This window comes from Leucopleurus acutus (assembly GCF_964270905.1).
Source record: "Leucopleurus acutus genome assembly, chromosome: 19".
Lineage (NCBI taxonomy): Eukaryota > Metazoa > Chordata > Mammalia > Artiodactyla > Delphinidae > Leucopleurus > Leucopleurus acutus.
In genome coordinates this window covers 31473800-31541220 of record NC_139161.1, presented here as the reverse complement: position 1 = coordinate 31541220, position 67421 = coordinate 31473800, and the positions used below count along the sequence as shown (strand labels likewise).

The following is a 67421-nucleotide window of genomic DNA, read 5'->3' as shown; positions in this document are numbered from 1 at the left end:
TCATTTCCATCTTAATTTTTACTGTGGTGACACCATAACGTTTTAAAAATTACTTGCGTTTTTGAAAGGAGATAGTTGGTGTCAAACTGGCATGGTTCATGCTGGACATCCTCCCTGCAGCATGCCTCTTAAGATTTCCTACAGCCCAGCACCGGGTGGATCCATAAAGATCTGTTTCCAGGAACCCCAAAAGGAGACATGTAAAAGGAAGACAACACTCAGATTTTTTATTTTAAATTTTATTTTAGGAACATTTTCAGACCCCCTAATGTTGTTTGGTTAACTCTGTTAATGACCAAGTTGAGCTGAAATTCAGCATCTTGTTTTATCCCAGTGTAGCCAGAAGAGAACCACCTAGGTGAATTGCAAAATTAACATTCAGAGCACTTTGGATTGGAAGTTACAGGTTTTGGAACTTCCCTCGTGGTCCAGTGGTTAAGACTCCACGCTTCCGTTGCAGGGGGGTGGCCAAAAAAAGAAAAGAAAAGAAAAAGAAAGTTACGGGTTTAAAGGTGGATGGTTCACCGACTTCTCTTTTGATTAAAAGACAGTGTCAACAATTGAAAAAAATGTACTAAAGAAAATTTACCGGTCAGATTAACTGCCCAAAAATGTTCAGTGTTAATTGATAAGTTTTAAAAATTTAGTGGTCTGGTAGTATTTTGAAATATAGTAGTCTTTTATATCCAAAGTACTTAACAGAATTTCCCCTTGGGGAAGTGGATATGGAATCCTCTGCTAAAATGTTTATATCATATTTATTTTAAAATGAGAGATATATATTTTTTTACTTATTTATTTTCTTCATTGTCGTATACCTGTGTTTAGTGTTTACAATATATTGCTTTATTTAATAAGTTAAATTGATCACATGAATTCTGCTACTCACAATCAGAAGTGTAGCCTAAGTAATAGTTGAAACCCATAATTTAATTCTCGTGACAGATATATTATGTAGATATTCTCATTCTTCAGAAATATGCCGAGGGTGCCCCTCTGCTGCTCCCCAACCTACTCCCTCAGGTCCTGCCGTGGGGCCGCCCCACGGGGCCTCCAGCCTGGTGTTTTAGGACAAATGGCCCATTTGTGGGCTTGGTGGTCTTTTATGACATTAATCTCTGAAGGATTGGAATGTATCCCCCCAAACACCGTTAGCTCCCCTTAAGGGTCTATTATGAATCTGTCATCTATTATGAATTGCCAGAAACTTAAATTTCAGTCACCTTCAGGCCCAGGCCATGTTTTGAAGGAACAACTAAGTAGTGTGTACAGTAGTCAATGCATTACATTAGAATGCTTTTATTTTGCTTAAATTAACCTCTTCCAGGTCTCAGTGGGAGCAGCTGAATTCTAGTATTCTTAAGATTTTGTGAGCAGAGCTGTTTTCACCTTATTCCTATACCATTCATGGTAGGTTACCTATTGCGGTGGTGGGAGAGTTTGTAGATTTTCTTTCAAGGGGCTGATCATGTTTTGAGTATAATGAGCTTCATTGTTTAATTCATGGTCAAAATTGTTACAGATATCACATTTTACAAATATACTGTTAAATTCACTTTGCTTTAGGCTATATTTTATCTATAGTTCATAGTGCTAATTATAGCATCAAAGTAAATATTTAATATGGGATATCAGAATTAAAATAATCAAAATAACTTATCATTTTTTTAATTTTTAAAACTGTAACTATAATGTTACATTTGATTTTGAACAGATTTATATACAACACCCTCATTTATTTAAAAACAAATTGTTTTTTCAGTTTTCATAATCCAGTGAAGTTTTTTCCCTGCTTTGACCCTTCACAAAGTTTACCTATTACTGTATTCACTCATTCAGACTTAATTTTTATTTAGGAAAGTTATTTCAGAATACCATATCATAAAACATACTATCTTATTTTTTAAAAATTCACTAACTTTTTGGGCACATTTACTCGGCATTTCAAATAAATGTGTAGGCATGTGCCTTGTTTTAAATAAGTACAATTTATAAGACTCATGTTTGCACGTTATATTTTAGAGTAGCGATTGTTGACATTACCAGGGATTCCACACTTCACAAAACATCATTTGCCACAGGATTTTTCTGTTCCATTTTAAACTGTCTTGATTAAAAAAAAAAAAAAAAAGTAACTTCTAAATTCTCAGGAAGAAGTGTAGTAAAGCATGTCTTCATGTCTGTTTTCAGGTTTCTCTCATCTTTTACTGTTCTAATGCATTCCTAACTCCTCGCACTTAGCAACTTAAATACTGAATACCTGGCAGCTCTTAGGGATCCCATAAGTAGATGGAGATAATTTTCAGTGCTTTGTTATATTTAATAGAAATCAAACTGACTTGTGTTTTAAAATACAAGTTGTCTAATGGTAAGATTACATGATCTTAAATGTGTTTTAGGTTTTCTGCAACAATTAGCTGTGACCCCTTAATGTAGCTAATGTTTATAAAATTTTATAGTCAAAATTATTATTATTTTTTTTTTAGTGTGTGTCAAAAAACATGTGGTATATGTTTGCCTACTTAGAGTTGGAAAATATACTGTGACTCGGAAATTGTAAACAGTTCTTTTTGTGCTGTAAAAATGAATACTACCAGTATGTCAAAAGAAAACTAGTGTGCATTTGTAATATAAGGTAAAATTGTATTTAATGTATATTATGGAATTTTAAATTTGCGCTCACTTAGGAAACTGTAAAGGGGATGTTAATTTACAGATGTGGATCTGAATACGTAATTTGTAAGCTTTATGTGGTTTTCCCCTCAAAATGATAACACTGAAACAAGAACCAGCACTTTATATTCAGACTTTTAAAAAATTCTACCTAATTTGGGACAATGGAACATAGGTAGATTTACTTTAAAAATCTAGAAATTTAAAAAGAAAAAAGTGTTGTTACTCTATCCCAATCTGAATGAAAGTGTGTTCTCAGCAACAAGACAGAAGAGGTGGTTTTGCTTTTGCTTTTTAGAAGTATGCCCCTGCCTTTCTCAAATTTTCCCTTGAAGGCTTATCTCCTGTTTCTCCAAGTATACTCTGCAGTCTGTCCGCAGCATCAGAATCACCTCAGGAGCTGGTTGACAGTGTGGCTGCCTAAGCCCAGCAACCAGCCCTTGACTTGAGGAATTGGGGTCTCTGGAGGTGGGACCTCGGCATCTCTGGTTTCATTAACAGGCACCTCACGTGCTTCTGATGCGCACTGAAATTTTAAAGTTACTCGTCTGTACCTCGTGTGTTCACCCAGGGCTTTTGCCGGCTAGATACTATGCAGAAATTTTGAATTAATTGGATGTTCTTAAATGTGTTTTTCCTTCACTCTACTAACTGCTTTCTTCCCCCAAAATCTATCTTCTAAAGGAATTCTATGAAAAATTGGTTGGTATCCTATCCAAATTGATAAACTCTGTTACATAAAAATTGGTAGCCTCAGATTTTTCTGTGGAACTATAGGTTCTGGGCTATGATCCATGGAGTCTTGGAGGACAAGCAGTGCTTCAGGGGCCAGTGGAGTGGAGCCCACTGGGGTTTCTGCTTTCTCCCCACGCCAGGGTGCTGCTTCAGATCAGATTTCAGTAGATAAAACACTTCCTTTTTTCAAGAAAATAGTTTCCACTATTTTCTTTCAGAGAGTTTGGAAGCCACTATAATGACTCTGTCACCTGGTTAATTTTCTACTGATTTTTACATATCCAGAAACCTCGTGTTTTTTTGTAAAAAGAATATTTTGGATGTCTCAGTTGCTGCCTGGAATAGGGCCACTTGGAATATGGCTATTTCACAAATTTTGAAGGCGTTTTGTTGAATAGTAAAGCACTGACTTAGCCTCTGTTCCTTGTACTTCTAATTTTAGTAAAGTATAGAAATGGTCTGTGTATTTAATTTTAGTTACGTAAGTACACACACACACACACACACACACACACACACACACACACACACACACACACACACACACACACACACACACACACACACACACACACACTTACCCCCATGGCCCTGACTGTGCAGTCAGTGCATGAGGCCCACAGGTCTCAAAAAGGTGCATTCTAAGGTTCTGGAGAAAGAATCACAAAATGTCACCCTCTAATACAGAAGTTCACAGAACTTAAATGATTGAGGTTAGTCACCTACAGAAATGTCTGCAGAAACTAAGTCACCTAGAAGCTATAAATTGACGTGTACTGCTGATAGTAGACCTAGGACACTTCAGTCTCTGCAAAGATGCCCTGAGCTACCTCACCGATAAAGGAAGTGTCAAAGCAGAATGCGCCTTGCAAGATAAACTACAGGAAATCACCATCACGTAGTACTTTTTGATGACTGACTCGGAATGTGGAAAAGAGAGCTGGAAAGTTAGATTGCTTTCCTTGTTCCTCTGACATTGTCCAGGCAAAGGGACAACCTGACTGGATGAGAAGGTTGGGCTATCTGAGCAGATTCCTAGAGTAAGGAAGGGCGCTTTGTGTACTTGGGTGACAGTGGCTCCTAAGAACTTTTGTTCTCATTACTCCAGTTCTGGGCTCTGCCAGCAGTCTTCTTCTCAAATTTGATCAGCTTGAATGAGCCCAGCACATAAGTCGGCGCTCTGGTTTTAGTTCTGTTTTGTGCAAGTTTAGAGCAGCCAGATCCTTGGCCCTGATCACCTGCAGGTGAACTGACTGGATCGGCTCTGTGAACCCACAGTGTCAAGGACGCTTGTGACGGGTCCGCTCGAGCAGCCAGCTGGCCTCATGTACTTTCTCCCCCCTTGGCCTCAGTACTATGTCCCTATCACTAATTACCCTGTGTTAACTGCTTTTGTTGTGTTGGGTCTGTATTGTGGTCAATGCCTACAGACAGAGAAATGTGAATTAAAGCATTTGATACGTTGATGATGTTTGCTTGTTTTTTAATAAAATTAAAGTGCAGCACTTGAAAAGTATGATCCTGTGTTGCTTTTTTTGACACAACCATGAGAAGACGGCTTTGAGTTACTTTCACAGAAGATGGTCCTTGGCCTACAGCAGAACAGAAATTACAATGTGTGGCAAGTTCTGGGTCAGATAAGTTTGGACGGAAAGGAAAATATACATACTCAGCAACTGGCTTGTGGCAGAGTGGACCAGTAAAGGAAGTCAAATAAATGAGGTGCATTCATCTCATTTTCAGTTGTTACAGTGGAAAGAGAAGAGAATTTATTTGAAATATCTAGGTTGAAAACCCATCCTCTACCACTGTTTAACATTAGGCAAGTTATTTGTTCTGCTTGAGCCCCCCAGTTCTTTATAAAAGTGGGAGCTATGCCAGTGGAGAGGTTGCAGACTCAGGTGCTTAGAGGAGAGAGGCAGGTGACGAAGGTGGGGGTGGTGGAACTGGGCAAACTAGAGCACCTGACCGCAGGGAAGCAGGTCCAGGAGCACAGAGCTCATCTTTCTAGGAAAGGTAGAACTGCGGGCTTTTTGTATGAAACCTAATTTTAAAGTACAGGTTGGCAGCTAATTGCCTGTAGCCTCCCACAGGCTTATATGATGATTGTAATGGGAGGGAAAAGTGAAGGCATCATACTTGGCAGAAACTTGCACTTCCTTCCATTTGAATTTTTAGAAAGCTTTATGGTTTAACAGCTGTGATCTGGATTTCATATGACGTTTTGTGGCAAATAACATTTTTATTCATTTCATTAGAGGAAAAAGTGCAGTCCAGCTTCATTCTGTCATGTTAGAATTGTGTTTTTACAATTTTTTTTTGAAATAGCTTAAAATTCACTGCTCATTTGCCTGTTTTTTTTTTTTAAACAGACAGTGCCAAGCGTAATGCACCCTTTCTTGATCATAATTTTAAACATGAGTTACCACGTTTGGCGGTGATATCTACAGAAGTTCCCAAGAAGGCTATTAACTAAATAGCCCCTGACAGTTCCATGTTTTGACTTCTTCTTTTTTTTTTTTTTTTTTCCGTTTTGGCCGTGCCACACCCTTTGCTTAGTGCCCCAGCCAGGGATTGAAACCGGGCCATGGCAGTGAAAGTGGTGAGCCCTAACCACTGGACTACCAGGGAACACCCCATGTTTTTACTTCTTAAATTACAGCTTGGGCACTTGGGTGTTATGCTAGATGTTTTATTTACTTTTATCTCATTATAATCTACAATTTTGTGAGGTAGACATTATGAACTCCATTTCACAGATTGGTAACTCAGGGCTGGATGTTAATCCCGGGTCCTCATCCCTGCTGCTTTTTCATCATCAACACAACCACCGCCAACAGTATAAAAAAAAGTTGAATATAGGCAGATATATCATTGTGCTGGACACTAGGAATGCTAGGGCTTATGATACAGCCTTCAACAAGGAAACTGATCACATACATGGAAGGAATTCAGAGATTAATGAACTGAAAGTGTTAAACATTGCCTATAAATAGAAATTTAATTTTTTTGGTACCGTTGTGGAACTAGAAAATGAAAACTTTTTATCACGTGTGAGTAGACAGAAGGTAAATTCATCTGTGACAAAGCTGTGTACGCTGTGAGCTTCTTGAGGACAGGTTGCTCACCTTGGTCATTTTGCATTCAAATTAATGAGAATTTGCATGTGTTTTTGAAAATTCTGTTCTATGTGTTATGGAACACTTACTCTTCAGGGAATTATACTCATCCTCCAATTTCCAGCATAGGCGGGCACCCAGGAGTTTTGAACAAATGAAGTTGCTGAGGCGCTGCACTCGGAGACCAACCCTGGCAAACAGCAGGGCTGTGTGCTGCCAGGGCCTGTGTGTGTGCTCCTACAGCATGTCTGCGTACATCTCAGGCCCCATTCTCCGGGAAGTGCTCCAGCCAAGGCTCTGCCAACGGCCATCAACGGGAGCAGAATTCTTACCCCAAAATAGCCACTTTGGCATGAGTTTTAGTTTGGGCTAAAGGTAGTCAAAAACACAGTAGATTCAGGGAAAGTTCTTTACTTCCCCCTCAATTGCTTAAATTTACATTGGAAAAGAGCACGTACCAGAAGAGAGCTGTTATCAGATATACCTCATTACCTAAGAAACATCAGCATAACAGGACAACCTTTGTTTTTCAAACACCTCCTCTAGCTTCCTAGGAATGGCCTTCCTCCCCTTTGTACCCTCAGATCCCTACCCCTTTCTTTAGCTCAGAACGTTACAGAAGTTTCAATTACCTGGCTGTCCTTTGGGTCTTCATATCTTTACGGGGCTCTCACATGTACATAATTTTGTTTGTTTTCCTGTTAATCTGTCTTATATCAATTTAATTATTAGACCAACTGAAGAACCAAGAAGGAAAAATGTTCCCACCCGTACAGCCATGTTTAGACCATGTGACCATTCCTCCCTTGTAGACCAGCAAGCAATCAGATTATCCACTGGGCTTCGTTTTCACAAAATGCTTTTGTAACCTTTAAATCTGTCCTCCTCAGAGTATGGCCCACAGACTGTTTTCTTCCAATCCACCTGGAAATAAGTACAGAAACTGAGAGTAAGAGTTTAGAAATTTGCATAGCTATTTTGTCAGTTGACTATTGGATCTAATCCTAATAAAAATGTAGCTTGTATTGTGTATGTCTCTTTATGTCATTTTTCTCTTTATTTTATAAAAATATTGATACATGATGCTGTTGACCTAAAACAATAGACTGCCAAATAGTTCTCCAGCAAAGATAGGTTTATCCATGATCAGCAAAGAATTGTAATTCAAGGTCTATAACCATAGCAAGCCACATGCAAGGGAAGGAGCACTCTTATAGAGGGGAAAAGGAAGTTGGGAGGGCTGTAGTAAACAAAGATTCCATGGCTTTTCATTGGCTCAGTCCTCACCAGGAAAGAAGAGGAATATTTCTTCTTCCTGTTGGGCCGTACTATCATCGCAGGGTTTGAGAGTTCCTCATTCTTGTCTCCTGACTCTTTTTAAGTGAGGTTTCTGTTTATTAATTTTTTACAGTGTATTAGAATTTTTTTAAAGAAGAAAAAAACAAAAAAACAAAACACCTGATTTTGGACTTCCCTGGTGGCACAGTGGTTACGAATCCACCTGCCAGTGCAGGGGACATGGGTTCAATCTCTGGCCCTGGAAGATCCCACATGCTGTGGAGCAACTAAGCCTGTGTGCCACAACTACTGAGCCCACCTGTTGCAACTACTGAAGCCCTCATGCCTAGAGCCCATGCTCCACAACAAGAGAAGCCACCGCAATGAGAAGCCCATACACCGCAACACAGAGTAGCGCCTGCTCGCCCCAACTAGACAAAGCCTGCATGCAACAACAAAGACCCAATGCAGCCAAAAATAAATAAAATTTAAAAAACAAAAACAAAAAAACCACCTGATTTTTCACTACAGATGGTTTAAGAAGCACTGCTTTAAATAACATGCTTTCTTCCACTGGGAAAGGAGGGGCCGAGCTGCAGTGAGTTTCTGTTCCTTAGAAAAAAATAAACTCGAGTAACATGTTGCAAGAGGCTTGCTTTAATTTGGTAAAAGGAGCAGTGACCTTTAGTATCTGATACCAAAGCTTGTGACCATGATACAGGTAATAGCAATGGACTCCGGACCAATGAAACACCCAGACAACAGGAGGAGGAAATAAGACTAGTAAGGAACTATTATTTCAAGAGAGGTAAGAAATTATGTAAACTGGAACATATAAGTTAAGAACCATATGGTCTGGAATTAAGTAGCATAATAACATATTTGTAGAGCATTTCATCATTTATAAAACAATTTTATATGAAATATTTTCTTTATTCCTCACAAAAACCCAATTGATTAGGCAGAGCAGATAATAATTTCAATTTTCCAAATGAGTACACTGTGATTCAGAAAGGTTAGTGACATACCAGTGTCACACAGAGCTGGGATAAGATACCAATCCAGTCTTGTGACTCTAAAATCTAGTGGGGTGGTTGCTTGTTTTTTTCACTAAGTTATGTCACCTTCTGTCTAGGTCAGGGGTTCTTAGCCTTTACTGGGCCACAAGCAGACCTTTGTAAGAAGCTGATTATAGTTATGGACACACATACACATGTTGCTATACACATTCAGCAGGATTTTGCAATGAACTTCAGGGGCCTCCTAGATTCCAGTTAAGAACCTCTGTACCAAGAACCAGTCCTAGCTGGATTCCTCAGACACATTTAGTATTGACTGGCAATGAACTTGCTCTTTCTAGTTATCTTCTGCCATCTTCAGTCATTTTGTATTCTGACTCATCCACAAGCCCATTGAGTACTACAGAGAACTCAAGGGTATACAGGTTCAGAAGAGCTGGCAGTGGAGGGATGCTTCAGGAAGAAAGGAAGTGTCATTAGGCTAAGCCTCAAAGGAAATTCCATTCTGGCATATTCAAAGGACATAGTGTTGGCCAAGCTGGAGAGAAGCAAATATTTTTGTGTGTTTTCTGTTTTGTTTTTTTAATTAATTAATTAATTTTTGGCTGCGTTGGGTCTTTGTTGCCGTGTGCAAGCTTTCTCTAGGTGCGGCAAGCAGGGGCTACCCTTCTGTGCTGTGCCTGGGCTTCTCATTGCAGTGGCTTCTCATTGCAGAGCACGGGTTCTAGGCACGCTGGCTTCAGTAGCTGTGGTACGTGGGCTCAGGAGTTGTGGCGCACGGGCTTAGCTGCTCCGCAGCATGTGGTATCTTCCCGGACCAGGGATCGAACCCATGCATTGGCAGGCGGATTCTTAACCACTGCGCCACCAGGGAAGTCCCGAGAAGCAAATGTTGATGTAGAAGATTAGTAGAAGGTGAATTTGGAGAAATAACAGAAGACCAAGTTGTAGCGCATTGAACAAGGAGCTAAAGATGTCAGCTTTAAGTCTGTGAACCATATGGTACCATCTATAAATGGCATTTTAAGAAGATTACTCTAGAAGTACTGCAGAAGATGGATCGGAAGGGGATGGATTGGAAACAGGAAGCCTAGTTTTACTATAATCCAGGAGCAAGCAGACTAGGGTTTGAATTTAGGTAGAGACAACAGACACGGAAATAGAGGCAGAAATGAGAATATTTATAGAGGAAGAATTGACAGATCTGGATGAAGGATACCTTGAAGAAAGGATTAACTCGTCTCTCAAGATTTTGAACCTTGGAAAAGTGAATTTGTTCAACAAATATTGATGTGACTGATACAAACGGGGAACTGCTGGGTATCAGGTTCACACGTACAAGGCCAAGGCCAGCACCTGACTGATTCAACCAGTAAAGTTATAAGCAGCCATTTTTACAAGGAGCAAAGTTACAATAAGCCAAAGGTGCCAACTCCCCGTGGTTTTTGTACAGCACCCAAAGAGGCAGAGTGACTGCAATGTGAGTTAGGGGACACCCCATTGCTAAGGAGCTAATTCTAGATTGGAGGAAGTGGTTTTGAAATTCTGAAGCCCAGGTCTCACCAGAACCCCAGAGAAATGGGAAACTGGCTCATGACAGCTTCCCACGGGGTATAAGGACGTGAACAGAAGATGGCCTTGTGCCGGCTCCTTATAGGCTTCCCATGATCTCATGCCTGGGAAGGGAGCTGTTCCTCTACACTGGGGGTGGCAGTGGCTGGGGGGGGGGTGGTGGCAGGAGCTAGTTTTCAGGAATAGAAGATACACTTGGTACTAGATACATAGACTATAAAGTTAGATCAGGACATTCATGTACTGGCCAGACTACAGGAATAGGTTTTTTTTGTTGTTTTGGGTTTTTTTGCGGTACGCGGGCCTCTCACTGCTGCGGCCTCTCCCGTTGCAGAGCACAGGCTCCGGACGCGCAGGCCCAGCGGCCGTGGCTCACGGGCCCAGCAGCTCCGCGGCATGTGGGGTCCTCCCGGACCGGGGCACGAACCCGTGTCCCCTGCATCAGCAGGCGGACTCTCAACCACTGCGCCACCAGGGAAGCCCAGGCATAGGTTTTTGTGTCATTCACAGAGAGGTGGGGCATATTGAGTGTTGGACTTTCAGCTCCAGGTCCTGGGTTCAGGTCCTGGCTCTGTCACTCACTAGGTATGTGTTCCAGTCACCATGGCTGTGTGACACATTACCTGAAAACGAAGTGGCTTAAAATAGCAACATTTATTTTGTTCCTGAATCTGCAACAAGGGCAGGCCTCTGTACATTTTCACATGAGTCAGATCCTCCTCCCAGCATATGCTGGAACAGCTCGAAGGCTGGGGACTGAATCGGTGGAAAACTCACCCATCTGGCAGGTGCTGTTGGCTGTCAGCTGGGGCTGCAGCTTTGCTCACGCATGGTGTCTGAGTTCCCAGGAAAGCATCCTGAGAGGGAGGGCCAGGCGGAAGCCCCACTCCTTTGTGCCCCAGCCTCAGAAGTCACACAGTGTCACTTCTACCATATTCTATTCACCAAGGTAGTGACAAAGCCCTGCCCGGTTTCAACAAGAGGAGAAACAGACAGCCTCTATTGGGGGTGGGGAGGAAGGTTCTGGAAGAGCATGCTGTCCTGGAAAGACTGCTGTGGCCATTTTTGGAGGATACAATCTGCCAGAATGTTAACCTGATCTCTCTCTTTTTTTTTTAATTGTGGTAAAATACACATAATATAAAACTTACCATTGTAACCATTTTTAAGTGTGCAATTTGGGGGCATTAAGTACACTCGCAGTGTTGTGCAGTTATCACCACTATTCATTCCCAGAAACATTTCATCATCCCAAACAGAAACTCCAAACCCATGAGACAATAACTCCCTATCCTTCTTCCAGTCCCTGGTCACCTCTGTTCTGCTTTCTGTCTCTGTGAATGTGCCTATTCTAAGTACTTCATTGAAGTGGAATTCATACACTATTTGTCCTTTTGTGTCTGGTTTATTTCACTTAGCATAATGTTTTCAAGGTTCTAACATGAGTCTCTTTTCTCATCTATAAAAAAAATGAAGAATAGAACAGGACTGCTTGGAGGATTTAATCCGATAGTACATGTTATGGTGTACAAATTTCTTGATACTCCTCCCATCAAAAAGTGAAATCTAATTCCACTTATATGGACTGGCCTTAGTGACCTGTTTCCAATGAAGGGAATGCAGCAGAAATTGGGGTCTTCTGAGGCTTCATCATAAAAGGTGATATGACTTTTGCCTGGCTGTTGGGACACTTGCCCTTGGGACTCAGCCCTTTCTTCAGTATTGCATAGAGAAAATATATCTGCTGCCAGGAAAAGCCCCTAGCATTAACTGTTAGGTGTGTGAGTGAGTCAGCCTGAAGACGATTACAGCCCAGCCTTCAAGCCACCACCACAGACGCCAAGTGGAGCAGAAATGAGCTGTTCCAAGCAAACCCTACACAAGTTACAAAGTCAAGAGCAAAACCAATGTTATTTTTGTGTTTTTACACAGCAGTAGATAACCAGAACATAAGTTTCTGTTCTTATGTTCAAAGCCAACCAACCAACCAACAATCATTTCCCTCTTCTTCCTTGTGCCCCCAAATGACAGCCAAGTACTCGGAGAAGGTGACCTCACCCCAACTCAGGGGTAACCAACGTGGTAATCCCATTCTCTTGGCAGCTGGAGGTGGACATGTGACCCAGTTCTAGTCAATGAGACATAATGGGCAGATCTGCTGGGGTACCTCCAGAAAAGACTGCCTGGCTCTTCAAAAGAAATACAGAGAGGGCTTCCCTGGTGGCGCAGTGGTTGAGAGTCCGCCTGCCGATGCAGGGGACGCGGGTTCGTGCCCCGGTCCGGGAAGATCCCACATGCCGCGGAGCGGCTGGGCCCGTGAGCCATGGCTGCTGAGCCTGCGCCTCCGGAGCCTGTGCTCTGCAACGGGAGAGGCCACAACAGTGAGAGGCCTGCGTACCGCAAAAAAAAAAAAAAAAAGAGATACAGCGAGAAAGAGATGGTGTCATGACTGTGTGGGATACCTGCAACCACTGAGGTCATTTTTTTAACCAGGAGGTAAGCAGAAATGAGGGCAAAGCCAACAGGGCAAGAACGGCAGTGTGGCAAGTTGGAAAGTCCCATTGATGACAATGTTGCAGCACTGAGTCAGCCAATCCTGGAACTGCCCTTCCTTGGGAGTATATGATGGTATGTGAGATGAAAATTTTCCTTATTTTTTAAAGTTGGGTATTTTGTTCATGGCCACCAAAAGCAACATCCTAACTGACATGTTTATGTCAAGTGTGGTATATTATAAGGAACATAGGAACACAGTCAGTGGAAATAAATGTCAGCTGTGATGATGATGATGATGATGATGATGAAGAAGAAGAAGAAGAAAGAGGGCGGATTCTTGGAGAGCAGAATACTCAGGTGATAATAGCAGAGCTCCTGGATTTTGAAGAAAACGCTCCCCTTTATGGGGGAGTGGACAAGTAGAATCAACAGGACAAGGTGACAAATAACCAGGAAATGAAACAAGACGTGAAGTATGATGCAAGCCAAAGAGATGAGATTACAGGTATCTCCCACTTTCTGAAAGTTCACATTACACTATTTTGCTTTTACAAAACACCTACCTTAGTCCCTGTTTTCAACAACCGAGAGACATCCGAAGAGGATTTTCGCTTTTATGAAAAAAATCCATTGCCATATTAACGTACGAACGTACATTTTTTGTAAAAGCAAAGTGATCTAGCTCAAATTATTTGAAAGCAGGAGGATACTCTTTGCTTTATGCCATATAGGAACACTCTACTTTCAGATAGCGGGGGAAACCTGTATCAATACGAAGGGGTGATTCCACCATATAGAATCCTGCAGAGCAGATTCTCTTGCCACCACATCAGTGGTGACCTCAAAGGGGACAAACTTGACATGCAAAACCCAGGTGGTCGTATTTGCTGACACCCCATGACGTGTTCTTCTAGATCAGTGATTCTCAGAGTGTAGCCCCCAGATCAGCAACACCTGTGAACTTGCTAGAAATGTAAATTCCCGAATCTCACCCTACACCTATTAAATCAGAAACTCAGGGGTGGAGACCAGGAATCTGTTTCCACAAGTCCTTGAGGGGATTCAAATGCCTCTAAAGGCTGAGAATCACTCAGACTAAACACCTAGATGTTAGGAAATTTGCTCCTAAGGATGTTGTGTCTATGAATTGCCCTGTGGGGAGAAATGGAGAGAACTAAATCTGGGGACAAAAGCAATTCTTTGGGGGGAGGGGGTTGGTGAGAATTTCCTGTAGGGGTGTTACTGAGTCCAAGCTCTCTCTGCTTGCTGCACGACAGGCCAGTAAATCGGGAGACAAGGTGTTGAGGCAAGGAATAACGACTTTATTCAGAAAGCCTGCGAACCGAGAAGGTAGCAGACTAGGGTCTCCAAAAACCATCTTATTGGGGTCTGGATGCCAGTTTCTTTTATAGAACAGAGAGGGGGAGGAGGTGAGGCAGTATAGTAAAAAGGCCATTCGTTTTGCCTGGCTTGGCCAGCATCAGGGAGAGGATGTGTTAATTTCTTCTTTTCTGCAGCCATTCACAGGTGGGCAGGGTCAGATTGTCTCCCTGTGTGCTGAACAAAGACACTTCAGTTTAACATGCAGGCTGAGGGGCAGGGTTCCCTGAGACAGGCCAGTAAGTATGATTATAATAACAAAGGCAACGAAAAGCAAAGGTTAAAGTCAAAGAAACAGATCCAACATGGAGTCAGAATTGGTTCTTCCCTGTTACAATTTTCCACTGTCAGTGTCCATTCCACGATCTTGTGGAAAAAGGGGTGACAACTATTCTAACTGCTTTGTCAGATGGATCTTTCTGGGAGGGTCCACCATTGGTGCCAGTGTTCAGATTTGTCTTTTTTGTTCCTCTTTGGAAAGTGTCTACTTTACGTCTGTAGACTTAAAAAATACTCATGATCTAAAAGTTGAGACTTATGTTTTATTCAGTGGGAATTTTGAGGACTTCAAGACCGGGAGGCAGCATCTGAAGTTAAGGAATTTAGCACTTTTCTATGTATGGGAAGATTCCAGGCTCACTGAAATCATTCCTTTGATACGCACCTCAGATATCTGGGGCCTGTATCGTGTATTCTCATAGCCCGAGTTTCCTCAGGGCTCACCATAGGGAGTGGCTGCAGTCTGATGGCTGCTAGATGGCAGGTATTCTTCTCCTTCCTGAGTTTCCTCGGGGCTCACATTGAAGGGCTGCAATTGTTGATGACTGATAATGGAGGGAACTATTCCATTTCTCATATCTTCTCCTCTTGGTCAGGAATTTGACCAATATTTGGGAGACACTTCATGATCAAATGTTGTCCCACGGCGCTGGGAGGCTCATCCCAGATCGGGGGAAATTCTTCATGTGTCACTCCGGGTGTTAATTTTTGGATTAGGCCCTATTGATAATTAAAGATTCTCTGGATCCTCTGTCTAATTATGATCCAGGAGACACTTTCCCTTGTTGCTTCCTCCCATACCTAGAATCACACTATTACAATTATTTTATGTTATAAATGTGATCTATTTCCTCAAGATGTTTAGCCGTAGAAGTCTTGTTGGAGGCCTGGTTACACACTGGGTAGTGTAAGAGACAACAATCTTATAAAATAGACAGGATATAAGTAATGCAGCTAGTATCATTGACAAAGACATAGTGCAGCAGGGAGACACAAAGCACAAACAATTTGGAAACAAAGAACAAATTAAACCAATGATTAGTATAACTAGTTGTAATCCAGTTGTAATAACAAGCAACCAAAGGAACCATAACTGATTTAATGAGCCATCCACAGTTTCACTGTACCAGCCATGAATACTTATACATGCATGGCTTAATCTCTGAGACAAGTATATGGTACTAGCAGGATCAACCAGGTAGAGAGCAAAAGATAAATGTTTCAATTCTACTTACCAAGGTATCATTTACCAAATTACTGGAAGTCATAATTCGTTTTCCTTACACCTGGAAAACACAGATTTAAACCAATAATTTTTCAGATAGAAACCATAAAAATGATAACCATATTCACCAGTTTATTCAGTCCTATATAATTAATTTGTGTTGATCTGGATGAAGTAATCAGGTTTTCCATTAGTTTTGTCATTCATTACCCAGTCCAGTGATATTATCTAAAGGCTACCAGAAACTTATATTTGTTAAAAAATTCCTTTTTATGAGTCCTCTTGAAAATCTTCACTTTGTAAAAGCATCAGGACAAAACTTAAAATAACCTGGTTAAAGATTTGAGTACAATACAATTAGCAGGAAACTTGGATATTTCTGTGACATGTAACATTGTAGAATAACTAGAATTATGATTGATAACATATCAGGACATATCAGATGTTAGGGATTCAAATTAAATTTTGGAATATCTATATTAATGACATTAATACATACACTATAACCTAAGGTTCATCTCCAATCCCTTGACAATATTTCTGAAATAATTTAACATGCCAAATAAACTTAGTTTAACATTCCTCTCTGAGATGTCTCAGAGATGTTCTTCTGAAGTATTCCAGAGTCAGCAGGAGGCTAAAAAAGTTTTAGTCAGATTTTGATATTTGGGAAGTTTGTTAAAAACATCATAAAGGTTTTAAAACACAACAGGATCCTAGGTCACTGTGAAACAATACTTATTCATTTAACCAAAATCACAAAACGATTAAAAGAAAATAAATATGGATCTCCTAAGGGCACAGAAACTCAGACAATCTGTTATCAAAAAGGAGCACTTCTAACAGAGAGAGAGGTCAAATTCCAGTCTTGTATTGGCTTACTTAATAAAATCCCTTTACTTAGTTGACTTCAATCTAAATTTAGTTCATCCTGACCATGTATAAAACTTTCTCAGTAAAATGTACTTCCATTCCTCACACTTTCATAACTGAAAACACACATTCTACCATACTGAAATGTTTTATTATTTTCAGTAGCTTTAATTATATATTTAAATAGAATCCCTGACTCTTAAAAATCTTAATTTCTAGCGAAAGCCAAGAGACAAGTAATAGTTACCAAAATCTGGAGAGACTATTTTAGATAGCTTTTCAGACCTAAAGGCTCTTATCTCATTTACATTTTCTTTCCTTAGAAGTTTCTTCATATCAAGTTACTTTCCTTGCTGACAAATTTGCAACAGGTATAACAAGATTTCATTAACTTCTTTTAAACCTAGGTGCAGTGAAAGTATTCTACTTAATGTTGATGACTCTAAAGTCATGTCTATATTAATTAGATCACAAACTTAAACATTAATTTAATACTAAATATTTCCCAGTTCACGTGAAACTGAAACTAATTTAGCTGAATTTCTCTTGTATTTAGAATTGTTTGGTTTGTAAGTGCTTACTTTTCTTTAAGCCAATTAAACAGAGCTCATACACAAATCAACCTCAGCAATGTTATCCAAAGACAAAGACACATACAAACACAGAAACAACCAGAGAGACCTCATAGTTCTCATTTCAAAATTTCAGCCCTGCAGGTACAGCAATGTAAAACTCATCAGTTTACAAGAGGTTGGATTAAAGTTGGGTTTCTGGTAGATGGAACAAATAAAGCTCACTTCTCTAGATGGCTAAATATTTACAGGAATAACACTGAGGATTTCTATTTACCCTTGACAAGTCAATTTCTAAATTACTTTACACTTTTTTCAAAATTTGCATTTTAAAAAATGGCAGAGATGAGGGTTCTCGAGAACACCAAATAGGACATTTGCATCTCAAAGATACAGGCAAGTTTCTCCTAGGATGACTTTGTTTCCTTCTCTGCAGTTTCCATGAGCACCATTTGTAGGCTTTAAGTTCCAGTGGGACCCTGATATCAAGCTGTTCTGGCGAAAAAGTTACTTGAGCATTTAATTTACAAAGGAGATCTCATCCTAAAAAAGGGGGATTGGATACTCTGGCATATATAAGAAGTTATGTTTCAGGGTGAGGTCCCCTAGTTGGCCTTCTAGAGGTTGTAAGAATGAAGGGTTTTGTACTTCTCCAGAAACTCCTGTGAGTGAGATAGACTGTGATGTTTTCTGTGCCACCTTGGCGTTTACCACAGAATATGTGGCACCGTATCTACTAGAAAATCAGTCAACTTGTTCCCCACTGTCAAAGTTACCCAGGGCTCCTGTGGGGAAATCAGAATCTGATGCCTCAAGTCTAAAGGAGTTCCCTGGCCTCTTACAGAATATTGGTGTAAGGGAAATTGCCCTGTTGCAGAAGTGATTCCTGGTCCAAACTGGGTGCCCCGTTGGGTCTTAGATGGTAATACTAAACCAGGTCTCTGTGCTCCAGGGTTAACATAGAAACTTCTATTCGATCCCCATGGGAAGGGGAAACAGGAGATGGTGAAAGGAGTAAATATGTTGGCAGCATTGGGGGGTGAGCAGCCCTCTGACTCCTTTTCCTCCTGATGCAATAGCATAAATGCTTCTGCCTATGGAATCCCACCTCTTTTCCCTGCTCTTTATCAAAACACTTCTAATTGCGAGATCATATAATAATTGAGGGAGCCATTCAAGCCATCACCTTTCTGAACTTAACATATATTGTGTCCACACCTTTTTACAATAGTATATCATGTCTTTCTTAGTCATAGGCTCACGGCTATGTTTTGCCCATTTATCTGATATACGCCCCAAAGGGTTCTCCTTTGGGATAGATGTAGTATTTCCCACTTTTATAAGTTTGCTAACACCAAAACACAAAAGATGCAAACAAATTCCAACACAAAAAGCACAAACAAATTCCAACATTGATGCACACGAAACCAAAATCAAAACCAACAAACCAGTCCCCAAATCAGGTAAAGTCCAACAATTCCCCTCTCCAAGACGGTACCCCCACCAAACAATTGGCTTGTCCTGTAAAGGAAAAGCCCAAATTGAGGGGAGAATATATTCCCGGTGCACACACCAGAGCGACTTACCCTCCAAAATCGAGTCCATTGACTCGTAGGAGTTTGTCGGTTCCTTGCTTCAACTGCCAAGCACTGGTGTAGCTGGTGCCGCTTCAGGGAATTCTGAAGGGAAGATCCTCAGGGAAAATGGTCTCAGCCGCTGCTAGGGCCTTGCCCCAATATTCCCTGACTGGGGCCAGCTAGCCACGAGCAGCAAGGCACCTAGCTGGCTCGCCAAATTTGTCACTGAGTCAAGCTTGCTCTGCAAGCTGCAGGACAGCCCAATAAGCCAGGAGACGAGGTGTTGAGGCAAGGAATAGATTTTATTCAGAAAGCCAGCAGACTGAGAAGATGGTGGGCTAGGGTTCCCAAAAAACCATCTTATCAGGGTCTGGATGCCAGTTTCTTTTATAGAACAGAGAGGGGCAGGAGGAAGTAAAGTAAAAAGGCCATTCGTTTTGCCTGGCTTGGCCAGCATCAGGGAGGGGATGTGTTAATTTCTTCTTTTCTGCAGCCATTTACAGGTGGGCAGGGTCAGATTGTCTCCCTGTGAGCTGAACAAAGGCACTTTAGTTTAACATGCAGGCAGAGGGGCAAGGTTCCCTGAGGCAGGTCATTATGTATGATTATAATAACAAAAGCAACGAAAAGCAAAGGTTAAAGTCAAAGAAACAGATCCAACATGGAGTCAGAATCGGCTCTTCCCTGTTACAGAGGGATGGAGATTTTTCTATGTGCAAGATTGAAGAAAGGGCTCTCTTCACTGTAAAATCAGAGGATGGGCAAGGACAGAAAAGATAGGCTAGTATCTAGAGTGCTTCGAGGGGACCCTATGAAGGATTTAAACTGTACTTTTCCTTTTTTCCTAGGACTCTGGTAATAGTCATGTTTATGGTCTGGTTTTTAATTTCACTTTCCTCCTCTTTTATAGATTCCTCTGGCTGCCCCCAAATGTACAGCAGAGTCTTTCAGGCACTGGAGTTTGTATCCTTGAAATTCAGTCACACACTCAGCAAATGTTTTGTCTACTGTGTCCCAGGCATTTTTCTGTGTATTTAGGAAACAGCAGTGAACAAAGGCCCCCACCATGGTGGAGGATGGTAACTTCAGGATGATCACAAGATCCCTGGAGCACCACCCTGTTACCTCATCACCAACCAATCAGAAGAAAGTCACACACCATGCAGCCCTCAACCCAAATTTTGCCTATAAAAACTTCTCCCCCCAAACCATTGGGGAGTTCAAGGTTTGGGTTTTTTTTTTTTTTTTCAATATGTATTTATTTATTTGGTTGTGCTGGGTCTTAGTTGTGGCAGGTGGGCTCCTCAGTTGTGGCAGGCAGGCTCTTTAGTTGTGGCATGCAAACTCTTAGTTGCAGCATGCATGTGGGATCTAGTTCCCTGGCCAGTGATCAAACCTGCACCCCCCGCATTGGGAGAGTGGAGTCTTAAACCACTGTGCCACCAGGTAAGTCTCAGTTCCAGGCTTTTAAGCCCAAGCCACCCATTCTCCTTGCTTGGCCCTGCAATAAACCTTTCTCTGCCCCAAACTCCGATATTTCAGTTTGTTTGGCCTCACTGTGCATCAGGCACATGAACAGAGGAGCAGCTCCATCCTACATGGAGCAGCAGAAGATGACCTATGACCTAGAGAGGCAGACACTTGGGCTACAACAGATTTAGCAAGTTGGTGGGGTTTTTCATCAAATATTGTTGCTTTGTTAAGAAATGTAGTGGCATAATTGGCAGCACAGGGGAAAGGAACTACCTACTGGAAAGGGAAAGATTAAAAATACACAAGAGAAAAAAAAAAAAAATACACAAGAGAAAAGATAACTGTGGAATAGAATTCCAGCCTCTACTTTTCAGCTTCTTTTAGTTTCCATCTTGCCATAAGATGGGGAATTATCACTTCTGTTACTGTTTCCTTTTCCCCATGTAAAGACAGCTATTTCCCAAAAGGGTACAAGAGTGACCAGTACTGCTGTACTTAGTTCCTGGTAGTTGGTTACCTTCCAGAGAGGTGACAAAGGAAAGGTCACTGTGTGCCACTGTTAGAATGTGCTAAACAAATCTGACTTGAGGCATATTAAACAGCTAGACGTAAAGAGTCATGACTCATTATGAGTCATTAAGGGATAGAAACGCAAAACAGAAACCACTCCACCTAACAGGTGGGGTCCTGTTAATAGAGCAAAGAGCTGCTCCCAGAATAGTACAAAATTGTGCAGCAACCCCACGGACGGCAAAATAAATGCAGAAGTTTTTTGTTTACATTTCATAGAAGTTTTCTTAAGGTGACATTGCTGGCATCCATTTCTGCCTAAAGATAGTTGGCACTTCCTACATCATTAGAAAACTTAGATTTAAAAAAATAACTTTCCAAAAAGGGAACAGAGCACAGATTGCATTCAGCCTTTTCTTTAAGTGTTGTATAAAGAGGTGTCATTTCTTACAGATAAGCAATGAGTGCTTTATAAAGTGGGAATACATTTTTGAGCTTTTTTAAAAAAGAAGTAATTTCTGTTAAAAGAAGCATTTGTTTGATGTGGCATTTCGAGAAGTTAGTTTTTTTGCTCTTAAAAGGTGACACTACTGTTTGTGTCACTTCAAGGGTTATTGCATCTGATAGTCCCAGTAACATCAGAGGGTGATTAATAATCCAATATTATTCATGGGTATTGATATTGAAGGTCAAACACTTTGTGTGTGTGTGTCTGTGAACCTTTTACATAGGGAAAGATGAATGTAAAGTTGCAAACTGAGTCTTTTTTTTTTTTAATATGAACATTCCCCTATCCTCAAGAGTAAAGCAACAGTATTTTTACAGAACAACAGTAAATTAACACAGGTGTTGGCAAGCTGAAACTAAGTGCTCCAGGAGAAAGAAAAGACTCAGAGGATTATGGCAGATTTTTTTCCCCAGAGATGACCACAGCATTATTTCCCATTCTACATGCTCAGTTACATTCAATGCAGACGGTCTAAACTCACTAATTAAAAGCAGATTGTCATTTCTGCAAGACCCAAATATATGCTGTCTATAAGAAATACACTTTAAATATAATGACACAGGTTAAAAGCAAAAGGATGGAAAAAAGATATGTCACGCTAACATTAATCAAAAGAAAGTTAGATTGTCTATATTAATATCACTCAAAGTAGTTTTCAGAGCAAAGAATATTAGCAGGGATACAAAGGGTCACTTCATAATAATAAAGGGGTCAAGTCACCAAGAGGATATAAAAATCCTAAATATTTATACACTTAGGAAAAAAAGCTTCAAATTACATAAAAAGAAGAGTGATGGAGGGCTTCCCTCGTGGCACAGTGCTTAAGAATCCACCTGCCAACACAGGGGACACAGGTTCAAACCCTGGTCTGGGAAGATCCCACATGCCGCAGAGCAACTGAGCCCGTGTGCCACAACTACTGAGCCCACATGCTGCAACTACTGAAGCCCGTGCGCCTAGAGTCCATGCTCCCCAACAAGAGAAGCCACCTCAACAAGAAGGCTGCGCACCACAACGAAGAGTAGCCCCTGCTCGCCACAACCAGAGAAAGCCCATGCGCAGCAAAAAAGACCCAACACAGCCAAAATAAATAAATAAATAAATTTATTAAAAAAGAAAAAAAAAGACTGATAGAACTTCAAGGAAAAGATAGATACATTCAAAGTTTTAGTTAGAGATTTTAACACCCTTTCCCAATAATTAATACAAGTAGACACAAATCAGTAATAATATAAAAGACATAAACACTATCAACCAACTTGACAAATTGACACAGAACACTCCACTCGACAATAGCAGCATACACATTAGTGTCCTTTTTTTATTGAAATATTGTTGATGTACAATGTTGTGTCAATCTCTGCTGTACAGCAAAGTGACTCAGTTATAGAGACATTCTTTTTCTATGGTTTTCCATTATGGTTTATCCCAGGATAGTGAATATAGTTCCCTGTGCTGTACAGTAGGACCTTGTTGTCCACCCATTCTATATATAATAGTTTTCATCTACTAACCGCAAACTCCCAGTCCATCCTTCCCCCACCCTGCTCCCCCTTGGAAACCACAAGTCTGTTCTCTATGTCTGTGAGTCTGTTTCTATTTTGCAGATAGGTTCATTTGAGCCATATTTTAGATTCCACATGTAAGTGATATCATATGGTATTTGTCTTTCTCTTTCTGACTTACTTCATTCAGTATGGTAATCTCTAGTTGCATCCATGTTGCTGCAAATGGCATTATTTCATTCTTTTTTGTGGCTGAGTAGTATTCCATTATATATATGTACCACATCTTCTTTATCCATTCACCTGTTGATGGACATTTAGGTTGTTTCCATGTTTTGGCTATTGTGAATAGTGCTACTGTGAACATAAGGGTGCATGTATCTTTTTGAATTACAGTATTGTCCAGATAGATGCCCAGGAGTAGGATTGCTGGATCCTATGGTAATTCTATTTTTAGTTTTCTGAGGAAACTCTACACTGTTTTCCATAGTGGCTGCAACAACTTACATTCCCACCAACAGGGTAAGAGGTTCTCTTTTCTCCACACCCTCTCCAGAATTTGTTATTTGTAGACTTTTTAATGATGGCCATTCTGACTGGAGTGAGGTGGTACCTCATTGTAGTTTTGATTTGCATTTGTCTAATAATTAGTGATGTTGAGCATCTTTTCATGTGCCTATTGGCCATTTGTATTTCTTTTTTAGAGAACTATCTATTTAGGTCTTCTGTCCATTTTTAGATGGGCTGGGTTTTTTTGTTGTTGAGTTGTTTGAACTGTTTGTATATTTTGGAAATTAAGCCCTTGTCGGTTGCATCGTTTGCAAATATTTTCTCCCATTCCGTAGGTTGTCATTTCATTTTGTTTATGGTTTCCTTTGCTGTGTACACATTATTTTCAAGTGCACATGTAACATTTTCCAAGATAGATCATATTCTCAGTCATAAATCTTGATAAATTTAAAATAATTCAAACTGTTGTAGGAAAATGGGCTCAAGAGGATGGTCATGTCCCGTGTCTCAGGTAAGTCCCTGGAATGGGCCACCAAGTGAGGGACCTGGGCTTCATGCAGGAAAAAATTCAAGAGCCAGCCATAGTAAACTCAAAGCAGGTTTACTGAGAGAGAGACACTCTCCATAAGCAGAATGCAGTCTGTCTCAGAAGGCGAGAGCGGCTATGGGAGAAACACACTCCACAGACAGAGTGTGGGCCATCTTAGAAGATGACAGCAGCCCCAAAATATGGGGTGATCAGTTTTTATGGGCTGGGTAATTTCATAGGCTAATGAGTAGGAGGATTATTCCAACTATTTGGGGGAAGAGGGCGGGGATTTCCAGGAATTGGGCCACCACCCAATTTTTGCCCTTTTTATGGTCACCCTTAGAACCGTCATGGTGTCTGTGGGTGTGCATTTAGTATGCTAATGCATTACAATGAGTATGTAATGAGGCTAATTGTCTACCAGAAGTTGAAGCTTATGCAATCTTGGGCCTAGTTGGTTTTAACCAGTTTATGTCGTATCCTCAATGGCGATGTCATTCTTTTAAAGGTTGGGCCCTACCCACTTCCCTCCTGTCTCAAAACTATGGAAAGATAGTCTCAAACACAATGGAATTAAATTAAAAACCAGTAAAAAAAAGACATCTGGAAAACCCCCAAATATGTGAAAACTAAACAGCACACTTCTAAATAACTGATGAGTCAAAGAAGAAAGGGACACTTAAAAGTATTTTGGGGCTTCCCTGGTGGCGCAGTGGTTGTGAGTCCGCCTGCTGATGCAGGGGACACGGGTTCGTGACCCGGTCCGGGAAGATCCCACATGCCGCAGAGCGGCTGGGCCCGTGAGCCATGGCCGCTGAGCTTGCGCGTCCGGAGCCTGTGCTCTGCAACGGGAGAGGCCACAACAGTGACAGGTCCGCGTACCGCAAAAAAAAAAAAAAAAAAGTATTTTGAACTGATTGATAATGAAATCATGAATATCCAGTTTCCAGTTCCACATGTAAGAAGCTTGGAGTTGCTGTTCCTTCCTGACAAGTAAAAAGCTGAACAGACTGAAAAATCAACAATGCTTCTTTTTTTTTTTTTTGCAGTACGCGGGCCTCTCACTGTTGTGGCCTCTCCTGTTGCGGAGCACAGGCTCTGAACGCGCAGACTCAGCGGCCATGGCTCACGGGCCCAGCCGCTTTGCGGCATGTGGGATCCTCCCGGGCCGGGGCACGAACCCGCGTCCCCTGCATCAGCAGGCGGACTCGCAACCACTGCGCCACCAGGGGAGCCCATCAGTGCTTCTTGAATCCATAAAAGAGGGGAGTACACAGGGCAAACCATTGCCCTCAAGGTTGGAGAGACAGGCAATAACAGGGAATCATGAATTACCAGAGCAGAGACTTGGGAGCTGAAACCACCTATCAGGGTTTAAAAAATACAAGGAAACCCAGTCATAGGGCCCCCACCATATTGTAAAATTTATCTCCAAAAGCTCAACGTGTTTCCCACAGTAAATATCGGAGGAAAATCCCCTCAAGCTTCTGGCAGGCAAAGGAGAAAAGGAATCATTTTGAAATACACCAGAGCACTCTGTTCTTAACAAGGCCTGCCCTCAGGGTAAACTAATTAACCAGACCCTAAACTGCCGTGATTTTATCAGAGCCTACCTGTCCTGGAGAAAGGAAAATACCCAATTCCAGCCCATTCTAGCATACTGTCCCACTTAGGGGGAGGAGGAAAAAACTGAGAAACACTGTGATGTTCACAGTTTAGAAGCATAGGCTCACTAAAATACCAAGACCTACATAATAGTACTATAGAACACTTCCCCTTCTCCCACACCAAAGACCTATTTACAGCAGTACCATTTACCTAGTACAACAGGTTTGGCTAGCAAGAAAAAATTACAGGATATACCAAAAGGGAAAAACACAATTTGAAGAGACAGAGCAAGCATCAGAACCAGACATGGCAGAGATGTTGGAATTATCAGACTGGGAATTTAAAACAGCTGTGATTGATGAATGGCTAAAGAAGATGAGGCACATATATACAATGGAGTATTACTCAGCCATAAAATGGAACGAAATTGGGTCATTTGTAGAGACGTCGATGGATCTAGAGACTGTCATACAGAGTGAAGTAAGTCAGAAAGAGAAAAACAAATATCATATGTTAAGACATATATGTGGAACCTAGAAAAGTGGTACAGATGAACCAGTTTTCAGGGCAGAAATAGAGACACAGATGTAGAGAACAAACATATGGACACCAAGGGGGGGTAAGTGGTGGCGTGGTGGTGGTGGTGTAATGAATTGGGAGATTGTGCTTGACATATATACACTAACATGTATAAAATGGATAACTAATAAGAACCTGCTGTATAAAAAAGTAAATTAAATAAAAGTCAAAAAAAACCCAGCTGTGATTAATATACCAAGAGAGTTAATGGATAAAGTAGACGGCATGCAAGTACAGATGGACAAGGTAAGCCAAGAGATGGAATTCTTAATAAAGAACAAAATGAAATGCTAGAGATCAAAAACGCTGAACAGAGGGAATTCCCTGGAGGTTCAGAGGTTAGGACTCTGCACTTTCACTGCCAAGGGCCCGGGTTCAATCCCTGGTTGGGGAAAAAAAAACAGAAAACACTGTAACGAAGATGAAGAATGCCTTAAATCGCAGCAATATCTTTACTGATCCGTCTCCCAGAGTCATGGAAATAAAAACAAAAATAAACAAATGAGACCTAATTAAACTCAAAAGTTTTGCACAACAAAGGAAACCATAAACAAAACAAAAGGACAACCTACAGGTTGGGAGAAAATATTTGCAAATGATGTGACCGACAAGGGATTAGTCTCCAAAATTTACAAACAGCTCATGTGGTTTAATATCATCAAAACAAACAACCCAATCGAAAAATGGGCAGAAGACCTAAATAGACATTTTCCCAAGGAAGACAAACGGATGGCCAAGAGGCACATGAAAAGATGTGCAACATGCTAATGATTAGAGAAATGCAAATCAAAACTACAATGAAATATCACCCCACACCAGTCAAAATGGCTATCATCAAAAAATCCACAAACAGTAGATGCTGGAGAGGGTGTGGAGAGAAGGGAACCCTCCTACACTATTGGTGGGAATGTAAATTGGTAGAGCCACTATGGAGAACAGTATGGAGGTTTCTTAAAAAACTAAAAATAGAGCTACCATATGACCCTGCAATCCCAGTTCTGTGCATATATCTGGAGAAAACCATGGTCCAAAAGGATACATGCTCCCCAATGTTCATTGCAGCACTATTTACAATAGCCAGGACATGGAAGCAACCTAAATGTCCATCGACAGAGGAATGGATAAAGAAGATGTGGTACATATATACAATGGAATATTACTCAGCCATGAAAAAGAATGAAATAATGCCATTTGCAGCAACATGAATGCACCTAGAGATGGTCATAGTGAGTGAAGTAAGTCAGACAGAGAAAGAGAATATCATATGATATCAGTTATATGCGGAATCTAAACAGAAATAATACAAATGAGCGTATCTACAAAACAGAAATGGACTCACAGACTTAGAGAATGACCTTATGGTTATGGAGGTGGGGGGAGGGGGGAGGGAAGGAATAGTTAGGGAGTTTGGGACTGACATGTACACACTACTATATTAAAAAGGATAACCAACAAGGACCTACTGTACAGCACAGGGAACTCTGCTCATGTTATGTGTTACGTGGCAGCCTGGAGGGGAGTCTGGAGGAGAATGGATACATGTATATGTATGGCTGATTCACTTTGCTGTGCACCTGAAACTATAACAACATTGTTATTGTTAATCAGATATATATATATATATATATATATATATATATATATATAAAATGAAGAATGCCTTTGATGGCTTATTAGTAGACTGGACGTGACCGAGAAAAGAATCTCTGAGCTAAAATATATATCAATAGAATCCTCAAAAACGGAAAAGCACAGAGACCAAAGACTGAAAAAAAAAGAGAACAAAATATCCAACAATTATGGGACAACTACAAAACGTGTAATATATGCATAATAAAAACACCAGAAGGAGAAGAAAGAGAGATAGGAACAGAACTATTTGAAAGCATAATGACTCAGAATTTCCCCAAGTTAACGTCAGACGGCAAATCACAGATCCAGGAAACTCAGAGAACACAAGTAGGAAAAGTACTTTAAAAGGCATATCATTTTCATGCTACATAAAATAAAAGATAAAGTAAAAATCCAGAAAGAAGTCAGAAGGAAAAAAAAAACACCTTACCAATAGAGGAACAAAGATAAGAATTACATCCAATTTCCCCTTGGAAATCATACAAGGTAGAAGTGAAATATTTAAAGTGTTGAGAGAGAGAAAAAAATACCATCCTAGAATTCTGTACCCTGTGAAATCATCCTTCAAAAGTCAAGGAGAAATAGAATTTTTCAGACAAACAAAAAGTGAAGGAATTTGCTGTCAGTAGACCTACTTTGCAAGAAACGTGAAAAGAAGGTCTTTAGAGAAAAGGAAAATAATGTAGGTCAGAAACTCAGATCTACAAAAAGTAAGGAAGAACACTGAAGAAGGAATAAATGAAATTTAAAATTTTATTTTCCTTATTCTTAATTGATCTAACAGATAACTGCTTGTTCAATACCCACAATGTATTTGATTATGTGTGTTTATGTATATATCTTATGTTTATGTATGCTTGCGTATACTTATATATAAGTGAAAGAAATGACAGCAATGATAAAAGGGACAGGAAGGATAAATTATGATAATTTTGTTATTTTTAAAATTGTATTTATTTATTTTTGGCTGCATTGGGTCTTCATTGCTGTATATGGGCTTTCTCTAATTGTGGCAATGGGGGGCTACTCTATGTAGCAGTGCACAGACTTCTCACTGTGGATTCTAGGTGCACGTGCTTCAGTAGTTGTGGCGCATGGGCTCTGTAGTTGTGGCTCACCAGCTCTAGAGCACAGGCTCAGTAGTTGTGACGCAGGGGTTTATTTGCTCCATGGCATGTGGGATCTTCCCGGACCAGGGATCGAACCCCTGTCCCCTGCACTGGCAGGTGGGTTCTTAACCACTGTGCCACCAGGGAAGTCCAGGATAATTTTGTTATTATAAGGTAATCACATTACCTGTGAAGTAGTATAGAGGTATTTGAAAGTGGACTTCGATTAGCCGTAAATGTATATTGCAAATTCTAAAAAAAAACAATAATTAAAAAAAAATTTTTTAAGTGCTAAGAAATATGCTAAGAAAGAAGACAAAAAGGAATCATTTAAAATTCAAACCATGAAAGGCAGAGGAGCTTCAAGATGGCGGAAGAATACGACACGGAGATCACCTTCCTCCCCACAGATACACCAGAAATATATCTACATGTGGAACAGCTCCTACAGAACACCTACTGGACGCTGGCAGAAGACCTCAGACCTCCCAAAACGCAAGAAACTCCTCACCTACCTGGGTAGGGCAAAAGAAAAAAGAGACAAAAGAATAGGGACGGGACCTGCACCAGTGGGAGGGAGCTGTGAAGGAGGAAAGGTTTCCACACACTAGGAAGCCCCTTCGTGGGTGGAGACTGCGGGTGGCGGAGGGGGGAGCTTCGAAGCCACGGAGGAGAGCGCAGCAACAGGGGTGCGGAGGGCAAAGCGGAGAGATTCCCGCACAGAGGATCGGTGCAGACTAGCATTCACCAGCCCGACAGGCTTGTCTGCTCACCCGCCGGGGCGGGCGGGGGTTGGGAGCTGAGGCTTGGGCTTCGGTCGGATCCCAGGGAGAGGACTGGGGTTGGCTGCATGAACACAGCCTAAAGGGGGCTAGTGCGCCACAGCTAGCCGGGAGTCCGGGAAAAGTCTGGAGCTGCCAAAGAGGCAAGAGACTTTTTCTTGCCTCTTTGTTTCCCGGTGCGCGAGGAGAGGAGATTAACAGCACTGCTTGAAGGAGCTCCAGAGACAGGCGCGAGCCGCGGCTGACCCCAGAGACGGGCATGAGACGCTAAGGCTGCTGCTGCCGCCACCAAGAGTCCTGGGTGCAAACACAGGTCACTATCCCCACCTCGCCTCCCGGGAGCCTGTGCAGCCCACCACTGCCAGGGTCCCGGGATCCAGGGACAACTTCCCAGGGAGAACGCACAGCGCCTCAGGCTGTGCAACGTCATGCTGGCCTCTGCTGCCGCAGGCTCGCCCCGCACTCCGTACCCCTCCCTCCCCCCGGCGTGAGTGAGCCAGAGTCCCCGAATCAGCTGCTCCTTTAACCCCGTCCTGTCTGAGTGAAGAAAAGACGTCCTCAGGCGACCTACACGCAGAGGCGGGGCCAAATCCAAACCTGAACCCCGGGAGCTGTGCGAACAAAGAGAAAGGGAAACCTCTCCCAGCAGCCTCAGGAGCAGTGGATTAAATCTCCACAATCAACTTGATGTACCTGCATCTGTGGAATACATGAATAGACAACAAATCATCCCAAATTGAGGAGGTGGACTTTGGGAGCAACGATATTTTTTTTTCCCTTTTTCTCTTTGTGTGAGTGTGTATGTGTATGCTTCTGTGTGTGATTTTGTCTGTAAAGCTTTGCTTTTACCATTTGTCCTAGAGTTCGGTCTGTCCGTTTTTGTTTTTGTTTTTTAGTGTAGTTTTTAACGCTTGTTATCATTGGTGGATTTTTTTTTTTTTTTTGGTTTGGTTGCTCTCTTCTTTCTTTTTTATAATTTTTTAAAAAAAATTTTAATAACTATTTTTTATTTTAATAACTTTTATTTTATTTTACTTTATTTTATCTTCTTCTTTCATTCTTTCCTTTTTTTTCTCCATTTTATTCTGAGCCATGTGGATGACAGGCTCTTGGTGCTCCAGCCAGGCATCAGGGCTGTTTCTCTGAGGTGGGAGACCCAAGTTCAGGACATTGGACCACAAGAGACCTCCCAGCTCCACATAATATCAAATGGTGAAAATCTCCCAGAGATCTCCATCTCAATGCCAAGATCCAGCTCCACTCAACAATCAGCAAGCTACAGTGCTGGACACCCTATGCCAAACAACTAGTAAGACAGGCACACAACCCCACCCATTAGCGGAGAGGCTGCCTAAATTCATAATAAGGCACAGATACCCCAAAACACACCACCAGACGTGGACCTGCCTAACAGAAAGACAAGATGAGCCTCATCCACAAGAACACAGGCACTAGTCCCCTCCACCAGGAAGCCTACACAACCCACTGAACCGACATTAGCCACTGGGGGCAGACACCAAAAACAACAGGAACTACGAACCTGCAGCCTGCAAAAAGGAGACCCCAAACACAGTAAGTTAAGCAAAATGAGAAGAGAGAGAAACAGCAGATGAAGGAGCAAGGCAAAAACCCATGAGACCTAACAAATGAAGAGGAAACAGGCAGTCTACCTGAAAAGGAATTCAGAATAATTATAGTAAAGATGATCCAAAATCTTCGAAACAGAATGGAGAAAATACAAGAAACGTTTAACAAGGACCTAGAGGAACTAAAGAGCAAACAAACAGTGATGAACAATACAATAAATGAAATTAAAAATTCTCTAGAAGGGATCAATAGCAGAATAACTGAGGCAGAAGAACGGATAAGTGACCTGGAAGATAAAATAGTGGAAATAACTACTGCAGAGCAGAATAAAGAAAAAAGAATGAAAAGAATTGAGCAAAGTCTCAGAGACCTCTGGGACAACATTAAATGCACCAAAATTTGAATTATAGGGATCCCAGAAGAAGAGAAAAAGAAAGGGACCGAGAAAATATTTGAAGAGATTATAGTTGAAAACTTCCCTAATATGGGAAAGGAAATAGTTAAGTCCAGGAAGCACAGAGAGTCCCATACAAAAATAAATCCAAGGAGAAACACACCAAGACACATATTAATCAAACTATCAAAAATTAAATACAAAGAAAAAATATTAAGAGCAGAAAGGGAAAAACAACAAATAACATAAAAGGGAATCCCCATAAGTTTAACAGCTGATCTTTCAGCAGAAACTCTGCAAGCCAGAAGGGAGTGGCAGGACATATTTAAAGTGATGAAGGGGAAAAACCTACAACCAAGATTACTCTACCCAGCAAGGATCTCATTCAGATTTGACAGAGAAATTAAAACCTTTACAGACAAGCAAAAGCTAAGAGAATTCAGCACCACCAAACCAACTTTACAACAAATGCTAAAGGAACTTCTCTAGGCAGGAAACACAAGAGAAGGAAAAGACCTACAATAACAAACCCAAAACAATTAGGAAAATGGTCACAGGAACATACATATCGATAATTACCTTAAATGTAAATGGATTAAATTCTCCAACCAAAAGACATAGACTGGCTGAATGGATACAAAAACAAGACCCGTATATATGCTGTCTACAAGAGACGCACTTCAGACCTAGGGACACATACAGACTGAAAGTGAGGGGATAGAAAAAGATATTCCATGCAAATGGAAATCAAAAGAAAGCTGGAGTAGCAATTCTCATATCAGAAAAAAATAGGCTTTAGAAAAAGACTATTACAAGAGACAAAGAAGGACACTACATAATGATTAAGGGATCAATTCAAGAAGAAGATATAACAATTGTAAATATTTAGGCACCCAACATAGGAGCACCTCAATACATAAGGCAAATGCTAACAGCCATAAAAGGGGAAATCGACAGTAACACAATCATAGTAGGGGACTTTAACACCCCACTTTCACGAATGGAAAGATCATGCAAAATGAAAATAAATAAGGAAACACAAGCTTTAAATGATACATTAAACAAGATGGACTTAACTGATATTTATAGAACATTCCATCCAAAAACAACAGAATACACTGTCTTCTCAAGTGCTCATGGAACATTCTGCAGGATAGATCATATTTGGGGTCACAAATCAAGCCTTGGTATTTAAGAAAATTGAAATCGTATCAAGTATCTTTTCCAACGACAACGCTATGGGACTAGATATCAGTTACAGGAAAATCTGTAGAAAATAAAAACACATGGAGGCTAAACAATACACTACTAAATAACTAAGAGATCACTGAAGAAATGAAAGAGGAAATCAAAAAATACCTAGAAACAAATGACAATGAAAACACGACGACCCAAAACCTATGGGATGCAGCAAAAGCAGTTCTAAGAGCGAAGTTAATAGCACTACAATCCTACCTTAAGAAACAAGAAACACCTCAAATAAACAACCTAACCTTACACCTAAAGCAATTAGAGAAAGAAGAACAAAAAAAAACCCCCAAAGTTAGCAGAAGGAAACATATGATAAAGATCAGATCAGAAATAAATGAAAAAGAAATGAAGGAAATGATAGCAAAGATCAATAAAACTAAAAGCTGGTTCTTTGAGTTGATAAACCATTAGCCAGACTCATCAAGAAAAAAAGGGAGAAGACTCAAATCAATAGAATTAGAAATGAAAAAGAAGTAACAAATGACACTGCAGAAATACAAAGGATCATGAGAGATTACTACAAGCAACTCTATGCAAATACAGCCTCTTCAATAAGTGGTTCTGGGAAAACTGGACAGCTATATGTAAAAGAATGACATTAGAACATTCCCTAACACCATACACAAAAATAAACTCAAAATGGATTAAAGACCTAAATGTAAGGCCAGACACTATCAAACTCTTAGAGGAAAACATAGGCAGAACACTACATGACATAAATCACAGCAAGATCCTTTTTGACCCACCTCCTAGAGAAATGGAAATAAAACCAAAAATAAACAAATGGGACCTAATGAAAATTCAAAGCTTTTGCACAGCAAAGGAAACCATAAACAAGACTAAAAGACAACCCTCAGAATGGGAGAAAATATTTGCAAATGAAGCAACTGACAAAGGATTATTCTCCAAAATTTACAAGCACCTCATGCAGCTCAATAACCAAAAAACAAACAACCCAATCCAAAAATGGGCAGAAGACCTAAATAGACATTTCTCCAAAGAAGATATACAGACTGCCAACAAACACATGAAAGAATGCTCAACATCATTAATCATTAGAGAAATGCAAATCAAAACTACAATGAGATATCATCTCACACCGGTCAGAATGGCCATCATCAAAAAATCTAGAAACAATAAATGCTGGAGAGGGTGTGGAGAAAAGGGAACCCTCTTGCACTATTGGTGGAAATGTGAATTGGTACAGCCACTATGGAGAACAGTATGGAGGTTCCTTAAAAACTACAAATAGAACTACCGTACGACCCAGCAATCCCACTACTGGGCATATATCCTGAGAGAACCATAATTCAAAAAGAGTCATGTACCAAAATGTTCATTGCAGCTCTATTTACAATAGCCCGGAGATGGAAACAACCTAAGTGTCCATCATCAGATGAATGGATAAAGAAGATGTGGCATATATATACAATGGAATATTACTCAGCCATAAAAAGAAACGAAATTGAGTTATTTGTAGTGAGGTGGATGGACCTAGAGTCTGTCATACAGAGTGAAGCAAGTCAGAAAGAGAAAGACAAATACCGTATGCTAACACATATATATGGAATGTAAAAAACAAACAAAAAAAATGGTCATGAAGAACCTAGGGGCAAGACGGGAATAAAGACACAGACCTTTTAGAGCATGGGCTTGAGGATATGGGGAGGGGGAAGGGTGAGCTGGGACAAAGCGAGAGAGAGGCATGGACATATATACACTACCAAATGTAAAATAGATAGCTAGTGGGAAGCAGCCGCATAGCACAGGGAGATCAGCTTGGTGCTTTGTGACCACCTAGAGGGGTGGGATAGGGAGGGTGGGAGGGAGGGAGATGCAAGAGAGAAGAGATATGGGAACATATGTATATGTATAACTGATTCACTTTGTTATAAAGCAGAAACTAACACACCATTGTAAAGCAATTATACTCCAATAAAGATGTTAAAAAAAATAAAAAACATGAAAGGCAGAAAAAGAGTGGAAGAGAAAAATAGGAACAAAGAACAAGGGAGGCAAATAGAAAAAAGCAATGAATATGGCAGATATTAATCCAACTGTATCAATATTCACTTTAAACATCAGTGGTCTAGATGGACCAGTTAAAACACAGAGATTGTCAGAGTGGATCAAAAAACAAGACCCAACTATGTGTTCTCTACAAGAAACCCACTTTAAATATAAAGACACATATAGATTAAAAGTGAATGGATGGAGAAAAGTACACCATGCTAACATTAATCAAAAGAAAGCAGGAGTAGCTATGTTAATTTCAGACAAAATAGGCTTCAAAGCAAAGAAAATTATCAGGGATTTAAAAAAAAGGCATTACGTAATGGTTAAGGGATCAGTTCTTCAAGAAGACACAACAATTCTTAATATATATGCACCTAACAACAGAGCATCAAACATGTGAGGCAAAAATGAATAGAATTGCAAAGAGAAATAGATGCATCCACTATCACTGTTGGATAATTCAACAATCCTATATCAGAAATGGACAAAGTCATAAGGACATCAGCAAATTCAACAACACTATCAATCAACTGGATATAACTGACATCTATAGACTATTTTATCCAACAGTGGCAGGATATACATTCTTCTCAAGCTCACATGAAACATTCACCAAGATAGATTACATTCTGAGCCATAAAACATACCTTAGCAAATTTAAAAGAATAGAAATTATACAATGTCTGCTTTCACACCACAATGGAATTAAGCTAGGAATCAGTAACAGAAAGGTAACTGGAAAATCCCAAAATATGTGGAGATTGAAAACACTTCTAAATAACACATGGGTCAAAGAAGAAATCTCAAGAGAAATTTTAAAATATTTTGAACTGAATTAAAATTAAAACACAACTTATCAAAATTTGTGGGATGAAGTGAAAACAATGCTTAGAGGGAAATTTATAGCATTGAATGCAAATATTAGAAAAGAAGGAAGATCTAAGATCAATAATATAAGTTCCCACATTAGAAAACTAGTAAAAGAAGGCAAGTTACGTCCAAATTTAGCAGAGAAAGAAACAATAAGAAATAGAGCAGAAATCAGCAAAATTGAAAACAGGAAATTGATAGAGAAAATCAATGAAACCAAAAACTGATTCTTTAAAAAAAATCAGTAAAATCAATAGGCCTCTAGCCAGACTAAGACCAAAAAAAAGGACATGAATTACTAATATCAGAAATGAGAAAAAGAGATATCACTACTGACCCTATGAGCATTAGAACATTCATAAAAGGATACTATGAATAACTCCATGCCCACAGATTTGATAATCACTTAGCATCCCAGTCTGAGGTGTTTGCACTTGGATTATTTCATTGATGACTGGAAGTCACCCAAGATATCTGTCCCAAGACAATGAAAATATCTGCCCAAAGAAAAATTCCCTGATTCCACTGTTAGCCTTTAGACATGTATTTCAGATGATTTTATTTATTTTTATTTATTTTTTTCATAGATTTATTTTTTTATTTAGTTTTGCTGTGTTGGGTCTTCGTTTCTGTGCGAGGGCTTTCTCTAGTTGTGGCAAGCGGGGGCCACTCTTCATTGCGGTGCGCGGGCCTCTCACTATTGCGGCCTCTCTTCTTGCAGATCAGAGGCTCCAAACGCGCAGGCTCAGTAGTTGTGGCTCACGGGCCTAGTTGCTCCGTGGCATGTGGGATCCTCCCAGACCAGGGCTCGAACCTGTGTCCCCTGCATTAGCAGGCAGATTCTCAACCACTGCGCCACCAGGGAAGCCCTCAGGTGATTTTAGAATAGGTATTCTGTCCCTTCTTCCAGCCATCAAGGGTTCTGAAACATTGAGGTCCAGACCCAGAATGGTCCAATCCAGCCAGTATGGGAGTGAATCCTGGTGGTGAGTAAACACTCAGTACTCAGACAGAAGAACATTCTGAATCCTGAATGATTCAGGAATTCTCAGTGGGAATTCTGTCTCACTGAGCTCCTGGCTCTAGGAGAGGGACTGACCTAGGCAAGACCTCTTCCAGATTTGACCTGGACGAACTGGTTGTCAAGGCTGGGTGAGAATTTACAACTTCTAATAGATGGATTAGCTCTTATTTAATGGAGACAATATCACTGGTCTAGGGGTAAGAAATTGGGGAGCTTCAAACTTCATATATCTTTTCCTGGAATAAACTATCCTCATAAGGCAAAGAACTGCTTTTTGCATATGACACTGGATGGCGGACTAGCATTGAGTGTGGGCACAATGGTGTTGCTGCCAGGGACCCAAAGAGGATGAGCCATGGGTCAGGGTGCAGGAAGAGTGAGGAACCTCTCTCAACATCTTTCTCAGAGGGGACACCTCTGAGAAAGCTGAGTTGGATCCTTCAATGCCATGGGACCCTTGTAGAAAAGACAGGTGAGATGAGTACAAAACGGAGTCTTCAGGGATGCTTTAAAAAGCTGAATTGTTGGTGCCACGGAAATGGAAAATCATCATTAGTCACTAATGCAAGTTTGGAAATGGTGTGTGACCCCTGGTTAAGAGCCAGTTAGCAGTGAAGCAGCTTCTCAAATCCTATACTCACATTCCATCTGTAGATAATAAGGTTTTAGGGCATAAACCTTCTGGGAAATCCCTATGGAGAAAGACCATCACCTAGAGTCACACTACATTCGTGTCTGCCCACTAAGTCCCTCACAGGGATTCTGTGGAAATCTAGGATGAGACCCACATATCCAGGCTCCAGGACTCTTCAGAAGCCACAGAGCATGGATTTCTCCCATGACTCAGACACTGTCAGCCCATGCGGTGGACCCAGCAGCTGGACATCCTAGAAGCACTGCAGCCTGTGCCATGCCCCACGCCATGCAGCTTCTCATCAGCAAGCTTCTGAGGGAAGGGCCTGGGGGCTGCCCAGCAGGAACTTTTCCAAATCCAACTGGAAGATGTGCTCCCACCTACATGTTTTCAATCAAGAAAAGCCAGAAGCATATGGGGAAATGTAAAAGAAACTCGAGTGTCTGAACTTTTGAGAGGGAATAACCTCAGCACAGAAGATAGGCAGGAAAATCATCAGTCATGAGGCGTTTTTACCCCAATTATCCCCTTTCCACTAGGCTTTCTTATTGGGTCAGTATTACAATCCCTTCCTTTACCCCCACTCTTAGACCCACTGTTTTAGTGTCTTCCTGTAGTATACGCATTAAGATTGTTCCACAGTAAAAGACAGGTAGACCAACACCCGGGGTCAGTAAAGGCTGGGGAGCCTCCCATTAATCAAGGTGCAATGGCCTTTTAAGACCACCTGGGAACTGGAGAGAAAACAGACGGAAGACCCATGAGAGAATCGAGGAAAAATAAATGAGTCATTCCCTGACCACAGGTGACTTTGAAATTAGCCCCTCATACACACACACATAAACACACACACACACACACATAAACACAAACACACACACACATAAACACACACACACCACTCACCACCCTTCTGTACTTTACTAAGGAGCCTGAAGTTACTGTCCTGAACTTTTCACTGGAACAGAAGAGTGTCCCATGCCAGTTTAAGTGGCATCTCTGAATGGGAGGACACTTCTGTAACTGACATCCTGAGTATTTTTGTGGGCGCAGTGACAGTGAGGAAGAAAAAGCTGCAAGAGGAGTGGGGGTGAGAGGGTAAAACCCAAGACTTTAAGCCCTGGCGACTTGGCATCGGAAAGAAGAAACTTTCGAAGCTCCTTTAAGAGCAGTGTGTTTTAGGGAATTCCCTGGTGGCCCAGTGGTTAGGACTCGCTGCTCTCACTGCCAAAGGCCCGGGTTCAACCCCTGGTTGGGGAAGTAAAATCCCACAAGCCGAGAGGCGCGGCCAAAACGAAAAAAAAGAACGAACAATGTGTTTTGTTTTATTTTTTATTTTATTTTATATATATATTTCTAACATCTTTATTGGAGTATAACTGCTGTACAACAAAGTGAATCAGCTATATGCATACATATATCTCCATATCCCCTCCCTCTTGCATCTCCCTCCCTCCCACCCTCCCTATCCCACCCCTCTAGGTGGTCACAAAGCACTGAGCTGATCTCCCCGTGCGATGCAGCAGCTTCCCACTAGCTATCTATTTTACATTTGGTAGTGGATATATGTCCATGCTACTCTCTTACTTCGTCCCAGCTTACCCTTCCCCCTCCCCATATCAAGTTCATTCTCTACATCTGCATCTTTATTCCTGTCCAACCCCTAGGTTCACCAGAACCTTTTTTTTTTTCAGATTGCATATATAGAACAATGTGTTTTAAACAGAAACAGACTCATAGATACAGAGAACAAAACAGGTTGTTGCTAGAGGGGAGGGGGTTGCTAGAGGGGAGGGGGTTGTGGGGATGAATGAAAGAGGTGAGGGAGACTGATGGTGACAGATGGTAACTAAACGTGGTGATCATCTTGTCATGTATAGAAATATTGAATCACTATATTGTGCACCTGGAGCTAACGATTATACTTCAATTAAAAATTAAAATTAAAAAAAGCTTTATTGAGGTATAATTGACACAGTAAGCTGCATATATTTAAGTTGTACAATTTAAGTTTCGACATACGCAAATACCCATGAAACTATCACCTTAATCAAGATAGTGAACATAACCATCTTCCCCTAAGTTTCCTCATGCCTCATTATAATCCCTCCCTGCAGCCTCTCCCGCCCACCCCCCTTCCAGGGCAATACCTAAACTGCTTTCTGTCACTATAGAGAGTTTGCATTTTCTAGAGTTTTACATAAATGCAATCATACACTATATACTCTTTCACGTCTGGCTTTTTTCAGTCAGCATAATTATTTTGAGATTTATCTATGTTTTCACATGCATCAATAGTTCCTTCCTTATACTGCTGAGCAGTTTTCCACTGTATGGCTACAGCAAAATTTATCTGTTCACCCTGTTTATGGACACTTGGGTTGTTTCCAGTTTTTGCAAATAAACCTGCTATAAGAAATGTTTAAAAAGAAAGAAAGGACAGTGTAGTTTCTTCTGACAAGTTGGTCAAGGGCTTATTCAAAGTTTGCAAGTCCTGCCATCTCTCTCTGACACCAGCTGGCATCCTGCAGTACAATTCTGCTGATAACCCCTGGAGTCAGAGTCAGGCTCCACAGGCCAAAGGACACAGTCCCAGCAAGACTGCCCTCACTTCAGACCCCAGCCACACTTCAGGGGGTCCCCAGGCCACCCACACTTCTGACCAACGGGCTACACACACATCCAGAAGGCTTAGTCTGGTCTGCTATAACAAAAATGCCATAAACTGGGTGGCTTAAACAAAAACACTTATTTCTCACAGCTCTGAAGGCTGAAGTCCAAGAAGCAGGCGCTGGCAGGTTCAGTGTCTGGTAAGGAACTGCTTCCTTGTTGAGAGACAGCTGTCTTCTTGCTGTGTCCTCACATGACAGAAGGGGTGAGGGAGCTCTCTGGGGTCTCACGTATAAGGGCACTAACCCCTTTCATGAGGGCGCCACCCTCTAATCACCTCCAATACCACCACACTGGGGGTGAGGTTTCAACATATGAATTGGGCGGCAGCACCAACCTCCGGTCTATAGCACATGACCTCCCTCAGCTTCAGTGTAAGTGTTACTCGAATTCACAGAGCTCAGGAAATCACTATACTTATGATTACAGTTTCATTGTAAAGGATACAGATCAAGACTGCCCAAATGAAGAGACATATGGAGTGAGGTCCAGAAGGGACACCAACCCAGAGCTCCTGTCCCTCTCCCTGTGGAATCGGGGTGTTCAGTGGAGCTGAAACCATGCACCTCAGAGTGGGACTTGAACCCACATGCCGGGACTCAAACCCGGGCAAAACCCACCGTCTTCCAACTGAGATCACACACCTGGTTTCAGGACTTAATGAAGCTCAGGTTCTTGATGTCTCATGGCAGAAAGAATTCAGTGAGAGACAAAGTGATAGGTAAGAAGTGGATTTATTTAGAAAGAAACACACTTCCCAGACAGAGTGTGGGCCATCTCAGAAGCTGAGAGCAGCCCCAGGGTATGGGGTTCTCAGTTTTTATAGGGGTGGGTGATTTCATAGGCTAATGAGTGGGAGGAGTATTCCAGCTATTTCAGGAAGGGGTGGGGATTTCCAGGAATTGGGCCACCGCCCACTTTTTGATCCTTATGGTGGGCCTTGGAACTGTCATGGCGCCTGTGGCTGTGTCATTTAGCTTGCTGATGTGTTACAAAGAGCGTATACTGGGCTTCCCTGGTGGCGCAGTGGTTAAGAATCCACCCGCCAATGCAGGGGACACGGGTTCGAGCCCTGGTCCAGGAAGATCCCATATGCCACGCAGCAACTAAGCCCGTGCGCCACAACTACTGAGCCTGAGCTCTAGAGCCCACGAGCCACAGCTACTGAGCCCACGTGCCACAGCTATTGAAGCCCGTGCACCTAGAGCCCATGCTACACAACATGAGAAGCCACCATAATGAGAAGCCCACGCACCGCAACGAAGAGTAGCCCCTGCTCGCCGCAACTAGAGAAAGCCCGCGCGCAGCAACAAAGACCCAACGCAGCCAAAAATAAAAATAAATACATTTAAAAAGAAGAAGAGTGTATACTGAGGCACAACGTCTAGTGGAAGTCGACTTGTCCTCCAGCTTGGACTCATTTGCTTCTAATCAGTTTATGTCATGTCCTCGGGATATGTCATTCTTTCAAAGGTTGTGCCCTGCCCCCTTCCCTCCTGTTTCAGATCTTCGGGGTGCCCCGCTTTTATCAGGCACGAGTGATTGAATCACTGACCACATATTTCAACTCGATTTCCAGCCCCTCTCCCCTCCTGGGGGTGAGGCTGGCTCAGGGAGACCAACCCTCTCATCTCACGTCTGGTCTCTCTGCCGACCAGCCCCGATCCTGGGTCATCTCACTTCTTAGCATAAATTCAGGTGTGATCCAAGGGGCTCATGAATAATAAGGACGCTCCTATTACTGGGGAAATTCCAAGGATTTAGTATCTCCCCAGCAGGAACAAGAGTCAACAGCCAGTCAAATTATTATTCAACGACCTCAAATCCACACCAAGCACAACTCCTACCTCTCTTCAAACAAGGATAAAATCCGTGAACAGGGCCCACTGCTGGCTGGTTTTTGTTTCATTTTTTAAACTTTTTATTATAGAAATTTTCAAACAGAGATAACAATAGAAGGCATAATACAATGAACCCTCCCACTTCCATCACTGTTTCCCTGATTACCCCATTTACCTTTTCACTCATACCCCTCCCCTTCCTCCCCACCCTCATCCTGATGCAAAGCCCAGAAGGACATCTTATCCGGCTGAGATATCTGCATCGAAAGCTTCCTGAGTGGCTGCCACACCCACGGCAGCCTCAAATGGGCTATAGTTCTGCTGAAATCTCAGCCCCCAGGCATCTGGGTGGGGGGCAGCCAGAGGCCCTTGGACACCTCATGTGCTGACTCCAGCATGACAGGTAAGTAACACTTTCTACACACACTGCAATGTGTGAAACAATACCACACACAGCTTTATTGCATTCAAAGCTTCTAAGGCATGTCAGCGGGCCTTGGCTCTGGTATTTCTCGTGGGTTTCAGAAGATCTGTGTCTACAGCCCTTATTATCTCTGAAAGAATCAACTCTTAAAAATATAAGCTCAAGAATATAAACTTAAATACTCCTAATTATTTAAAATCAATACAGTGGGGCAGAATAAGGTAAGAAATAATGTATCAGTATTATGTATAGATCACAGACCCATTTCAGAGTAATTATAACAGAACCAATCAATCAGCCCTTGAATAATAACGAACACTTGACCCTGACCTTTCGTTTGTCACACCAGAGTGACTGAGACAGCCCCTGATACCTAGGTTGGGAGAGTGTTCTTATGTCTGTGTATCTGGGAAGTTCTGACCCTTCCCCCAGGGTACCAGGGGCTATCTAAGGAGGCACCTCCTCCATAATGGGATGTCAAGAGCGGTGAGTGGAGTCATCCGATACCTCCCCATCTGACTTATTTTGCAAAACGGGAAGTCAGATGAACACAAAATTTCCCCCAACTCTAGGACGCTAGTGTTGGGCACCGGCCCCGCAAGTCAAGGGAGGGGACGTAAAGTCTCACCACTGGAAACAGAATGGTTCGGAATGCCCCTCAGTTCACGCAAAGAACCCACACAGGGCTCACCTTGGGTTACCTGCTTGCCTCTCATCAACACAGGGGCTCATGCTTCCCTTTCCTGAGCTGGATGACAGATCATCAGGGAACAGCCCTCTTGGCTGCCCTCATTTCTGCAGAAGAGCCCAAGCAGGACCCGTGGTTTAATCTGCGGCATTCCCCTCTAAACCCAGCTGTTTCCCGAGTATAAACCGGCTTCAAACAAGGCGTTTGTTTCAGGAGATCGATGAAGATGCTTTGGACCATCTCCAAAAGCAGAGAAGAATCAACAAAGAACTTTTCTTCCAGGAGCAAAGAAAGAAAACTTTTAAAAACCACATTTCAGCTATTGCAGGGGGAGCTTCCCTACAAAGATGATTTCTCTCCCAAGGAAGTGGAAGTTCTTGTTGGGAAGTGACACAGATGAACACATCTGTCAGAAATATCAAGTGCTCTGGGCCTGCCTAGAGTGCCCTGGGGGCCCAGCACAAGGCTCCAGAAGCACTAACTTGTCAAACATCCATGTGGACAGGCCTGGGGTCCCTGTCTCCAGTGGTATTATTATCCTTTTCATACCACAAGGAGGCTGACCTCAGCTCTCCTCTTGGCAAAGCCCAGAGCAGGACACATTTCACCACAAGAGGTTCCATTTCTCTCACTTTGGGGATCAGAACTTACATCCTGACAATATCAGGATATAAGGAGCTTGGGAAATTCCAGCAATCCATTCCCTCCCGCCCTGAGTGGACTGGGGTTATTTTCACTGCACAGAAACACTGCAGGAAAAATAGCTCCTTGTGCTTAAGCCTGGCAGCTTCTTTCCTCCCTGGTCCTTAAGTCTTCCTGACCCTTTGCCTGGTCCATTCCTACATCTGGAATTGGCTCAAACGAGGAGGAAAGTAGAAAGGGCTAGGGCTGGTGACAGGCCTCGAACTCACACAAGGACCAGTGCTGGGTTGAACGGGAATGTTGCTGTTTCCCATGGATCTGCTAGAAGGCCCTTCTGGCCATAGGTAGTCAGCCCAGCAGGTGACCTAGTATGGTCCCTGAGGTAGCCACACCTGGCCTGTCTGCCTGACAGCGGGCTTAGCTGAACGTTCAACTGTGCTGGCCACGGTGGTATCTCCACCAGCCAGTGCAGGATCTCACAATCCTGGGGAACAGAGGCTGTCACTGAGGAGGGTGATCAGTAAGAAGGCAAGAGGCTCCACTCAGAAGAAAACCTCCAACTGTGAACGCAGTCAGGGTCCCTCTTGCCTGGTGAAGAGCCTTGCCCCAAAGCCTGGGCTAGGGGAAGAAAGCTCTGTAGTTGTAACCAAGGCATCTCTGCTGAGATGCCTTTCATAATACATGAGAGTGGGAGGGGCTTCTAGCCACATGGGACCTGGGTCACCTTGACCCTGAATCACAAATCCAAAACAGGCTGATTCAGATTATGGTTTGAAATCTTAGACTGAAAAGGGTCCTGTTGGACTCAACATTTTAAAACCATGGATGGGGTGTTGAGGTCCAAGACAGAAAGGGAAACAGTGGAGGAAAAGGACATACTTCTTTGGGAAACTCTGGTCTGGGTGGAGACCTGCTGTGCACAGCTTCCCTCAAGCACAGAAAATAACCAGAGGTCTGAGCATTCACCCCAACTCCCACGTGTAGGTAGTGGAGGGTGAGTAATAATGAAATTCAATGACTTTGGAATGTTTTAAAAAATCTATAGAGTTAAGTAGCTCTGTAGAGAATCATCAAAACTCCAAGATTTGAAGGCTACCCCAGACAGCAGAGAGGCAGACACCAGAGGCCTAAGGAAGAACCCACAGTGGCTATAGATTATGTCCAAGAGCAGAGGGGCACTAAGGACTTCACTCCGCAAAGCCGCACCCGGCCACCGGGCAGCCTGGAGATCTACCAGAACAAGGGGGGGGGGTCATCCTGCCTGATGGGCAGCAGAAGGCAGAAAGGCTTCCTCACCCATAACGCAATCACCCCATCCCTTTCCCTGGCCAAACCCATCCTCTTAGCCCATCTCCCTATCCTCCCACCCTCACCAGCTCCCCTCCCATCCTTTCAGCCCTTGGGGACTCTCAGGAACCTCCCTGAGAGCTCCACCTACATACAGCATTTTCACTAGAGTCCCGGGCACTGCACAGGCAGTCAGGCCAAGCGTCCAGAGCCCGCCTACTTGGAGGAGCAGACGGAGAGCGTGGCGCCTGTGGTGAACAGCCAGAAGGCCGGGTACAGAGCTTCAGTAAAGTCCACCTTGTACTTATACAACAAGTGGACCTTGTCAGCCACGGCGAAGAAGATGACAAAGCCATGGTCGCAGTTGAGAAGCACGCCCACTCGCGAGGCCTTTGTGGAGGGCAGGGTTTTCTCCACGTTGTTGTGCCAGGCAGAAATCTTGGTATTGAACCACTCCACGCACCAAGAGGCACTGTTGCGGCCAAGCCGGCTCTCGTGGCCCTGCCGTTCCATGCTGCCATAGCAGACGCCCACCCCACAGAAGTTGTTCTTCTGCAGCTCCACCTCCCAGTAGTGGATCCCTTTCTTGTAGCAGTGCAGGCCCAACACCTGAGAGCAGCATGTGAACCTCTGGGGATGTGGTCGGTAGTTTTGGGGTACGTCAGCCACAGAAGCTACGGTGTAGTTCTCGGACAGAGTCACCTTGTTGTGGGCAGTGTTGTAGTCCAGGACGACTTTAACAGTATCTAAGGGAGCACCAAGGAGTCAGTTACAAGGAGCCCAAAGTGCTCTCACTTTCAATCCTTTTCCTAACTGGTCATATTTATTCGTTTGTTTCATCCATCCATTCTATCTAGCCAGGCGGACATTTGTCCATCTCTCTATCCATCAATCCAGCCATCTGTGCATCTATTAGTCACCCATCTCTCTGTCTATTCCTCCATCTAAGACCATTTATTGAGCCCCTGGCTTATGCCAGATTCCATGCAGGATGTACAACCATGAACCAGACACGGTGCCTGGCCTTGTGGAGCTCACACTCCCACAAACAAGGCAAGCCCGTCAGTAATGACAACACTACGGGCCCTGCACTCTGCTAAAGGGCAGGCACACTGCTGGAGGGACACAGCCACGGGGCAACGGCTAAAGGGTGGGGAGAGCACAGGGGAACACTTCACAGGTGGGCTAAAATTGGAGCTGGCGACAGGAAGAGGAAGAGAATTAAACAGAGGAGAGCAGAGGAGGGAGAACGGCTATGCTCGGCAGAGGGGACAGTGAAGGCAAACGTGGAGTCACGAGGACGGTGGACAGGTGCTGGGACCAGGGAAGGCTGGGCAGCTGGGAGCACAGAGGCCACAGCAGGAGGAGAGGGACACATGGGGCCACAAGTAGAGAGCTAAGCGGTCTAGACTTGAATTGGTTGCAACGGGGAACCAGTCAAGGTCTGGAAGCACACCCATGACCTGAATATACTCCTTGGTTGGGACACGAGCATGGCCTCCCCGCCCTTCTGGCAAGTCCGAAGACTGAGCAGAGATGAGTGCTGTCCCCACCCTCCACCTCCTCCCCAGGACACACCCATCTCTGCCCCTCTGCTCACAGGGAACCCTGGACCAGTGGGAGACAGCAGGCAGAGAAGACAATCCCTAGCTTGGGAATTCAGGACTGGGGTTATCTGCCACTCCCGGGCTCGGGGACTCAGGGAAGGATACTTTGCTCCGGTTTTCCCCCAGGGCAAAATGAATGGCCTGGGAAAATGTCCTCTAAGATCCTAAGTCCCTAGAACTCGCTTCCTCTGCTTACACGGCTGTATCACAGAGCACAGGGGGCCCCACAAATGGGGGGCGGTGGGGGGAGGCGCCGGCCCGAGAACCAGCCATCCACTGCTCCCCACCAAGCCTGCTGTGGCTGTGGGGAAAGGAGGGCCAGAGCGCACTTTGCAGAGAGAGGTTATGGCCACTGCGTGGAAGTGAGCACAAGTGGAGGATGCTCTGTGGGTGAAGCTACGGGCGGGTGGCCCCTAGGCTGGCCTGGAGGAAGGAACTCCCACCACTTCCGGGCTGGAAGCCAGAGGGGAGCAAGTAAGGATGTGACAGAGCAGAGCACAGTGGGTCCTCTAGGGGAGAGGCTGACCAAGCTAGACAGAGGCAAGGGTAAGCAAGCCAGCAGCTACTCACACTCCAGGAGCTCAGGCCTGGACTTGGCTAGGAAGGTCTCCAGCACATTGGCCTTGAGAGTCACTGGGGTCAACGGTCTGGCGGGGACTTTGGCCTCAGCTGGATGAAGAAGAGAGAGATGTTTTCAGAACAAACTCAGAGTGGGCAGCCCACTGCCCCTGGCCCACCAGAACTCACCCTCCTGGCCAGTTTGTTTGAGATCTACTAAAAGTTCTGGGGCTCTGAAGGTGGGAAGCTTGCTGGCTGAGACAAGGATTGGGGCTGAGGGAGGAGACGCATGAGTTGGGGACGTGACAGGGTGACCTGATGGCCTATACTCCCTGCCACGCTGATTCTCAAGAGCTGCTTCCACAAACACACACCTGGACAGCCACGGCGACACAAATGAGTCCAGACAGGGCAACACTCATCCTATTGGTCTTATGCATTTACACTTGCCGCCTCCAAGCCCAGGCCTGGCTGCCAGCACGGGACACAGTCACAGAGCCCAGACCCCCAAACCCCATGGCTCAGCCTTCCCTGCTGGCATTCAGTTCTACACTCAGGCACTCAAGAAACAAAGAGATGCAGAAATGCGTAACTTACCAGGTTTCTTGGGTTTCTTTTCTTCTTCTGAAAAAGAAAATTTTCAGAATTAACATATTTTAAACACAATGACCCTTTCAAAACACCATAATAGCAATCAATGCACTAATGTGACCCACGCAAATAAAGCTAGGATGTTTTAAACTCGAAAAATATAAGGGGTCAACAGGCAAATCAATCTACGGTGATAGAAGCCTGAATCATGGTTTTGGTAGGGAGGGGGCTCACTAATAAGCAGCAGGAACGAATTTCCTGGAATAATGGAAATCTTTATCCTGATCTGGGTAATGGTAACACAGATGTGTGCATTTGTCAAAATTAATCTAACTGTACTTTTAAGATCTGGGCATTTTACTGTAGTATTAAATTATATCTCCACAGAAGAAAAAATGCAAAAACAAACACAAAAAAAGACCCACATAGGGAGCCAGCCAAAAAAATGTGCTTGCCAAGTATCACGGCAGTCTTTAGAAAGTATCACGCGTGTGTGCCTGTGGGAACTGAGTTTAGCTAAAACACCCGTCCGCAAAGCGTGGTCCCCAAACCAGTAGCATCAGCATCACCTGGGAAGCTGTAGGGATGCAAATTCTCAGACCCACCCAGACCAGCTGAAACTGAGAGTCTGGGGGTGGGGCTCAGAAGTCTGTCTCTTACAAGCCCCTGGGATTGCGATGAGGGCTCAAGTTTGAGCAGGCTAGAAGATTTCAGGTTCCCTTTCTGCCACCTTCCCCACCACTGAAATGACAAGGGGGGTTCTGGATCTCATCCCTGCCTGCCTGCAGGATCCTGTACATTCCAGACCAGCCCTGCTCTCTCCCCACCAGACCCTCCCTGGTCCCACGTGCCCCACTGGCTCCCCGTTCCTCCCGCTTCAGAGCCGTATTTCTCAGGAGTCGTTCTCACTCTTCCCATCTCCCCGCTGCTCCTCTCCTGCCCACTGCCACTGGACCAGCATCTTGGCAGGACCCCGGGCTATGACCTTGGCCTCAGGCAAAGGGCCCCCTCCCCAGTCATCACGATTCTTAGAAGCCTCACCCACAGTGATGAGCCTACCCCTTCCGTGCCTGTTTCCCCGCCTCAGCCCCCCACAGCTCACTCACGTGAAGAGCGGGGCTTATGAAGTGGGGCAGCGGGAAGGAGGCTTTCAGGAGCTGTGCCTTGAGAAGGCCACAGGTTTACAGTACCTCCCTCTTCACACACGGTGCCCTTCCACGTTTTCAGGCTCCGCTGATGGCTCCCTCCTCACCTGTCCCAGGCATCCCAGTCCCCGACCCCATTCCACTCAGGAACTGGTACCACACATTTGTCTGCCAAAGACAAACACTAACACCAAGCAAACAACAATAAAAACCAGCCCGGAGCTCTCTCATCCCAACCACCCAATGGGGGGCAGCCCTCCTCCGTCCTCACTGACTTTTTGGCCAACAGTTCGGTGACATATGCCCGTTCTTTAGAGAGCTTTCACCATCAGTGTCCCATGTGAACCTCACACAATAATCCCACGAGGTGGACATCATTATGGTCCAAATCTGACAGATGAGGAAACTGAGGACCATTCTTCACCCCAGCCCCATCTCAACAGGGTGATTTCGCCCCCAAGGGGGAGCAAAAATTGATTCTTAGGAGGTGAGCGGGAGAGAAGGATGGAAAAAACTTGTTCTTTTTATGTATAAAAGCACAGTATATAAACAGATATATCGTATGTGCGGTATTAAAATTTCATGGATGGGGGTGATTAGGAAAATAATTTCTAAAAGGGCCTGAGAGGTAAGAGCAAAGGAGGGCAACAGGGAAAAAAGGTTGAAGAGCTCTGTGATGGCAGAAACACATCCCAACCCGAGGCTGAACGGCACTGGGCTACGGTGAGGCTCAGCCTCTGCTCAGGGGGTCACCCCAAATGCCAGAACTCGGGCATCGTAAGTATTTCTCAAGACAAGCCAGCTTCGGTCATCTTGCTGTTCCATGCAGTCAGAATATCCAGTGCTGATGGCCGGTCCTCCCGCATGCCCCAGCAGGGCTCCTGTAACAGTCCTGCCACCTCCCCTCAGTGGGGTCAGGCAGCACTTGCCTCCAGGTGCGCCCGGGCCCCGCGGAGCCTGGGATGGGCTGTGCCCCACTGAAAGGAGCCGTGACGCCTGCCAGTGCCTCAGCCCGAGCACCGCCTGCCACAGTCACTGCTGCCCCAGGGACAGAGGTGGGGTTATTTACTTACTCGGGATCTTCTTCATAGGCCGTGGGGGTTTCGGCATGTGCGGCAGGTCATGTCCTCCAGGGCCCCCTGTGCCAAAGAAGAAGAGGGTAGTCTATGCGGCTCTTCCAAACCAAGCCTAGGAGCCAGGCCCGCAGGCGGCAGGCGGGAAGAGGGCTTACAAAGTTGATTTCCGCTGACCTTCCCCATCCGATCATTTACAAGCACTAGAAACAAGATAACTGAAAGACAAATTCGGTGTGTTCCCTCTTTCCTCTGCCTTAAAATGCAGCCAGGGTGGAGCCTTTCCTCCACCAGCACCCAGCTCCATGACCTCTGAACCGTCTGTGAGCTTTGGTTTCACCCGACGTATGACGGGGATGACTCTCCTCGCTCGTGGTGGTGAGATCAAGATGTCTGGCACGTCGTGGGAGCTCCTTTCCCTCTGGTTCCTCTCACCCCTCCGTCCCCAGACCAGTGATCACTGACACAGCAGGAAAACAAGTATGCAGGGCTAACCCATCAGTGGCTTTCCCCTCTGTGCCAGGCGCTGGGGAGAGTGCTGGATGAAAACAGACCCAGCCCCTGCCCTCACTGATCACAGTCTGGTGAATGGCAAGGAAGAGTAAAATGACAGATGCGCTAAGGGCCCCAAGGGATGATAAGGACCCGGCAACCTGGTCTGAGGAGGAGGAGTGGCAACAGGGGAGGTTTGCTGAGAAATGGAATGTTTCAACTGACCTCTGAAGGGTGACAGGAGTCACCTGGTGAAGATGTTGGAGTCTGAGCCCTCTAGGCAGTGGGGGAGCATGTACAAAGGCCCTGTGGCAGGAAGCTTAACATTTTTTTTTTTTTTAAGCTTAACATATTTGAAGAATTGTAGAGTGTAGAGGGATGTATGGGAGGAGGGGGTAACTTCAGGGCTAAAGAGACAGACGGGGCCTGACCAGGCAGGGGTTGACAGCCAGGGTCAAGAGCCTGGTCTGCAATCTAAAAGCAATGGAAAGTCTCTGAACAGGAGGCAGGGGAGAAGGTGCCAAGAAATCAGATTTGCATCCTGAAAAGCTCTCTCCAGCTGCAACAGGAGTGGATGCAGAGGGACTCATTAGGAAGCTGCCACGGGTGATTGCAATGGACAGCAGGTGACTGGTGGCTGGCAGTGAAATCAGCGGACTGAAGCACGAGATATTTAAGAAGCAAAGTCTGACAATGGGTTGGATATAAGTGGAAGGGCAGGGGGTATCAAGGAGTTCCATGTTTCTCTGACCCCCAAACTAGCCACTTCCCTACCAAATAACACTGACAACCCAGAATCCATTCAGCCCATCTGAGCCAACCTCAGACTCACAAAAAAAAGCCTATCTAGAAAGACCCTTCACAACATCCAGCCCCCAAAAATATTTTAGGAAGGACAGCTACAATCTCAGGAAGAGGCAAAAACTCCCCACTACCTCCTAGATGGAGGGCAAATGTTTTATAACCCCCGAAACTCAAGCCCCAATGCTCCAGTTCAAGATTTCTCTCCCACCCCAAAACACTGAGGGGACACATCCCATTTCAGGGGTCCCAGTGGAAAGCATAGGAGGTTGCTAATAGTTACCTGGGATGATGAGCTCCTCAGGCTTCTTGTCCTGGAGCTGTTTGAGGTACTGCTTCAGCTCATTTTTGAGCTCAGAGGTGCCCTGACAGACACCCTTTATCAGCTCGTGATTCAGCTCCACCTTGGGGACATAGACTGGCTTCGTTGTGATTCCTTGCAGTTTTGCTGCTTTCTGCAACAAGCCAGGGGGTTAGTTCAGGCAGCTCTGGTGAAGCCAGGGCCTGGGCTCAGGCCTCATGAACCCCAGAAGGAGCTTCCCTGTGCCCATGGGCACTAAGTCTAATCAGCCTCTCAAATTAGAGCCAGAGGTCACTGGGGGTTAAAGTGCCACTTCAAGACACAGAGATCTGGAGCTGGAAGGGCCCTCAGAGGTCCCTCACCTTACAAACGGGAAAACTGAAGTCAAAAATGACAAGTGTCTTGCCAGGACCTCTGCCAATTCGTGGCAGGGACAAAGCTGGGACCCAGATCTCCTGACCCCCACGGACAATGCTCTTTCCACCCCTCCAGCTGTGGCTGAAGAAGTACAGGAGACTCATCACCATCTCCATCCCGCAAGGACCAGCTCTGAACACATGTCCTGAAAATAGACAGGAATGCCTGGAAGGCTGCAGGATTCAGCCACACATCCAACGAAAAAGCAGGATCTTACAGAAGGTTCCAGACCTGGGGACCAAATCACGTCATACAGCAACCAGAGGACCAGATGTGGACTCGGAATCCTTCTGTGGGAGCTCAAGGCGGCTAGGCCAGCAAACGGGAAAGAGCACGTGAGATGAAACTTAATGCCATCCAGCCTGGGTGTGGCTAGAAGACTCTGAACAGAGAAGAAAAGGTTGCCAGGCACTCCTGTCCCTCCTCAGGACCTGAACATGGAATCTGGGCCTTGGACGTGTCAAAGCAGCACGTCACCCAATCAACGGGCCACCCCAGAACATCTGCCGCGTGCCAGACACTCTGCCGTTCACTGGACATGCCAGGAGGGTGAAGGGCCCCGCCCGAAAAGAGCTGAGAGCGTTCTTTTTTTTTTTTCTTTTTTTTTTGGCCACACTGTGCGGCATGTGGGATCTTAGTTCCCTGACCAGGGATTGAACCCACACCCCATGTGTTGGGAGCATGGAGTCTTAACCACTGGACCACCAGGCAGGTCCCCTGACAGCCTTTTAAACAGACATGAAAACAAGCACATCTAAAACAACGTTGTCGAGGGCAAGAGCAGAGGCAGGTAACATGCTCCGGATCGCCAGCAATGGCAAAATAACGGGATCTGAGGACAAAGGACAGGGTTTACTAGGCAGAGGCCAGCCACGGCATTCCCTCCCAATGCCCGGCGCATCTGAGGAGTGCTCTGCTGTGGTTAGAGCACAGGGCATGGGCAGGGGGTGGCTGGCAAAGGCAGGCTGCTCACCAAGGTCCTGTGGGAATGTGAAATCAGAAAGGGCGGGGAGTGGTGCCTGTGCTTTAGAGAGACACTTCCAGGGGCCGTGCAGAGGCAGGATGGAGGCAAGCGGTGGAGGCCTATGCAGTAGGCAGCATGCTAAGATGGCCCCCAAGACTCCTGCCTGCCCCGGGTACACATCCTATACATCCTCTTCTCCTGAGTATGAGCATGACACTGAGTATGAAAGGATATTACTCCATGGTTAGGTTACATTACATGGGAAAACTGAAGGAATACTGAGATGTAATTAAGATCCCGAATCTGTTGGTTTTGAGTTAATCAAAAAGATGATTCTCCCAGGTGGGCCTCACTTAATCAGGTAAAAGTCCTTGAAAAAGGAACTGGGCTTTCGGGGAGAGAGAAATTCTCTGCCGGTTTTGAAGAAGCCGGCTGCCAACTTGAAAGAGGGCCCCACAGCGAGGAATCACAGCAGCCTCTAGGAACTGCGGATGGCCCCTGCTGACAGCCAGCAAGGACATGGGGACCCCCGTCCTGCATTACAGGGGACTGAATTATGCCAACAAGAATGTGAGCTTGGAAGACAACCTTGAGCTCCAAAAGGAATGTAGCCTGGTGAGACCTCAGCCATGCCCTGAGCCACAGGAAGTGTGAGGTAACAGATAGATGTTCTTCTAAGCCACTCAGTTTGTGGTAAGTTGTCATGAAATGTAGAAAACTAACACAGCATGTGTCTCAGGGATGCTTCCCATGACCTCATACAGCCTCAGCTCCTCGAAGGCCCCAACGCACCCACAGTCAACGTCATGACGCTAGGCAGAGAGAGTATTCAATGCCCTCATCTTGACCCACCTCCAGAAACTCATACTCGTCCCCCTTAGTCAGGGCAAGTTCAATCTCTTCCTTCAGGGTCTGGATCTCACTCTTCTTCTTGAGGAGGATCTGATAAATGTTGTCGAACTTGCTGTTGACCCTCTTCTCCTCTTCCTTTATCTTTCGTGTGGAGTTGGCCTCTGAGGCATCAATGAGAGCCTTCATTTCCATGTATTCTTGTCTAAGCTGGTCCATCTTCCTGTGTGCAACCTCCTGAGAAGCCAAAACAAGAGGGCATCCATCAGACTGGCAAAAAAGCTAAGCCTGAGACACGGAGCGCCAGGAGCTCTTACCTATACTTCCTGGGAATACAAAGGGATGCAACCACTTTGGAGAGCAAGATCTGGTGTATCTGAAGGTGCTCATACCCTTTGACCCAGCAACTCAGTCTAGGAATATACTCTAGAAAAAAATCTGGGGACTTCCCTGGTGGCGCAGTGGATAATACCCCGTGCCCCCAATGCAGGGGGCCTGCGTTCAATCCCTGGTCAGGGAACTAGATCCCACATGCATGCTGGAACTAAGAGTTCTCATGCCACCACTAAGAAGCCCGCGAACCGTAAGTAAGGAGCCCACGTACCGCACCTAAGGAGCTGGTGAGCCACAACTAAGGAGTCCTGGAGCTGCAACTAAGGAGCCCACCTGCAGCCACTAAGACCCCATGCAACCAAGTAAATAAATAAAGAAAAAAATCTCAGAACCTGCCCAAGAGACACACAAGAATGCTCTAAGCAGCACTGTTTGAATTAGCAAAACCCTGGAAACAACCTGAATGTCTATCAATAGAAGATGGAAAATTATTCACAGGATGGAATATTAAACAGTAATAAGAGAAAAACAACTTGTAGAAGAAGACATACAGTATGATGCTCCTTACATAAAGGTTAGAAACAAACAGAATGGTAGTATTTATTGCCAAAGGAATACATTACATACATATTACAAGTATAAAGAAACACATGGGAATGGATAAATTCAGGATAGTGGTTACTTCTGGAAGAGAGGAAAGGGGATATAAAAAGGGAGAAGCAAAGCAGGGGCTTCATCTTCCATGGCGATATTTTATTTCTTAAGCTGGAAAGCAGTTCATGAGTAATTTTTTAAAGGGTATGAGGCTGCTCTAGAAAATTTGCTCTAGAACTGTGCTTTCTAATACCATAGCTACTTGCTACCTGTAGCTACAGAGCATTTGAACTACGGCTAGTCCAAGTTAAGATGTGCTACAAGTGTAAAATAAAAGGAATTTGAAATATCTCATTAATACTTTATACTGATTAAAATAATATTTTGGATATACTGAGTTAAATAAAATATATTATTAAAATTAATTTCATGTGTTATTCAAATTAGAGTTATATACAGTATAAGGCTCACTTTATATTTCTAGCGGACAGCACTGCTCTAGAAGCTGCAGTTTCGCTTTACATGTTGGGAAACCTCAATAGCTCAGAATCAAACGTGACAGAAACACACATAAGAGGGACAGGAAGATTGGAACTCAATTATTTCTTTTTCTTTCTTTTTTGGCCACACTGCACGGCATATGGCATCTTAGTTCCCCGACCGGGGATTGAACCCGTGCCCCCTGCAGTGGAAGCACAGAGTCTTAACCACTGGACCACCAGGGAAGTCCCGGGAATTCAATTATTTCTTTAACCAACACTTTACCCTGCCACCTCCAATGTGACTACCAATGTCCCTGAGTATTCATCCTCCTCCTCCTCCCGTCAATAAGAGAACACCCCTGGAGTTTAGACCGGCACGTGCATGGCAGCCCAGCCACAGACTACATTTCCCAGCATCCCCTGCAGCTGGGCTTGGTCATGTGACTAAGCTGCTCACAACAGGAGCAAAAGTGATAATAGCAACACTCTCCTTCCCCCTTCTCACAGGCTAGAGCAAAGATGTAATGGTGACCCAGCTGCAACCACAGAGATGAGGAAGGGCAATAAAAAGGAAAGATCCTGAACTCTGAAGGATCACATGGAGCAGAGCCATCCCAGTAGCCTGGGTTGCTCAGGTCCCACTAGCCTGGGTTCCTCACCTGAACTGTCACAGGGAGCAAAATAAACGGCTATCTTATTTAAACCTCTGATTTTGAGGGGTATCTCTGTTACAGCAGTTTAGCCTGCCCCCCCACTGATACAGGTATTTTCATGTGCATCCTTTCATTTAAGCCTCATAACTCACCTCTGGAAAGAAGTTGTGATTGCTTCAAAACTAAGGCTCAGAGATCTGCCAACACAGGCTAGTATTCTAACCCAGATTTCATCTAATTAAGCCACAGCTGTGGCAATAAAACTGAATGCTGCAGCTCCAGACCAGGATGCTTAAAAATCAAATCTTCTTTCAATGTAAAAGCATTGTAACCTTATAAAAACTGTAAAAAAAACTAGAGGGAAAAAAATATCCCTAATTCTACCACTCCAACACTTGCACTACTATTCCTTTATTATATTTCCTTCCAGTCTTTTTTCCTATACTTCCTGTAATGGGTTGAATGGCAGCCCTCCAAAAGATATGTCCACGTTTCGGAACTTACTTAGAAAATGAGTCTTTGCAGATGTAATTAAGGTAGGAATCTTGAGATGAGATCATCCTGGATTACCCAGGTGAGCTCTAATCCAATAGCAAGTGTCCTTATTAGAGACAAAAGAGGAGAAGACAGAGGAGGCCGTGTGAAGATAGGGACAGAGATTGGAGTGATGCAGCCACCAGCCAAGGAATGCCTGAGCCACGAGAGGCTGGAAGAGGCGAGGAAGGATTCTTCCCCAGAACCTTCGGAAAGAGTGTGGCCCTGTCGACACTTTGAATTTGGACTTCTGGCCTCTAGAACTGTGGGAGACCACATTTCTGTGGTTGTAAGCCAAGTCTGCAGTAACTTATTACAGTCGCCCTAGAAACAAATACACTTTTTAAAAATAAATAGATGCAACTTTTACTTCCTGTTTTTCTCCCCCTTAAATCATAACCACTTTTTATATGACTATATTTTAACCCTAATTTTTAATGGTTGGGCTTGTAGGTAGGCTTTGAGTCTGTGAAGGATCTCTCTGGGCACATAGCTTTTTGCATGTTCTGCAAGGCTGAAGTTGAATTCTGACACTGTGAGTGAACCTGACACAAGCCTTGTCCTCCCCAGAGGTGAAGGGAGGCTCCAGGGCCAGGCTGGTGGCAGGGAGCCCTGTCACTCACCCGCACGTCCTGCTGCCTGGCTCTCACGTCCTCCAGTGCTCTTGACGCCCCGTTGATCTGACTGTACATGACAGTCAGTTTATGCCTCAACTTGTTCTGCGGAAAAACAAACCGAGTGAGAAAATACCCCATCCAGCCCCCCACCAGCACCCAACACCAGCGACTGCCCTCAAGTCTATCCCCCAGGTGTTTCCACCACCCCAAGTCTCATCTGCTTGTAGCTTTTTTTTTTTATTAAGTTTGTTTTTTTTGATGTGGACCATTTTTAAAGTCTTTATTGAATTTGTTACAATATTGCTTCTGTTTTATGTTTTGGTTTTTTGGCCACGAGGCATGTGGGATCTTAGCTCCCTGACCAGGGATCAAACCCGCACCCTCTGTACTGAAAGGTGAAGTCTTAACCACTGGACAGCCAGGAAAGTCCCTGCTTGTAGCTTTTTGAAGCATTCTCATATGTACTGTCTCCCTTCATCCTTTCAGGGGAACTGGACAGTAAAGAAGTTACAAGGATAGGATTTGGAGCCAGACAGACAAGACTCAATACCCAGGCTCTCCAGCTGTCTCTCACTTGTTTCTTTGGCCATGAAATAGATATCAACGCAACTGTTCCCACCTCGCAGGGCTAGTAGGAGAATTAACTGAAGCAGGGTTAAGTCCTCAGCATAGTGCCTGGATCTTAGTCAGGACAAATGGCCTTAGTAAATTTCAGCTTGATTATGAGCTTCTTCACTAGCACCCATTTTATAGATGATGAAACTGAGGCAAAGAGGACAGCAAGGTGGTCAAGCTCACACAGACAGAACGAGCTGGGGCAGCTGCTTCAGAAAGTGGCAGGCGGGGTTGTACAAACCAAGCCTCCCACTGCAAACAACCAGAAAAGCAGACAGAATATTGGGGGAGGGGGGATCTATTAAAAACCAATGGGGAGCTAAGAAAGCAGGGAAGGATTATGTAATTAAGATCCAGAAGAAGGAAACCCAGAGAGATAAGCCTGGCATCGGGGGTTGTTCTCCCAGATCCATCTGCCAGTTCCGGAAGACAGCTGGAAGGGCCTCTGTCAGCCTCGGAGAGGCAGGTGGACAAAGATCAGAGTCCAAGGCTCACTTGATAAGCCCCACAGGCAGGGACCTCCAAGGGCTAAACCCTAGGAATAGGGACGAACCAGCAGTAAACCAGCCATCGACAGTTCAGTCCCTGAAACTGAACTAAGGTGATTCAGAATTGCTAGGCCCCTAGCCTTCAGATACAAAGGTAAATTATGCCCAGTGGAAGCTAATATCACCCAAGGCCTCTTAGTATTGCCATAAATTTTCATAGTCAATGTCCAATTTCACCCTACTCAGGTGAAATGTTGGGGCATAGAAATGGGTAGGAAAATCACCACCACCACTACCATAATGGGAGCTAGTGTTTATCATGTACTTACTCCCAGCCACGCATTGTTCTAGTGCTTTCCATGTATTAACTATGTAAAGCTAAAAGCAACACTAGGAGGTAGAGGGTTATCCCCCCTTTACAGATGAGGTCACTGAAGCACAGAGTAATTAAGTGGCTTGCCCTAGGTCACATCGCCATTAACTAGTGTTACAAGATCCTGGTGTTACAATTACAGACTTGTGTCCAAACTGAGCACACAGGAAAATTCTAGAAAAAAATGTATGTCCCCTAACTAGCTGGCTCAACAATACTCTGGCCCTCCCTTCCTCTTCCCTGCCTCTCCCACTCCACCACTGACCTTGACTCTGGATTTGAACAACCCAGAGAGAGTCACATGTAAAGGCTAGAAGCAGAGACCAAGGCCACACTAACTCAACCCCAAAAGCCCAAGTCACTGATAGCGTTTCAGATGTGACCTCTGTGACAATGCCCTTTGACCTGGTCTCTAACAGTGGCCAAGATGAACTGTGGGCCAAAGGCAGAAGGCCAGGCCCGGGCAGATCTGGCCTCACAGGTCTCAGAGCTGGAAGAGACCTCAGAATACCTGGGGGCTGCCAGATGTTTCACCTCCAAGACTCACTCTTAGTAGTACACCCCTGAACCCTATATTCTGAAAGATTTTACCCACTATTAATCAAATGCATACAACAGTCCCCTGATGGTAGAGAGGGGCCCACAGGGCTATAGATGACGAAAGGAAAGCCACCCAAGGACTTTGACAGCAGCGACAATCCCCTAATCAAGGGTAGAGAACCTTTCGAAGTTCTGAGGATCCCTTCACAGACTGGGGACCTGGGTCCTCCACGTGGGAGGCACCGGAGTCCTGAGTCCACCCCACACCAGTGACTGGGCCAAGCTGGGCTGGCTCTGCCACCAGTACTGGCCAGCAGCAGGGCTGGAAAAGGAGACAGGTTAAAGGACTGAGCAAGCCAGGACAACGAGGGGAAGGGGAGAGATGGCAGGAAAGCCTTGTTAAAAGGATTAAAAAGCCCAGTGTGTCTGGCATACAAATAATCTGAGCGCAGACTCCAGCTCCAGGCCCTGGAGGCTGAGAGGGAGCTGGGGCTCCAGACCAGGCGGAAATGGGTCCTTCTGCCCCTACTTGCCTTCAGCCTCCTGGATAAGAACTTCTAGAAGGGTCTTTCGATAGGAGCCAGGCTGCCCTAGTCCTCAGAGCCATGCATCCAGAGGCAAAGAAGATCTGGGCAGCCTAACCCCCTCCATGCAGCAAACTCTCCTCAGGGAATTTCTGAGTAACAGAAATGATAGCGGCACGTCTGTGGAGCATTAGCGAACTGTAAAACGCCATTTACGGAACACCTCATTTAATCTTCCCAATAACCTTCTGAGATAGGTACTATTATTGTGCCCCTTTTTTGAGTTCCTAGCTAGGAAGCAGAGCCAGAATTCAAACCCAAATCTCAACATCCAGCTCTGGTCAGAGCCTGTGTCAACCAGCCTGACCCTGGGGCCTGCCTACGAGGCACTTCCCACACAATTCATCCCTCCGGAGCCTCCTGGTCACCCTTGGAGGTGGGGAGGGAATGCTATTAATCCCATTTTACGGATGAAGATAAGGTTCAGAGAACTCAGTGACTTGCCCTGAACCACAGCGGATGCGGGGCAGAGCAGGGCTCCAGCCTCCGCAGGCCAGGCAGGTTCCTTCCTGCAACAGGTAGAGACCCAGGTAGTCTGGGCCTGAGATGGTGGTACCTCCAAAGTCAACTGTCAGGCACTGCCTGAGGTCTGACTTCTGGGACTCAGGGAGGAAGTACACAGAAACCCAGCTCAGACTGGAGAAGCAGACCAGGCCAGGGAGGAGCCGTGCCCGGACGGGAGCAAAGTCTTCACCCTGGCCCTGGCGCCACTGCAAACCTCCCACAGGCCTCCTGTCTCCTTTGATGATACGAGAACAGCCCTTGTTCTCCCTGACAGCATGCCAGAGTGAAAGGAAATCAGGCTTCACTCTGGAGCTCAGACGGATACAATGAAAGGTAGTTAGACTACACCTTTTCAGCCTCTGCCTGGAGTCCACAGGGGGAAATTATGATCCCCAAACCACTGAAATCATCACAGACCCAGAAGGCCCCTTAGGAATGAATCCACCCAGCCCCACCTCCTCACTTTACTGATGAGGGCCAGTCCTGTGCTTTAAAGCGGCACAGGAAGTATATAGGGCGCTATGGTGCAGGAGTCTGGCTGTGCATCCTGTCCAGGGATTCCTGGGACTCTGCCCACCCTCCCACCCGTAACTGTCCTCCCTGGTCGCTGGAAGTCTCTGGCTCACCAAAGGCTTTTTCTCACATGACCTCAGGAATGTCCTATGCTCTGAACTCCGTGGACTTGGCTTTGAGGCTGGTCCATAGGGAGAAACAGCACATGTGGAGCCAGACCAGCTGGGGTCCCAATGCCCACTTGGCCACTTGGGTTAGCTCAGGTTAAATTAACTTCTCTGAACCTCCATTTCCTCAGCTGTAAATAACTAATTATACCCACCTCCCGGGTGCTACCCGGATTTATTGAGAGAACAGAGGTAACCTCTAGCGCTCATATCTGATGTTCAAAACCCTGTACTAACCATGTCAGACAAGTGCTAGGCTTAAGGCAAGCAATGTCCCTCCGTATAATGGGTGAGAGGGGTGGGGGCAGAGAAGGTGGACCAGGAATGATCCAGAAGGGCTGTATGTTCTCCCAGCCCCTTTCTACCTGGACCCTGGGGATGCCCCTGCCCTGATCTCAGGCCCAGCGAGGCCCATCCCCCGCACCCAGGTGACCCAAGTAGGCCAAGATGCCCACAGTGGTGCCCTCCGCACAACCCAACAGGCCCAGGCTGCCCCTCTGGGCCCTCATCCGCCAGCCCCTACCTCCAGGTCAGTGCTGGCCTGACTCAGGGACGCAGGCGAGCAGGTCTTGTGCTCCACCACGCAGATGTGGCAGATGCACTCGCCGTGCTCAGGGCAGAAGAAGTCCCGCAGCCGGTTGTGCTGGGGGCACTTGCGGCGCATCAGGTCACGGATGGGCGGCTGCAGCGGGTGGTCCCGGAAGGCGGGGCTGTCGAGATGCGGCCGCAGGTGCTCCTGGCAGAAGGAGACCGTGCACACCAGGCACGTCTTGACGGCAGCCGCCTTCAGGCAGTGGTCGCAAGGCACCTGGTCGGCCTGGTTGGGGGCGGCGGCCCGGGTGGGCGGCGTCCAGTCGTCGGGGAGCTCGGGACAGACCTGCTCGGCCTGCAGGAACTGCTCCACCACCGCACACAACACCGTGTTCTTGTGCAGCTGTGGCCGCGTCTGGAAGCCGGTGCGGCACTGCGGGCATAGGTACGGCGGGCCCTGGACGGCCCACGTCTGGTCCAGGCACGACCCGCAGAAGTTGTGGCCGCAGGGCGTGGTGACCGGCCCCTTGAAGGGCTCCAGGCAGATGGAGCACGACAGCTCCTCGGCCAGGGGGCACAGCTCCGCCATGGCGCTCCTGGGGGAACCCGACGGGACGCGCTGGAACCGCGGCCGCGACTGCTGCACTATCGCCCGGAGGCCGCCAAGGAAACGAAACTGATCTGCGGGAGGGGCGGTCCCCGGGCCTTTCGGGAAGTCACGTGGGGCAGGCGGGGAGCGTGGGGGGTGGGGCGGGCCGCGCGGGGCCCCCGGGGTTGCTGACGTGCGAGTTGCGACGTTCGTACCCCGGTGGTTTCCGGGGGTTGGGTGCGGGGCGCTGGGCTCGGGGTTTCAGACGAGCCTCTCGACCACCAGGGGGTTCTTGCGGCCACTCTGCGGATGAGGAAACTGACGCCTCGAGTGGTGAACCCCGGATCCCGGGAGTGAGGGGACTACTGCACAGAAGCCCCTGCAGCAGGTACCTTCCTTCGGAGAACTCATCCGGACAGGAGTTGTCCGCACCGCCCCCGCGAGCAAGGCTGTCTTATCAGGACAGGGTCTTAAAAAAATAACTGCAGGAACAGTAAACGACTGACTGCCTGTTTTGTTTTTTTTTTAAAAATCCTTCCTTTCTCTTCCCTGGTCCTGGGCGCTGGCGTATCGGCTTACAATCTCTGCAGCCTGGAGCCCATAGTCACACACCCACACGCTCAGGCTTAAACTTGGTGATTTCTTTCCATGCCGCCGATATAACATGCTTTTTATTTTATTTTATTTTCCATTTCTACTTTACTGGAGTTCGGATTCATCCCAGTTTAACAAAGTTTTCCTCTCACACACATACATACACACTTGCCCGTGCACACACACACACACAAATATAATTTTAAAACATTTTTCTCAAAATTGTTTATTTAAGTTTATTTTCTTTCATTTATTTTTAGCTCTGTTTCCCTCCCTGCTCTGGCCTGGGTGCAGGTAAAATGGGTGTACAATAAGGGAGAAGTGTTCAAGAGAGGGGATGGGGAGCAAAGAGAAAGTGTTTTGGGAGGAATGAGCTGGAGTTTGCTTTGGGGATAGGGTGGGCAGCAAAAAGGAGGACAAGGTAAATGCTAACAGTGATCACTACCATTTATTGGGCACCTGCTGGGTGCTAGACAAGTCATAGATATCCTTATAATCTCTTATAATCCTTGTAAGCACTACAAGACAGAAGTCATTATATCATTTTACAGATGAGGGTCACGTATTTTATACAAAATAGGACTAGGATACTAGCTCAGGATTGCTTTATTTAATATTCTAATTCCCGCTTTTCCTGTAACAGTAATAATAACAGTAATAGTAATTACTATAGTAATATAATAATAGTAATTCTATTCCTCCAGGACTCTTTACCCCATTTCTTCTCTTTCATATTGCGTTGTTATTTGCATGAGAAGAAGGAAGACAGAAGAATGAGGAGGGTAGGAAATTAAGATTTATGTATTTAGCTATTTAGTACCTCATTTAATTCTCCCACTAAATCTTTGCGGTATAGTTATCTCATGGCACAAATGAGAAAACTGAGACTTAGAGAAACTAAATAACTTGCCTGAGGTAATGGTTATTGGCATCCAGACTATCTGATTCCAGAAGCAAAGCATTTCCTACTATAAAATGCTGCCCCGCCTCCATGGGGAGCAGTTTCCAGGAAATGAACACTATGAAATCCCCTCTGACCTAGCTCTTGTGTGCGAGGTGACCTGACTATACCAGAAGGCTTGTAGAACTCTCCTTCCAGGCAGAGAAGTTTAAAAAGGCTGGTTAGCCAGTGAAGAACACCAGGAGGGGCATACTTTATGTTTATCAAATTCTATGCAGTAGATATTTACTAAGACCTACCTAAATACATTCCACTGTGGTTAGAGAATATACTTTGTATTATTTCAATCCTTTAAATTTATTGAGACCCAAATGTGGTCTGTCTTCTTATTGGTTACTATTTGCATGGTGTCTCCTTTTACTTTCAACCTATTGGTGTCTTTGAAACTAAAGTGTGGTTCTTGTGGACAGAATGTAGTCAGATCATGTTTTTTGTGCATTCTGCCAGTCTCTGCCTTTTAATTGGAGCATCTAATCCATTTACATTAAATTACTAAGAAGTAGGATTTACATCTGCTATTCACTACCTATTTTTATGTGATATATCTTTTTTGCTCTTCAATTTCTCCATTACTGCCTTCTTCTGTGTTAAATATTTTCTAGTATACTCTTTTTATTCCTTTGTTATTTCTTCCAATTTTCTTTCTGCCCTCCTTCCTCTCCTCTCATTTAGGAACTCCCATCATGTGTATGTTGGTGAGCTTGTTGATGTCTCACAGGTGTTTGAGCCTCTGTTCATTTTTCTTTATTCTTTTTCTTTTCTGATTCACAGACTGAATCATCTCAATTGATCTGTCTCCTGATTCATGAATCCTCTCTTCTGCCTGATCAAATCTGCTGTTGAGCCCCTCTAGTGAATTTTTCATTTCAGTTATTGTACTTTTCAACTCCAGAATTTCCATTTGGTTCTTTTTAAAAAATAATAGTAATTTCTGTTTCCTTACTGATACTCTATTTAAAGAGACATCATTCTCATGCTTTCCTTTATTTCTTCAGACATGATTTCCTAATGTTCTTGGAACATATTTAAAATAAATATAAATATAAATAAATAATGTTCTTGGAACATATTTAAAATAAATATGTTCCTAATGTTCTTGGAACATATTTAAAATAAATATGTTGTAAAGTATTTGTCTAGAAAGTCCAACATCTGTGCCTACTCAGGGACAGTTTCTGTTGATTTTTTTTTCTTATATGAGCCATGTTTTCTTGTTTCTTTGTATGTATCACCAATTGTCATCAATTTTTTGTTCAAAGCTGGACATGGACATTTAAAATAATACACTGTAGCACTGTGGACACCAGATTCCCCCCTTCCTAGGGTTTGTTGTTGTGGCTGTCTGTTGTTGTTATTTGTTTAGTGACTTTTCTGAATTAATTCCGTAAAGTGTGTATTCTTCATCATGTGTTTCTCTAAACTGTCTGCTTGGTTAGCTTCATGATCAGCTAATGACTAGATAAGGATTTCCTTAAGTGCCTAAAACCAGTAAGTTTCCCAGTGTTTTCCAAGGGCTTGGAGTTATTTGCAGACTATTGGTTTTTAAGACTACCATGGAGCTAGGGTGGGGGTAATGGGAAAAGGTCAAGTTAAAACCCCACAAAGCTTGCTGTTCTTACCAAGATTCAACCACTTTTTTGGAATAAGCATTTTTCTGAATTGTTGCAAGCTTTTTGCTAATTTACAGAGTTCTGAAAAAGTTGATCCTGACAATTTTTGCTAGTTTTCTTTTATGGAGGCAGAATTTTCAGGGGTCCTTATTCTGCCATATTACTTTTTCAATATCAGTAGACACTGTAGTAATAACCCCTCTTTCGTTCCTGATTTAAGTAATCTGTTTTCTTTCTTTTTTCTTGATTAATCCATCTAATAGATTATTTATTTTATTAATTTTTTCAGAGAACCAGCTTTTGGCTTTAATTTTCTCTGTCTGCTCTTTTTTTCATTGATTTCTCCTCATATCTGTTATTTCCTTCTATTTACTTTTGGTTTAATTTGCTCTTCTTTTTCAAGTTTATTAAGCTGGAACATCAGATCATTATTGTTAAACCTTCTTCTTGTCTAATATAGGTGTTTAAAAATATAAATCTCCCTCTAAGCACTGTTTTAGTTATATTCCACAAGTTTTGATAAGTGTTTTCATTATCAATTTCATTCAAAATATTTTCTAATTTCCTTTATAATTTCTTCTTTGTAATTTCTTTGTAATTACGTATAAAGATATGGCTTCATTTCCCACTATCTAGTGCTTTCCAGTATATCTTATTGTTATTAATTACTAATATAATTCCATTTTAGTCAGCTCTACTATCTCAGATGTTTGTCTTTTGAAATATGTTGAGACTGGCAGGATGTTAATTTCAATATGATAATGAACTTGTCTATTTCTCACTTTGTATTTGTCCCTTTTTTCCCCCATGTATTGTGAAGCTTTATTATTAGGCACTATTATGCATTGAATTATATCCTCCCAAAATAGGGTGGCTCTAATGCTTTGGCAGCCAACATAAGCAAAATATATGTTGAAGTCCTAACTCCTGATTTAGACATACAGTTTTGGAGGTATAATCAATTAAGATGGGGTCATTACAGTGGGCCCTAATTCAACATGATATAGGAAAATGCCATGTGAAGACAAATTCAGATGCCACTGAAGGCAGAGATTGAACTGCTGTAGCTGCAAGCCAAGGGACACCAAAGATTGCCAGAAAATCCTCATAAGCTAGGAAGAAGCAAGAAAGCCTTTCCTACAGATTCCAGAGGAAGCGTGGCCCTCCGATACCTTGATTTCAGACTTCCAGCCTCTAGAACTGTGAGAGAATAAATTTTTGTTTTACATCTCCTAGTCTGTGGTACTTTGTTATGGCAACGCTAGGAAACTAATACAAGTACGTACACATTGCATGGTATAGCTTTCTAACGTGTTAATTTATTTATTTATTTTTTTTTTTTTTTTGCGGTACACGGGCCTCTCACCGCTGTGGCCTCTCCCGTTGTGGAGCACAGGCTCTGGATGCGCAGGCTCAGCGGCCACGGCTCACGGGCCCAGCCTCTTCGCAGCATGTGGGATCTTCCCGGACCGGGGCATGAACCCGTGTCCCCTGCATCAGCAGGCGGACTCTCAACCACTGTGCCACCAGGGGAGCCCTAACGTGTTAATTTCTATTTCTCTGTGTCTTTATGTTAAAAGTGTGTCTCTTGTATACTGAACATATTTGGGTCTTGCTTTTTATGCAGTCTGACAAGCTCAGCCTTTTAATTAGTGTGTTTAGTCCATTTGTATTTAACGTACTTATTGATTTTAAGTCCACCAAAATGCTACTTGTTTTTTGGTTGTCTCTTTGTGTTTTTTTTCCCTATGTTCCTCTTTTCCAGTCTTCTTTTGGACTAATCCAATATGCTATACATTTCATTTTCATTTCCTCTTATTGGCCTTTTGCCTATACTTCTATTTCTTTCTTTTTTTAACTTTTTATTTTATATTGGAATATAGTTTTTTTTTCCAAAGGTCAATAACTGGACTTTAATGAATAATTCTGGTAAAAGCGTTTGTGCACAGATATGCAGGTATAAAACATATATCAAAAATGAACAAAAAGAGGGCTTCCCTTGTGGCACAGTGGTTAAGAATCCGCCTGCCAATGCAAGGGACACAGGTTCGAGCCCTGGTCTGGGAAGATCCCACATGCCGTGGAGCAACTAAGCCCGTGTGCCACAGCTACTGAGCCTGCACTCTAGAGCCCGTGAGTCACAACTACTGAAGCCCGTGCACCTAGAGCCCATGCTCTGCGACAAGAGAAGCCACCGCAATGAGAAGACCACGCACCGCAACAAAGAGTAGCCCCTGCTCGCCGCAAATAAAGAAAGCCTGCGCGCAGCAATGAAGACCCAACGCAATCAAAAATAAATAAAATGAACAAAAAGATTCCTTCTCTCCTTAAGTACATCTTAGAACAGCCATGACTAAGTTTAACTTGATATATGTTTCAGAGTTTAAAACCCAAGAAACTAACAAATTTTTGCACAAGTTTAACTTGAGGCACATGCATTTATTGTCCTAACACTGGAAATACTTTCTTG

The 67421-nt window shown here is 44.1% G+C and overlaps 2 protein-coding genes across 4 annotated transcripts in view; one reads left to right on the top strand and one right to left on the bottom strand.

The window, feature by feature from the left end:
- Positions 1-167, top strand: part of DGKE (diacylglycerol kinase epsilon) — a gene marked incomplete at its 3' end in the record, with an annotated part of 19488 nt that extends 19321 nt beyond the window's left edge. The window contains exon 11 of the mRNA XM_082861596.1: positions 69-167. Coding sequence (XP_082717722.1) covers positions 69-167 — 99 coding nt within the window. The remainder of the gene's footprint in view (positions 1-68) is intronic.
- A 38667-nt stretch (positions 168-38834) lies between these two features.
- Positions 38835-61845, bottom strand: TRIM25 (tripartite motif containing 25). 3 transcript variants are annotated; one of them, XM_082861343.1, is made up of 9 exons: positions 61190-61845; positions 56889-56984; positions 53673-53906; positions 51422-51593; positions 49846-49911; positions 47634-47660; positions 47226-47309; positions 47049-47147; positions 38835-45617 (listed from the first exon to the last, which is right to left on the bottom strand). In XM_082861343.1, the coding sequence occupies exons 1-9, from the start codon at positions 61784-61786 to the stop codon at positions 45088-45090; spliced, it is 1905 nt and encodes a 634-aa protein (XP_082717469.1). In that variant the 5' UTR covers positions 61787-61845; the 3' UTR covers positions 38835-45087. The 3 variants fall into 3 exon arrangements, with proteins under 3 accessions (XP_082717469.1, XP_082717470.1, XP_082717471.1); XM_082861344.1 differs by having other exon boundaries at positions 47226-47291; XM_082861345.1 differs by lacking the exon at positions 47226-47309.
- Positions 61846-67421: the final 5576 nt, after the last annotated feature.

Coding starts and splice junctions, on each gene's coding strand:
- TRIM25 (XM_082861343.1), bottom strand. CDS start 61,786: ATGGCGGAGCTGTGCCCCCTGGCCGAGGAGCTGTCGTGCTCCATCTGC. Junction 53,907..56,888: donor CCAGGCAGCAGGACGTGCGG/GTGAGTGACAGG, acceptor TTGGCTTCTCAG/GAGGTTGCACACAGGAAGAT. Junction 47,661..49,845: donor GCCTATGAAGAAGATCCCGA/GTAAGTAAATAA, acceptor TTTCTTTTTCAG/AAGAAGAAAAGAAACCCAAG.